The following is a 70264-nucleotide window of genomic DNA, read 5'->3' on the forward strand; positions in this document are numbered from 1 at the left end:
TCCCTGAAGCAGGGATGAAGATGTTCCATGTCCCGTTCCGAAATCCTCCCTGCTCTTCGCAGCTCTGCAGTGCTTTCTGTTATTTGCCACGTTGCTGATTCTGCTACGTGCTTCCCTCCCTGCTGGTGGGTTTCCAGCTGTGCTTCCGTACTGCTGTCCTCCACTTGTGCCTTACCGCCTGACCACAAATAAAGGGCCTGTGCAGCTGGAGGCCGATGGCTCGTCTCTGTGTGGCGGGTGTTCACCTGCGCTGAGGCCGCGGTGACAGAGCAGCTTGTTCGTCAGCAGGTACCTGGGCACGAAGGGGGTGGGAGGCTTTATGGGGAAGAAGGCTTTGGGAAAGACGCAGAGCGAGAGCAGGGAGCAGCCGCGCCCTGGAGGGCCCGAAGCAGCTGAGGCCGGCCAGGCACCTGCCGCTGGAGGCCAGCGGCGCAGAGCAGCTCACTGCGCCGGAGCCGGAGCGCCCCGCAGCTGCGGCCCTCCCTCCCTGCCCGCACCCTTGCGGCCCTCCTGCGGCGGGCTCCCGGCTGCGGGCGCGGGGAGGCAGGCGCGGGGAGCCGGGCGCCCGGCCCCGGCCGCCTCCTAAAGCTGCGCTCATAGACCGGCCCCAGGCGCGAGCCGTTCTAGCACCCTTCGCCCTCTCTATGGTCGGTGACCTGCGCGCTCAGCCCACCGCTTCCGTCTCGCCCCGGATGCGGAAGCGGCGTCGGGTGCGCGCGGGGCGTGGCGGGGCGGGGCGGGAGGATGGCGGACCCGGCGGCTCTGGAGGAGCTCGCCAAGCTCGAGTACCTGTCGCTCGTCTCCAAGGTGTGCACCGAGCTGGACAACCACCTGGGCATCAACGACAAGGACCTGGGTGCGTGAGGCGGGCGCCTTCCGGGAGCTCGGCGGCGCTCCGGGGCCGCGGCCGCCGCTGCCGGTCGCCTCTGGCCGTGCGGGCCCGGCGGCAGCTGCGGGAAGGGCCGCTGTAACCGCTCCTGTCAGCCGGGACGCGTTTCACGAAGGGGCTTTTCGCATTCAGAAAAACCCCCGTGGTTTCTCTTCAAAAAGCTTGCTGTGAGCCTGAGAAGACGCGTCCGTGCGGGCGCCTGCGGAAGGGCTTGGGTGGAAGCCGCTGCCGTGGCGAGCGGCGCTGCGGCTGCTCCGTAGGCAGGCAGACCTGGCTGGTCACTGCGCTGCTGGGAAAACTGCTTCTGTCCGGATGCGAAGGTACTTATACTGCCTTTTAATTATGTGTTCTAATTTACTCTCTGCGTTTTCTTGGCAGCTGAGTTTGTGATAAGTCTTGCTGAGAAGAATACTACCTTTGACACATTTAAAGCAGTTCTTCTAAAGAATGGTGCCGAGTTCACTGTAAGTGAAACCTAAATGTTGTTTTCATGTTCTTCTTGTCCTGGTGGATTTTATAAAACTTTTTGTTTTAAAGATGGAAGTGTGAGGAGTGATTACTGGGGTTTTTTCACTTGGGAAACCATGCACTAACTAGCTTTTGAGTGTTCCTGTCTCATCAAGCCAAGCCTCCTGCTTCCCCCCCCCCCCTTTTTTTTAAAAAAAAAACTATTGTAGGTTTAGCAAAGCATCCTCCTGAGGACTTGGACTGCTTGTCTTGTTGAACATATAAAATACGGAAAAAACTTTTCATTAAGGCAAATATTGCTATAAGTCTTTACGTAGTAGGTGCTGGGCTCGTGAGTTCCTCAGAAATAACTGTTTTTGGATTAAATAGGTGAATAAAAACGACAAGTAGAAAAGTCACTTAAATGGAATTATAATAATTTTCAGATTAAATTTACACCTTTTTAGGATGTACGTGAAGTCCAATAATACTTCTTAAAAGTGAATCTGCATCTTCAGAATTGAGCTTTTTTTTGTCTTGCTAATAAACCCCTATTTGTATCTTCCAGTAATGAAAAGCAGCATTGCAGTAATTTCTTAAAGTATTTTATTACATTTTTCAGGATTCCCTTATTAGTAATTTGTTGCGTCTCATACAGACAATGCGGCCTCCACCAAAGCCATCTACAAGCAAAGGTATGTGTGATCTTGTCCCTCTTAGCAGCTAGCTCGGTGTAAAAAGAAAACCAAAACTCTTAGTCTTTTGTAGGTTTGGCCATGTTTGGTGAGATTGATGTAGTTACTGTTCTTCCAGTCTTGTAAGGCAAGACTTTGTATCTTATTGTTGCGCTGGGGGTCTCTCTGTTGTTAGTGGTAGATTGGCAAAGCTGTTACAGCACTAAAAGTGTACTGAGTACATTATTTAGAGCATTTGTGTGTTTCACAGATAATCAGTATTTTATTTGTAGGAAGGTAACAGTGTAATCTTTGAATTGAATCTCAGTAAAATCTGTATCAACCTTCTAGCTGTATCTGTATCAATCGTTCTAGCTCTTCTAAGTTTTGTGTTTGGGTTTTTTTTGTTTGTTTGTTTTAAATCTCAAAATCAGAGACAGCTGTTAAACCCAAATCAGAGAAGGAAAAGTTGAAGGAATTGTTTCCAGCCCTTTGCAGGCCAGACAATCCCAACATCAGGGTAAGGTCATAATTTCAGATTTCTCTTTCGAGTATGTGAAAACATAATTTTTGTTGTTGTTTCTCTTTCTTTCAAGTTGTTTTCATGTTAATGTGTCTCCTGATAACTCATAGGTGAAAGTGGACTCAGAAATGAAATACAGAAGAGGCAGAAGGCTGGTATTTATTGCATGTAGTTATCAGGAATAGCTGTGACAGCAGTTGCCACACTGGTACTGTTTTGCAGAATACCTGGAAGATGAGGCTTTTGTGACATGAAATTTGTAGCTTGGCCTTCCTTATGTAATGCTCAAAGTAATGACGGATTACAAACTAGATAAAAATTTTGGACGTTTAGATGCTACAAGGGACTTGCATTTTATATTTCTGTAATAATCTGAGGTGTTGGGTGAAGCTGACTTTTGTATAAAAGCAGAATTGTCTCAATGTTATGGCAAAACAGGGGGATTGCTTTATTACCTCTTTTCCCCTATATCATGCATTCTGCCTGATCTTTTTTTAATCTTACGTTCCTTCTATGGCAGATACGCTTGTGGTAATCCTTTCTGTGGATTAACTGTCTGTGACAGACTTTTTGTCAGCCTTCCTACAGCGTTTCTCTGTTCTTGCAGAATATGCTGGATGAAGATGATGTGAAAGTGGCGGCTGATGCACTTAAAGAACTTGAAGCTCTAATGCCTAGCGCAGACAGGCAGGGCAGGCAACGGAACAGTGACCACCGGTAGGTTTCTAGTATGTCTTTTGGGGGGATGGGTATCAGCAGTTGATATTGCCTGCTCGCTCTGCTCTTGTGTGGCATTTCACTGCAAGTATGTAATGTTTGTTTGTTAGGGCAAAGAAAAAGAGGAAGAGCCGAAGCCGTAGCAGGGACAGGAGACGAAAGCACAGATCTCGCTCCAGGTCTCGTTCTAGGACTCGGGATAAGAACAGGGGAAAATCCAGATACCGGTCAAGGAGCAGAAGTCAGAGTCCCAGTAGGGACCGTAAGGATCGAGAGAAGTACGTTGAGAAGAGCAGCGAGAGGTGGAGAGACAAGCACATAGACCGTCCACCACCTGAGGAGCCTTCCATCGGAGACATTTACAATGGCAAAGTCACAAGTATAATGCAATTTGGATGCTTCGTGCAGCTGGAAGGACTAAGGTACCTCCTGATGTTCACAGTAAATCTGGTGCTATGGCATCTGAGTTCTCTGTTCTGCCAGTACCTTGAGGAGGTTCTAGGCCACAACAAGGTATGCTGGCTTTTGATGCCAAAATGAAGGTCTGTTTCAGAAAAATGAATTTGACAGCAGAGAGTGTTCTCCTTGTGAGGAACGGTTTATGAATGTACACAAACAATCAGTTAACAGCAAAACATTTTAATGCAGACTCTGAATGATCTGAAGGACCGTTGGAGTAATACTGTACAGCACCTCATGCCGCTTGGTTTGTCTCGCCTACAGGAAGCGTTGGGAGGGCTTGGTCCACATCTCAGAGCTTCGAAGAGAAGGGCGGGTTGCCAATGTTGCCGATGTTGTGAGCAAAGGACAGAGAGTAAAAGTCAAAGTGTTGTCCTTTACTGGGTCCAAAACCAGCCTGAGCATGAAGGTACGGAAGATGTTCTCTTGTGCTTAGAGTAGACTTTGCAGTGCCAAAATTTTTAAAGATTATTTTGCTCTTTTTGCTCTTTCTGATGAAAGTGAATACATAACCCTTCAAGTGGGAGTTAAAAAAAATTGAGTTAGTGTTCTGTGTTTAAGTGGCCTATTATGTTTTACTCGTTTTCTGTAGGTTCTTGCTTTTGATGTAGTGTCCCCAACAATTTTTTGCCTTGACATGTTAGCTAAGGGTCAAGGCAAACCTCAAGCTGTTGCTGTGTTTGTCTTCCTTTCTCAGTATGAGAAGAGCATTTCATTTTAAATAAAATCACTGCCATTGCCAAGGCGGAGTAGAGTGTTCCAAGCCTTGGGGTGTACTTGCCTCACAAGACCAGCTGGAAAAAAAAGCATGCAAAATAGCATTTTCTGTGTATGGGCTGTTGTTGGCAGTAGTCTCTCTGTGGAATGTGCTCTGCTTTTTCTCTTGTGTTAGAGGAAGCACTGGTGTTAATAGGTAAGAAATGCAGTATAGAGAGAGCTGACTGATTAATTAATCCAATGTAGGATGTTGATCAAGACACTGGGGAAGACTTGAACCCAAACCGGAGGAGAAACCTGGTTGGAGAAACCAATGAAGAAACCTCTATGAGAAACCCAGACAGACCCAGTCATCTGTCCCTCGTGAATGCCCCAGAGGTGGAGGACGATAGCCTTGAACGGAAACGCCTCACCCGAATTTCAGACCCAGAGAAATGGGAAATAAAACAGGTGTGTTTTGTATTCAGGGGAATAGGGTGTCAGTCAGTAAAAATGCTAGGGAGTGACATGAAGTGGAATACAGCTCCTTGATTGTTTGTGTAACTTATTCCTTACCTCTAAATTGCTGCCACCTTGCGATTTGGGACTTCTAGCTTAGTTCTAACTATGAAGTTAGCACTGCTTTGAGCAGGAGGTTGGACCAGGTAACCTCCAGAGATCACTCTGACCTGGGGGATCATGATCTTTATCCAGCAACACTTAGATGTATTTGATTAGCCATGAGCTCCTGCCCTGCGGTAAGCCAGCTGTCTCACACTGATGGTATTTAGAATAACAAAAGGACTGTTTGTTCAGAGACTGGATGACCTGGGGAGAGGTGTGTCAGAGTGTAGGACCATTCCTTTGTTCTGGAATCACAACATTCCTTTGTTCCTGTTTTACAAGTCTGGCAATAGCGTTAGAACTGAGACCTTGTAGGCATGAGTTGTGTTCATTCTTGTGGACAAATTCGTGCTGTATTCATTCTCTTCCCAGATGATTGCAGCTAATGTGCTTTCCAAGGAGGAGTTTCCTGACTTTGATGAGGAGACTGGGATTCTTCCTAAAGTTGATGATGAGGAAGGTAGTATTTCCAAGTAGTCTTATTGGTGTTGCAAATCCCCTGTGTTTCTGGACGTGTCGTGATTCAAAAAGAGATGATGGTAGAAGTGGATGTGAAGCATCTCACAATTTGCTGTTATCTTAAAGATTTGGAGCTAGGGTTGCTCTAGCCTTATTAGTGACATCTGGGTGTGCCCTGTCTGTGCACTCTTTTTCTTTGGTGTTTTCACTTTTAAAACTATCTAATTACATTGTGATCAAGAATACACAGGAAGCACTGTTTGAAGAGGTGCATTTATGTACCTGAAAGATGATGTTTAACTTTTCTATAAGAATTGTCACTTGTGGATTTTAGATGAGGACCTTGAGATTGAGCTAGTTGAAGAAGAGCCACCGTTCCTTCGAGGTCATACTAAACAGAGCATGGATATGAGTCCCATCAAGATAGTAAAGGTAAGAAATTTCCAGGACTAAAACCAATATACTTGATTTAATTAAATAAATATTTGGGAATTTAACAACCAGTGTTCTACCTGGACATTACTGAAAGCCCTGAAAAACATTACCACTGAACTGAAGATTCTTTACTAAAAAGCTGGTTTCTTTCTTAACTGGTGACAGTGAAGTGGTAGAATAGAACTGAAATGTGCAGTAGCCTGCAGTAGCAACCATTTCACATAGGTGTGTTAGAACATACTTTCTCTGTTCTGCTTTTTCTTATCTTTTGAAAGTAGAAAGTGTTAGAGAAATACTTCCTTTTCATTGGTTGTGCCCTTAATCCTTCTGACAGCACAGCATAGGGATGTTCTTATCAGTCATGACCGTGGGATTTCATGAGGCTGGGCTAATGGAAATATCCTGGAACTCAAACAGACAGAAAGTTCACATCTTTTAAAGCATCTTCAGAGGAGGCTTCTAAAGGACAGCGGCGCCAGAGAGATAATGGAAGTTGAAGGATTGGTAGAACCTGAAATCTTAACTTTTTTCCCTGCTTTCCAGAATCCAGATGGTTCCTTGTCCCAGGCTGCAATGATGCAGAGTGCATTAGCTAAAGAAAGGCGAGAACTTAAACAAGCCCAGAGAGAAGCAGAGATGGATTCTATCCCCATGGGACTCAACACACACTGGGTGGATCCTCTCCCTGACGGTACGTCCGAACACATCTAAGTGTGAACTGTGCCTTTTTTGTGATAGGTGAGCAACCCAGGAGAAGTGTCTTGATACTGTGTTTGTCTGCCTCACTTTGAAAGTGAGGCAAAGAAGAAATGCTTTTCCACTGAAGTGGTAATAGGAATGTCAAGGGAAATGTAAAGGTATATCCCGCTATCCGTCAAGGATGTGTTACTAAAAGGTGCGATGGATGGTGAAGCAATTTTTTACAGGGAAGTTAATGTAGTAGTGGGGGTACACATGTAGGAACTTAAAAAGTATTTAAACACACATGTATAGAAGGCAGGGAAGGTGGAACAATAGGAGCAGGGTCAGCAGAGTCTGTGCTGTGTGAACCTAAATTTAATGGTGCCGTTGTTTCTTTCCTAGTGGATGGAAGACAAATAGCTGCAAACATGCGAGGTATTGGGATGATGCCCAATGATATCCCAGAGTGGAAGAAGCATGCGTTTGGTGGCAACAAAGCTTCTTACGGTAAGAAGACCCAGCTTTCCATCATTGAGCAGAGAGAGAGCCTCCCAATCTTCAGACTGAAGGAGCAGCTGATACAAGTAAGACTCTTGAAATGGCATTCTGGCTTGAGCAAGCGACAGTTCAGAATAAATATTCTTGGTTTAGCTTGTTGACAGGTGAATAGCTGGTTGATAATTTTAAGTGCAGAACTGTAGTTCGGAATAATTATTTTAAAGGGCTATATATATCTGTAGATTTTAGTAAAGCTCCAGATATTTATTGACATAAGTCAAAACTGAAACTAGGATCATGTCGGCAAGGGATGAGTCAGCTAAACGGGTAAGCAGTTGGCTGACTTGATCAGTAAGAACACTTGTATGATTTTTGGTCTGGGTCAGCTGGAGCAAGAGCAGTAGGTGCTCAGTCTAGTCCTAGATATACTGTGTTGATTTTTTGTTTGTTTTTGATTGTGTTTTGTGTTTAAATTTTGAAAAGTGTATCTATTGTGACCTTTTCTAGGCTGTGCATGACAACCAGATTCTGATTGTTATTGGAGAGACGGGATCTGGGAAAACAACACAGATTACCCAATACCTGGCTGAGGCGGGGTATACGTCAAGAGGAAAGATTGGATGTACTCAGCCTCGCAGAGTGGCTGCAATGTCTGTTGCAAAGAGGGTGTCAGAGGAATTTGGTTGCTGCTTGGGACAAGAGGTGAATTTCTGTGCTAAAGAATGTGCCAAAAAAGGCACGAGGAAAAGTAGGAAAAATCAGACCTGGAGCTAGTTTGCTTGTGTGTCCATGTGTCTGTTCCATGTAGGCTGTAAATTGAGCTTGCAGAATAATCAAACTGGGAATTAATGGTACTAATAACTTAATTATGTAGCTTCAGTTTCTCTGCAACTCTTCTTTCTAGGTTGGCTACACCATTCGATTTGAAGACTGCACTAGCCCTGAAACTGTTATCAAATATATGACAGATGGTATGTTACTGAGGGAGTGCTTGATAGATCCTGATCTGACTCAGTATGCCATTATTATGCTGGATGAAGCCCATGAGAGGACCATACATACAGATGTGCTCTTTGGACTCCTGAAGAAGGTAATGTTGCGTTTGACTTCTATTGCTTCAGTGTCCTCGGCATGCTGTGTACGGATAGGATCACACAGGGAAAGGCACGGTCACACAAGTCACGTTCGAGTCTCCTCTGAAGGAAAGCAAATGCTCCTAAGGGTTTGTACCCCAAATTTTCATAAGATGAGTCTCTGTGTGAAGGAAAGCAAGCAAAATTCAGCAGAAACAACGAGAATTGGCAGTCCAGGTTGTGCTCAGAATGATGGATGAGCAGAGGAGTGTCCTTGATTTGCTTTTCCTTCTCTGAAAAAGACTTTCTGTGATAGGTGCTGCTAAAAAAGGTTTGAAATGTGACCTTAGTAGTCAATTGTTTGAAATTCTGGATACTGGAACGGGCTGCCCCTCTCCTTGGACATCAAAACCCCTGATATTATTGGTGATATTTCTCTGACTTAAGTCAAGTGCCATATGTTAATAGTCCTAGAGGCAATAAATGAATTGAGAACTTTCTCTCCTGCTGTAGACAGTGCAAAAGCGGCAGGATATGAAGTTGATAGTGACGTCAGCAACGCTGGATGCTGTGAAATTCTCTCAGTATTTCTATGAAGCACCAATTTTCACCATTCCTGGCAGAACATACCCAGTAGAAATTCTGTACACAAAAGAGCCAGAGACGGACTATTTGGATGCCAGTCTGATTACAGTAATGCAGATCCACTTAACAGAGCCACCAGGTGAGTGGAGAATGGTCTAGGGTGATTTGGTGATGCAAGGACTTGGATACCTATGAGCAAGGTCTTTCTGTAAGTCATGGATCATGTATTAGTAATGTGAGCAAAATGCTGTCGGTGCTATCCTCTGTTGTTTGCAAATGCAGTAAATAAAATGCTGAAGAAGTTGGGTGAAAGGCTGAAGTATGTTGCTTCTGGCTAAGAGTTTTGCCCTGGGGCTAGCAAAAGTTGGGGATCGTCTGCTTTAAATAGAAAAAGTGAGGGATGGAAATGGGGTAATGCAGGAGTTGTACTGAACAGAATTGATTCTGTGGGTGTTTTAATTTACTTCCTGTGTAGGTGACATTTTGGTGTTTCTGACTGGTCAGGAAGAGATTGACACTGCTTGTGAAATCCTCTACGAGAGGATGAAATCTCTAGGACCCGATGTTCCAGAGTTAATTATCCTGCCAGTATATTCTGCTTTACCCAGTGAAATGCAAACCAGGATCTTTGACCCAGCCCCACCAGGGAGCAGAAAGGTAATTTCATCCAAGAGTGGCTTCATCTTCTGCTTATACATTTTAATAGTGGATTGTATTATGCTGCTAGTCGTACCTCATTTTTGTTTGTCCTTTTCTTCCCCCCCCCCAATCAAACTTGTTTGCAGGTTGTCATTGCCACTAACATTGCTGAGACATCTTTGACAATTGATGGAATATATTACGTAGTCGATCCTGGCTTTGTGAAGCAGAAAGTTTACAACTCCAAGACTGGAATTGACCAGCTGGTTGTTACCCCAATTTCACAGGTAGCCATTCTTTGTTTGACTTTTTTTTTCCTGCTGGTAATATGTATCTTGATGTGGCATCCAAGCACATGGAAGCAAAGTGAGGCAATGATAAAACCACATTTTTGATAACTCTTTGAGGCTGCACCTAAGGAACACGTACTTTCCTGGGCTGCATTGGAAATGTCTTTCTATTAATACAAGTAAAATTGTGAACAATTAATAGTTTTGTTTTACTTGTTTTCACCTGTGCCTGTTTGCACCCGTTCACTGAGATTCCTTGTTACCTTTAGGCTCAAGCAAAGCAACGAGCAGGAAGGGCTGGGAGAACAGGACCAGGAAAATGCTATAGGTTATATACAGAGCGTGCTTATCGAGATGAAATGCTAACCACCAATGTGCCTGAAATCCAGAGAACAAATCTGGCCAGCACAGTGCTTTCCCTGAAGGTGGGTGTTTCACCAACTTGTAGCAAGCCAGCATGATCTTAAGAGTTTCAGTAAATGAGTTCATGAGGCTCATAAAGACAGAGACTACTTCTGTAGTTTCAGATCCTTCTAGTGGACAGAGGTGTTTTGGAAGGGAGACTGCATTGAATGCAATTCTCACGCACTGCGCTTGCTCCTGTGTTTTTCTATTGAGGGTTATAATATTGAATATCCACCTAAATTACAAGTCTTAGCTGCACAGAACAGTTAGTTGCAGGAGGTTTGAGAAACAGCAATCCTACGGGCAATACACATTTCCTATGTAAGGTACATTTATGTTGTTAAGAAGATAAGACACACTGTTTTAGAGTGGTTTTTCATCTCCAGACACGTGCATATTCTAAATGTGTACCATTCCTCTGGGACTCTGACCTGGTACATAGCAGCTGGGGAAGTTGCTGCCTTTCCCCCTTTCTGGGAACAAGGGGAAGGGTGGAGACATATTCAGTGTCCATTGGAGCTGTCAAGCCATACTGGTTTACTAGGCATTTAGCCTATGTGTCTCCTCGATTGAATTGTCTTGCTTGAGAGATGTTTGGAACAGTTCCAAAGGAAGAGGCAGGACGACTGAATGGTGGGTGAAAGCCATGGGCCAATGCGGATTGTCTCAAGTGTGAAAATACAGCCATGTATTCGTGACTGTGGTTACAGTAAGGATAAGGACATGAGGCTAGGGTTGCTTTAAGTTCTGTAGTGCCTCATTGTTCGATGGTTATATATCTCTGGCTGGAGTTTGGTGTCCTAATTCTCAGTGTTTTACCTTGAGTTTTCTCCACTCCCTCTGTTCAGGCTATGGGCATCAATGATTTGCTCTCCTTTGACTTTATGGATGCTCCCCCAATGGAAACGCTCATAACTGCCATGGAGCAGCTGTACACCCTGGGAGCTCTGGATGATGAGGGACTGCTCACTCGACTTGGGCGCAGGGTAGGCAAAATAGACTGCTTCTTAGCACTGGCTGGGTTGCAAATATTCAGGGGGTGATGTGAGAGTAGGTGTATAAGGACTTGCCTAGCACTGTTGGTTTCCTTTTCCTATTCTCTTTTGTTCTATTGGTAGCTTTTCACTTACCATAGTTGGGTATCTTCTACTTTTTAAGGAGCAGCTATTAATTCTCCTTATTTGTAAGGTTACTTTTATTAATGTCTCAAAATTTCCTGCAAGTATTGAGATATTCTTGTGGTAGTAAATCTAGACAAATAATTTGTTCCATGTTGAGTGAAGTTATTCTGGGTAAAGCACACTGCTTTGGAAAGGAAGCACGGAAGAAAGGGCATTGCTCTCTTCTGCACTGAGAGAACGCAAGATTTTTCCAGGATGTTGCAGGGTACCCTGAAACAGGTTTCTTGCAGATGGCAGAATTCCCCTTGGAGCCTATGTTGTGTAAGATGTTGATCATGTCTGTACATCTGGGATGCAGTGAGGAAATGTTGACAATAGTCTCCATGCTGTCTGTACAGAACGTGTTCTACAGGCCAAAGGTAAGGAATGCAGCCAAGAACCAGCAGTGTTACAGTTTGGGTGGGTTTTGTGTGCCCTGCCTCAGGTGTTGGAGAGTGAACATATTTGCCAAAATAAACCTGTAGCTTGACTCTGTTCATATGGTACGTTTTGCGATATACCTTTTGGTTAAACACCCGTAGCTGTGGATGTTGGTAATTTCTCTGCAGATGGGAAGGTGGAAGTTTGAAGTCTCACATTCTCTCTTGCATTCCCCTGTAAACGCGTAGAACCCTAAACCAAGTCAGTCCCAGCTCCGGAGTTCAGAATGGCTTTGACATTTTCAGATACACAGGATGTATTTCTTCATGGCAATCCTGTCCTGTGCCGATTTCTTTTAAATTGGCAAGCAGCAGGCTATGCTTTGGTAGGATTCCTCAACAGCAGACTCCTCTTGAATCCATCGTTTCTTTGTTATGATGGCCTGCTGCAGTTTAGTCTGTTAACCTCAATTTTGATCTATGTAGCCGCAGAGTTTGATTGATGTTCTATCTGCAGATTGGAGAAGTGGGTAGAGGTGGGTGGGTCAGCAGGGCCAAAGCTACTGCTTCAGCACCTTTGTTGATGAGTAATTGACGTTGAACTAGTTAGTTTTTTATTGCTCTAGAAGCAATGCATGCACGCATACTTCCTGCAGTACAAATGAGCCATTTACTTGAAGTGTCCTTTCAAAAATAGGGAGTGAAACAGAATAAAAAGTATTGCGTTTAAAAAAAAAAAGTTGTTGTTCATCTTTTCTGGTCAGATCCTTGGCACCCATGGGAGAGTCTTTAGGAGAGCCTACACGAGGTCTGTTCTTGGCAAGAACAGTTCTAGGCTTTCCTTTCATAAAGGCATAGTTCTGGCTTAGTGAGAGCAGTCCCACTGACATTTAGATTCTCATGACTTGGTCCTCAGTCACTCACCACTCAAAATTTTGTGTTGTCTTCTCAGTCTTATATCACCTGTTTCTTGGTAGACTTAAAAAGTCATGGTATGAGTGACAAGGAGCCTGTGTCCTCCTTCATGTTGCACAAGGATTGTCTCTACGATGTAGATACCTAATTGATACATGTTTTATGTGTTAGGATAAACAGGCACTTGCTGATCAAAAGAAAGCCAAGTTCCATCAGACAGAAGGTGACCACCTCACCCTGCTGGCTGTGTACAATTCCTGGAAGAATAATAAGTTTTCAAATCCCTGGTGCTATGAAAACTTTATCCAGGCCCGGTCCTTACGCAGGGCGCAGGACATCCGCAAGCAGATGTTGGGCATTATGGACAGGTGAGCATGTTGAAAAGGACAAGTAGTGACTGTTTTATTAGTGTTCTTACACTGTAGTAGCTAAACAAAATTTGCTGATCTCATTGATGTTGGTAGCTGCACAAAAATCTGGAGAACTCTCCTTTTATTTTTTTCTAACACTTGTCTGGCAGGCACAAGCTGGATGTAGTATCCTGTGGGAAGGCAACAGTTCGAGTCCAGAAGGCCATCTGTAGTGGCTTCTTCCGAAATGCAGCAAAGAAGGATCCCCAGGAAGGTTATCGGACCCTCATTGATCAACAAGTAGTCTATATCCACCCATCCAGTGCTCTCTTCAACAGGCAGCCAGAATGGTAAGGAAGGCAGTATCATGTGATTTACGATTTCGGTTCAGACTTTGTAACTGAAAAGGTTGTGGTGTGCACTATTTGTGGAGTACAGATCAAAGTACAGGCTGCTGATTCCTCTGCAACGAGCAGAGTGAGCAAAGTTTCAAGTCTGCTTTTGGCTCTTTCTGCTAACACCAGTGCCTGTGCAGAGATGAGACTTCCTTTCTGAGTCAAGGCCAGGCCCGAATCCTGCAGTTCTGCATTTCTATATTGTGGAAGTGAGTTTAAAGCACTGAGTGTTGAGAGAGAAAGGAAGCAGGGAGAGAGAATTGTTTTAAATGGAATGAAGTAGTTCTATGCTGAAGGGTTGTGAGGTAGGAGAGGAGAGGAAAATGATGGTGGTTCTTCTGGCTGGTTCTTTTGGAGCCTGCGTTGCAGCCTTATCCTGAAGGAGGGTGAGATGGAGATGAAGGGGCAAACTTAGGTAATCCAGCCCTTGCCTTGTCTCTTCTTGTTTGGAAAAACTAATTTCCAAAGCTGCTGTCCCTTTTCACAGGGTGGTGTATCATGAGCTGGTGCTGACCACCAAGGAATATATGCGTGAAGTGACGACTATTGATCCTCGCTGGCTGGTAGAATTCGCACCAGCTTTCTTCAAGGTTTCTGACCCAACCAAGCTGAGCAAACAGAAAAAGCAGCAGCGGCTAGAACCCCTGTACAATCGCTATGAGGAGCCCAATGCTTGGAGGATATCCCGTGCGTTCAGGCGGCGATGAGCCTAGTTCCCTCATGGACTCTTACTGGTTTTGTATTTGCAGGACTGTGATTTTTACACTGCTGCAAGTGTCCTGAAAGAAAGGACATTCGATTGAAGCTTACCTACAAAATGAACAGAAAAATGAGTATTTCCAGAGCAAAAGCACAAGGGGGCGATGTGTGCTCACGTCAGCTACCCCTCAGGTTCCACAGCTGCGTGACAAACGTCCAGGGTCTCCTCAAAGTGTTGCAGAAATGGTTCTTGAAGCAGTTCTTTAGTCATCCCCCTTTTAAGAGACAAAACCTAAGACTCGGAAATCTGGACGCTGAGCTGAACAACACCAAAAATAAAATTATTAAAAAATAGTCGCTCTCCAACCTGTGTTCTGAATGACTAGACAAATCCAGGTTGGAATAGTTTTTTTTACCCTGCTAAAGAGGATTTATTTCTACTGATGCTCTTGGACAGTGGCTGTTTTCTGGGAGCTGCTTGTTCTCCATTTTTCCTATATTATGCATTTTCTATTCAGTGTAACTATTTATCTTTTATGCAAGCCATCTGTGGTGAGGTATTCAGTATCTGTGGCTTTGGGATAAGGCAGGAAAGATCCCTTGAAACCCAGCTAGAATGTCAGTTATACTTGGACAGTGCCACGGGTCAGACTGTACGTCTTATCCTTCATCACCATCTCCCCTGTGCTGAAGGCTTGTATGTCAAACGGTAATTAACCACATCCACTCTGTAGCACAGCTCTGTCTGAACGTAAGTGGTTACAGATGTTTAGACTTTCTATACAATGTGTAATGTGTTTTATTTCCACTTACAATGTTTGGTGACATCACAACTCTTGGGTTTTTTAATAGAATACACTCTTACAGCTAAAATGTCTGTAAAACATTGTGTAACAGTTCCTTGTTTCAAAAGAAATTGACTCTGCAGTGTGTGTATGTCTTGCTGAAGTTATCTGTAAATTATGTTTTCTGTTGCAAACAGATGAAACTTATTTGGCTCCATAGCTGTAGATACACAATGCTTATTTTTAATTTTTTTTTTTTCCCAGAGCTGGGACATTTGCTAAAATTATTGTTAAAATTAGTAGACTGAAGTTGGCTGGTTATTTTACACTCAGTGAACTTGAAGAATGTTTCACACTGAAAAGTAGCTATATTGGAAATCTGTATCTATCTACAAAGGTGGGGAGGGATGTTGTAAATACTATTTTATTATGTTGTATAAGTGCCCCGATCTTTCCCGTGGTGTTACAACTTCATAACGCTAAATAGAATTAGAAAGTTCGTAAGTTTGGAGGCTTTTTTCATTGTGGCATTAGGCAGAGAAGGTGTTCCTGTTGAATATTCTTCCAAGCGTATTTTCCTTCCATGAGCTCTGCAGCTGCATCTGTTACTGTTTTCTATGAAAATTTGCACTTGACTTTCAAAAGTGAAATGAAATATGTAAAAGAGAAAATGTACACAGTGAAAGTCCCAGTTGTACAGCATACTTTGAGGTATTTCTGTTCCAAATTCATTTTGTATTTGCTATTCCAGTATAGCCTTTTTGTGACTTACGGTAGGGGAAAATACATCAACAGAGAGGATTATTTCTTTTTTTTAAGTGAACAGTTGTCATCTGTTTCTTCATCGTTATTTCTTTCCTTGGTGTAATTTTTTCAGTAATATTCTTTAATTAATTTACAGAAGCTTCCATGTCAGCCTCAGCTGCTTGCTTTGGGAGTACTCTGCATCCAAAACTAGCCTGTTAAACAAGAATGCTGGCTTACAAACTCAGACCACTTCCACATTTTTTTAAAGTGAGTTTTATCAACCTGTTATGCTCTGAGGTTTCTGAGCCTCACATCCTACTCTCGTCTTCTGTTTATGTGATTTTTAGTTGGTTTATCATGTGTAAAAATCTGAAAATAAGCTGCCTGATCCTAGGATAAAACCACTTATGTAACTGAACAGGCCCTTTAGCCCCTTGCTGGGGAAGGCGTTCCTGGAGCTCTCCTGTGTGAGGTGCTGGCGTAAGCACTTGCCAGCCTGCCTCTGTCTAAATGAATTGCCTTATTTTATAGGGTATAAATTGTAGATCTGGTTCATTTTGACTGTACTGAGTTAAGGCACTAGACCTGGTAACACAGGTTTCTTACCGGAGGGCAAAAATCCTGCCAGCAGAGGCCAAGTGTCTAGTCTGGAATCTTTTTGGAGGTGTTATGTTTAGCAAAACTGCTAAAAATTTCCTGATTAATATAAGTAAGTGCGTGTGTGTGCACTCCTTGCATGTATCCCTTTGTCAGCAGTAAATAGCCTCCTCTAGCAGGTCTTGTGCTGCAGGCTGCGCTAGCGGTAGCTTCTGTAAAGGTGCTAGGAGCTGAGCTTGCCCTATCTCCAGGCTCCTGACCGCCAGCAACAGCAGTAAATACAGCCACTGAAAGGCCCTCCCTCAGGCTTGGGTGGCTCCCTGCTTCCAGTAGTATTTGGTCAAGGTGTTGAGAAGAGGCTTCGGCTGTAATTTAGGGGAAAAGCTTAGGCTGCCAAAGTACTGGGGTTGTTCTTATGCCTGCTGGCGGAGAACAAAGTAGTGTAGTTAGCTGCAAGTGAGCAGAGGGGAAAAACAGGGATACAGAGTGAGAAGAACTAAGCAAGAATAAATTGAAGGATCATAATGCGTGCTGCTGCCACAAGAGGTTGGCAAAACAGCACCAGCCGTTGGGGGTGAAGGGGATGTAGGGGAAGGACCAAGCTATGGTGGTCATTTGTTTTGTTCGGTTTTGCTTGGTTCCCGCCCTCCCCCCCCTTTCCCCCGGAAGACCAAGGAGCAATGTGAAATGCTGAAAGGTTCCTCTGAGGAATTCCAAGCCATCGGTGAACCTCCACTCCTCAACAGCACTGTGGCTTGTGGAACATTTAATGCAAGTGGCACGGACTAAGCACTGCTGGCTCCGGTCCCCACTCTGGTTCCCCAGAGGTCGACGTGGTGTTCCTTGCCTAGCTGGGGACCTCATTCTGCTTGCGGAGATGCGAATCTTTCTGAACGGATGGGGCACACAATCCTTCGTCTCAGATTCCAGCAGCACGTGCCACAGGCCAGTTTCACGCTGATTGTCACAAGCAAAGGCTTCACAGCAAAAGCACAACTCTTGCACCCACGTGTACACGCACACGCACTCACGCGCATCCAAAACCAACCTTTTGCCCTTAACGCAAGAAAGATAAATATGACTTTTATACCCAGCACCACATATGCTCCATCTGTTAGAGTAACTACCTTAACCTCATTTATGGGCTTGTTACCAGAGCCAGTGTGACAGCAATGTGCTACATACACAATGGGGGTTTTGTTTTTTAGTAATTCAGTTTTCATGAGATTTCTGTGACAACTGCAGAAGGCTGTGGTACTGACCCATTAGCAGTTTCGTGGGATTTCTTATTTATGAACGTATTGTTCTTTCAAGCCAGCTGGGAATACAGTGTGTGAGTATCTGATTTTAGTAAATGTGTTTTCTATGTTTACGTTCTGTAACCTACATAAATCCTCTGGCTAGCCTGTCCATACTCTTGAGGTGGAGAAGCAGAGCTGCACTGATCTGGATATACTGGTTGGTTTGGATCGAAAATGATCTTGTAGTTCTTGTAGCTGGTAGGCCTGTGGTCTGTCCAAACACAGCTCTGCCCTGCAAACTGCTGCAAGTAGTGCTTTTTGGTTGAGTATAGAAAAGTCCCCCGAGTTCAATATTTGTTCACTTTTCCTAGAAAAAGGGCAAGGAGGTAGAAGTGAACTATGTCTTAGTCAGTGGCAGATCCTGGCTATTTTGGAATGTGAATGTTAGTTTCTACCATTTAGGTCTGCCACAGTGACAGTGTCTGAAAAGCCTATTGATGGAAATCCAGTGTTAGATTTTCTTCAAGTTTAGGAAACATAAAATCTGTCAGAGGTATATGGAGAAGCCTTGTAAATTCTTATGCCTTCCTTGTCTTTGGTTAATTCTCCACCATGTCCGTTTAGGACTTAAACGTGCATGTTGTAGAAGCTTCTGCTCTGCCCTATCCCCCTACACATAAGCCTGACTCCCTGAAAATTTGAGGTGGACTCATGGCCCTGAGCTGGATTCATTTTTTTACTTAAGTAATTTGAATGCTGTTTTGCTCCTCCACCCTCTGGGCTGCACTCTGAAGCAGGATCAGGGAATTCCCGGACTGCTTTTGCATCCAGGGCTTGGGATTTTGTTGAGGAAAACACCAGCTGTCCCCAACCGCAGGACTGCAGGTAGCCTGCCCTCTGAGAAAGCTACGTGCTGAGGACACGCGCTGTGTTGCAACGAGCTCTTGTGCGGCAGAGGTAAGGAGCACTCACTTGCGCAGTTGAGTTGAGCAGAGCCAGTGAAGGGCTGAGGACCTGCTGGGTGACAGAGGTGCTGATCGGTGCCCTGAGGGCACACAGGTGGCTGCTGCCGGTGTAGAAAGCGCTCCCAGCTCCTGCCCTCTCTTTGAGAGGGGATGTGGCTGGAGGCTGCTCTCTAGGTGTCTCATCTCAGGGGCTGCTGGGTCTCTAGGGTCTTTTCTCTGTTTAATTAGCTTTAGGATCTGGGGGGCAGTCAGGGTAGACTATGCCCTACCTCAGGGTATCCCGAGTAGCGCTGGGCTAGCGCACAGCGCAAAAGCAGCATTGCTGGCTGCTTCCCGCCGCAGTGCGCGGAGCCCCTTCTGTTGCAACGCCAGCCCCGGCCGGGGTGCTTCCCCAGGCCCCGCCAGCTCCCGAGCCCTTGCTACTTGCAAACACAAGTGTGTGGTCTAGGAAAGGACAGACAGCGGCTGATAGAGTACGAGGCACTCAGGACTGTGTGTGTTGTGTGTTGAGAAGCGAGGGGGGTGGTCAGCTAAGTGCCAGTGTTGAGCTGGGGCGGCCAAAGGCACCTCGCTGCCGCTGTTCTCTGCGTCGCAGGGCCGGGTCGAGGTGGTGGGTGGTGTCGGGGCAAGCTGGGCTGAAGCGGTCTCCAGCTGGCATGGGACCCCAGCCTGGCAAGGGAGGGGACTGACCTCCTTCTCTAGGAGCAGTCCCTGAGGAAACCTCTCCAGAATCAGGGCCTGGGAGCCCTCCCAGGGACTCTGCAGGCTGGCGAGGTCTCTTGGTCCCTACAGCCGTAAATGGTCAGGATAGGCGCTCCTCAGCCTGTGCTGAGGTGTTAGTGCAGTTTGCTCTGCTGATTTCTTGCTATGTGTCTCTTAACAAAAGCAGGCAGATTACATAATTTCTCTGTTCTGTGTTCTTGCAAGTTCTTTTAAAACACCGTAACTGCTGGACTGTTTAAAAGCATTTTTTTTCCTTCAATAACTCTTCCTTCATGGCATTTAGTTCATTTGTATTAGGATTCTTTAATTATGTGGAAGTCTTCAAATAGGAATCATTTTAGCAGATGCAGTGTCAGCCAGTGGGACGTGCCCGGGTAGCCCTGGCTGAGGGGGGATCCGTGTCTTGGTCTCACAGAACCGAAGTAAAAAGGACAGCAATGGTAGTGCCTTCAAAACATGCTTGAAGCTAATTCAGGGAAATGGAAACAGGTGCCACAAAGCAGTAGCTCGGCAAGAATGTCAGAGGCACGTCAGGTGCTATTAGCTGTTTCTGCTACTAGGCTCCCCTGAGATACCTCCCTTTCTGCTGCTTGGCTTTCTCACCCGATACCTGTCCATAGCTCCATAATGGCCAGGAGAATGGTTATTAATCTCCGAAGCAGAGGCCCTGACCAAGCAGTGACCCTCTGCGGTGCAAAGGAATGTGTTTGTTCAGCTACTCCTTAAGAGACCAGACACAGGAAAGTCTTTGAGGAGCTTACAACTTCACAGGCCGGTATCTGTGTCAATGTGTTCTTCAGAAAGAGGAGTGGGCTGGCCTGGAGGGCTGTGCAGGGCTGCCCTCCCTGGCTGCAGCAAACGGCAGGGGTGGGGGAGAATGTGCTCTCTCTACCAGCCTGAGGGGTGAATGCTGCTTTGGGACAGTAAATGCTGCCCTCCGGGTTGACTGAGTGGTAGTCTCCTGCTGAGGCCTCCACTGAGTTCAGCTTTGCTCTTCTCCGCCCGTGTTTAGCTGGCGGGCACTTCCCCCTCTGCCATCTCATCGATGTGCCAGCCATCAAGGCATAAAGGGATCGATATTCATTGTGCAGAATGGTTTCCAGTGTTGTGGGAGATTACAAAGTTGCTGTGATAAGTTGCTGTGATTCAAATGCAGAGGAGGATGGGAAGATGTGTATAGGTGCCATTAGGGCCGATCCATTTATCAGAATGAATCTCCTGAGCGCATCAACAGTACTAATGCCAGTGTCCTTCCCAGGAGTGCTATACCTCCATAAAACCTTACTGGGAGTCAAATGTCGTGGTGTTATCGCCCTTGGAGTCACCTACACTGCCTTGTGGCCGGCTTAATCGTGTAAATGACACACTGCTCCTGCTGGGGTCACCTCATCCCCAAGCCTGAATGCTAGAGCAGGCCAAGCACAAGTTCTTCCTAAGACTCTGTCTTATGGAAATCTCCATGGGATTGTTTTACTGGGTTGTGTGGGAGCTGCTTAGCTCCCTCCTGGAAGCTCAGCTGTGGCAAAGCCAAGGGTTTGTGGCTCACCAGAGCAGGGAGCTGGCGAGTCCACACGCTGACCCCGCACTACAGCTGACAGGCTTAGTGCTGCAAAGGGACGTGTCTCAAGTCCCTTCTGGGCTCAGGTTAAAAGTCCTGACCAGAAGGGCCCATGGCCAGCTGGGGTTTCCTCTGCCCTGCTGAGCCTCTTAAATAGGTGTGAATGAGAATAGGCTGTACATGGGAGCGTGTGGTACAGAGAGCTAGGTGCTTCCACCAGCCCCTGCGTGGTGGGACAGGAATGACACCAAAGGGGCGAATGAGTATCTGCTGCTCTCCTCACCTTTTGAGGTGACACTGCTTGGTTCATGTGGCTTTTGGAGCTTGACCTGGCCAGGCCAGCATTTGCTCCTGGCAGATCTCATCCTGGCACTCCTCTCGGCACTGCTAGGAATGGTGACGCTAGGAATGATCTCCCCTTCCCACCTGCCTGCAGGCCCTAGGCACATTGCGAGGCTTTCAGCAGCCAGATGACATCAGCTGTGCTGTAGACAGCCTGAAAAAGATGAATGCCCTTTCTTAATAACTCTCTTGCTTTCCCATTCACTGCTCAACCCATGAGGTGAGATTTGCTGCTGCCCTTGTTCTGCGTTATGACTATTCATACTTATTTCAGGGTATGGAATCTGGTAATAGAAATATTTCCTGGGTAGGCCTCAGTAAATTGCCTCAGTTCAGCTCTGCTTGGCAACCTGTTAATACTAGAGGTAATTCTTTTGCCCTAGACAGTACGCTCTAAGGGTACATCTGGGACATGCTGTAATGTTACATGTTAATTATTTACTATGACCAGAAAGGAACTTTACATCATGTTTTGGGTAATAGATTTATAGTGGCTCCTGCTGGGCTTTGTGCTGTTGATACAGTGGGAGTAACAGCAAAGCCATTGTGACAATAGCAACCACATGGGAAAAAAATATTCTAGAAAAAGAGATGACGGCTGAGAATTTATTCCTGGCTGGTCTCAAAGTGTCATCACGTCCTAAGGAATAAGCTGCTAAAGTGAATCTTGAATATAATGAGGAAACAATAGAAAAAAGTGTGAGAATGTTAGCTGTATTTGCATCCAGATGTCAGAGTGTTTGTCATGAGCAGAACTCTGTCTTCAGAGGATTTTCCATGAAGAATAATGATGTCTGTCTTACCTGCCTACAGTGGAGCAAAGCTCAGCTGTGAATTTGTATGGTGAAGGGATACCGACATAAAGGCGTGTTGCACTGGCTGAATATGCTGTCACGCAGTGACGTGTGCTTCTCCCCGCTCAAGCGCCAAAAGCATTCAGCTCGGGAGAAGACAGCTCTGCTGTCTCTATCAAGAGCTGTGGCAACTTTGCTGTAGGAACAGTAACGTGAATGACTAAAGCACAAAGCTGAAACATCATCTGTGTGGTGGGATGGAGCTGGCACTTTCAGGACCAGCATGAGAAATTTATGACACTTGTCTATTACCTCCAGCGTCTTGCCCTTATCAGCTGCCTTGCTGCCTCGCTGAACTAGAAACACAGAGTGTATTGATTGACTTCCAGCTCTCTGATCTGGTTGTTATGAGTCTCTGCCCTTTGGAGGTCACTGCCCCTCAGTTATGAGAACCTGATCTTGCCAATTCCCAGAACTGCTCTGCAGCTATCGATCTGTTGCACTGACTTGACAAACCTGGGTGAAACATGGAGCTAAAATCTCATCCACATCTGAACTAACTCCCTGAATTCCCTTTCTGGAAGGAAGATTGTCTGGGCCCACGTGGGTGGCTGTGTCCTGGCTGGGCTCTCAGCTCTGCCGCCTGGGAAGGGGTGCCACTCGGATTGCTGGCGTGCCCTGCGCTGCCCTGGTCACGTTACCAGCTCAGGCAGGAACATGCTCACTTTCCTAGCCAGCAACCTGGAAGTGCCACCACTCAAGGCAGAGATGAAGTTCAGGGGAAAGCTAATTAAAACCATGGAGCTTGGCTTAGTGGCCAGCATACTGAGTGAGGGAGCGTGGGCGATGTTCCCCGCTGCTGCAGAGAGCGGTTCCCCCGACAACAGGTGCAGCCAGAGGTTACACATTTCACTGTGATCTTTCAGTCATGGTTGTATGACTGGTTGCAAAGATCTCAAGGGATTGGCATGTTCATTTCTTGAACTCTGCCAAGATTCAGAACTAAACACGTATCCCTGAACTCTCTGGATCAGCTACCAGAAGCTGCAAGCTGATGCCAAGGGGATAGGCAAAGCAAGCTCAGAAGGTAAAGAGGACTAGCCAGGGGCTGAATGAAGGTGCACTGGCCAAAGACATAGACCAATTTATTAATTATAGTATTTTTACACTCATAAATAGTAAAGGCAGCTTATACCAATGGAAGGGTTCCCCTTCACCCTCACTTCTGGGACACCAGAGGAAGTGTGCTTGCCAGATGGGAGCAGGGCAAGGCAGGAGGGCCAGGAGCTGCCAGAACACCAAGTCTCTGGACCACAGGGTGTGCAGAGGCATCAGCAGAGCAGGCTGCTTTGAGTACCTGGCCTCTCCTCAGGCAGGAAGAGCTGCCTTTCGTGGCCCTCGTGCCCAGGGACAAGGCTGGGAGCATTGGCATTAGCCATGCAGGGGAGAGTCATTGGGGGAAATTAGGCTTTCGGGCAACATACAGAACTCCCTCTACAGGCTACCACATTGGCAGCATTGGTGATTCTCTGTATTCAGCAGCTGGAACATCAATGTGAAGCAATAGGAAACAGGCTTTTTCTGTATGGGTACACTGTACTCTCCCTATCTAACTGGGCACATGTCAGAGCTGCTAGCTAAAAAGTGAGGCACCTCTCAGTGAGGATGTGGTGCCCACTATAAATGTTCACTGTTGTGGAAAACCAGTCAAAGTTAGTTGTGTTGCATGTGCTGCACTGGGCTTCAGAGATAGCTGCCTTTATAAAACATCAGGATTTCCTTCAAACATGCAAACATCTGTGAAGGTTAAGTGTAAATTCAGATATTAAGAACTATGTATGGTGTAGGTTACTTTGTAAAGCATTTTCTTAACACGCCTCCACCAGGTTCTTTTCTTGCCTCAGACGATTTTCTAGCCAAGCCCAGATGGACACACTCAAGAGCCTGACAGGTCTTCAAAGATCCTGAGGATGGTTGTTGATGAAGTTGTTCAGTTTGGAAAAGCCACAACGCTACAATGAACTGGTGGCTCAGGCCTTGCTGACTCCTGCAGTCCCTCTACCTGAAGGAGACGTTGGCTTTCACCTGTGTCCCAAACCAATGCAGTCAGACAGCTCTGTAGTTCCCCTAAATTTTAAGTATTGCCATGCATTCCAGGACTGCTCTAATCCTGGCCAGTGCCTCCAGCTACCCTGCTCAGAGAGAGTGCCTAAATAGCAGATAGTCCTGGCATGACGTGTTATGAGCAAGGAGGCGATAAGGCAGGAGCATGCGCATACAAGACAACAAGTATTCCCCATCCCCACCAAGCCGTTCAGGCAAGGCGTGTGACCACCGTGTTGCAGCCATTCTGGGAAGAAGGCCAGATTGGCCTTGCAGAGGTGAGTCCATGTGGGTTGGAGCCATCCCTTGCTGAGGGCAGGTTACACAGATGTTCAAGTACATGTACTGAAGGAATGGAGTCAGCAGCAGCATTGTAGCATCCTCACATCTGAAAAAGAGCCCGGTAGGATGGCATCTCCTCCCTCACCAAAGGAAGGGACAGCCTGTGCTCGTCTGTTCCAGCTGGAGGCAGCCATTACCCGATATGCTGCTGAAGCTGCAGCTCCGCTGCTCAGATACCTGCATCGCTGAGAACGAGTGCCATCCTCACAAATATGAGGGTCTTATGAGCACACAAGAGCCCTGTCAACTCTCAGGTGATTATCCACATGTGCACCTGAACACTTTTCCTGACCAAAGCAGGTATTCATAGTTTAGTGCTGCCCTAGGCTGGCCTAGCAAAATGCTTATACTGATTGAATACTAACCACACATCTCCTTATATACACAAGCAAAGGAGGCACAGGGTGCTCCCAGCAATGCTAGTACGTGTAGCCTTTGCTGTAAAGCTGTGGAGGGAGGCTCCCCAGGTCTGGCAGGTAAGTGGCATTCTCATCCAGGTGAGAAAGAGGCACTGTGTCCTCCTCACTGATCTGCCGGTCAAACTCTGCCTTCAGAGTTGGCCGCTGATTATCAGGGAAGGCCAGAGAGAACAAGGCTTCAGGCTCACACACAAACTTGTAGACGTAGCGCTCTCCAGCCACCTGCAAGGAAGATACGAGATGAATGCTGCAGGCACACAGGCAGCACCAGGCAATGCTCCTCATCAGTGGAGGAGGCTTGCAAAAATGTCTTGCTGCTCTAGCCCATTGCCCTGAGGCATGTCAGAGTTGTAAAGTTCTCCTTGTGCTGTCCTTCTCTGCTGCTCTGGTCTCCCCTGGAACAGCTCCTGGGAAATGGGATGCTGCCAGCTGACTCCTTGTTCAGGTAGCAACAGCATCAACAGTCCCTGACCAGTCTGTACTGTGACATAATTACACTCACAGTTATCCTCTCCAGCGCCCTGGGTATGGAAGAGACCATCCCTACCACACAGGACCAACCCCCAGGCAACCCTTCACCAACAGCAAGTCTAGGCCAATCATATGTCCTGCAGCTGCCTAAGTTCTCCGGATTGCAGACATATGCAGAAAAAGAAAGAAATAATGATTGCCCTTTTTTAAATTTCCTGTGAGTTGCCTAGATTCAGCCCCTTTACACCTTCCTCATTTAATTGCTGCAAAGGCGAGTTATGGGGAAAGAAATCCCAGGATGCCTGGCTAGCTCAGGTACATTCTGTACCTGTAAGACCTGCTGTCTCTAAGACAAGAAACATCATTGAAGGCATGAAAACTCCATCTGCTTTGCAAACTGACCTTCTGCATGATGCCTTTCTCATAATAGTAGCGAAGGGATCGGCTCAGCTTGTCATAGTTCATGGCTGGACGGTTCTTTTGGATACCCCACAGCCTGGCTACCTGCAGAATAAAGTAACAAAGTGCGTGAAGGTCTGTGAACCCAACCAAGGGCAAACCAACGTTATCCAGCTGGTTCGTTTTTGAGGAGCGGTACCACAACACCTAGAAACATTCACAACATTTAAATAATAGACTCAAACAATAATTATTTAGCAGCTTTTCAACATGAGCAGAACTCAAACTGGAGCACCCTATGTCAGAGGGGCATTCTCCTTGTCACTACAGAGCTCATTTGCTGTCACCACTTCTCATCACTCTCCAGCACTCTCAAAGCTTGAGGATGCTAAAGGGATGCTTCATCCTATGCTACGCTTTATCTTCAAGGGTTACATGTTTATCAGGAGGCCAAGTACAAGGGAACACCTCCATTGGAAGACCCATGTGCCTTTCTTCCTTCTTAGTAGGAGGAAGAATCATTTTCAGCTTTGTCCATGAGGCTCAGAAATCTGTTGTAGGCATATGCCAGCCCACCAAAACAACTCATTTGCACTGAAACGTTGATAAGTAGCAAGAACAGTGCTAAATGGAGCTCTAATTGGAGCGAGATATGAACAGATGTTACAGACATATCTCCCAGATATTATTAGATATCACTGGGTTTTTTGGAACATGGCAGCATTAGAAATTACACCTTAGTTAACATCATTTTTGATATAAAAAATACATTTAGAGTAGGACATAGTTTCTTCCAGATTTTTATGAAAACTTCTGTAACCAGTAGGGTTCAAAACTCCAAACCTCAATGTCATCCTCAAGTATGGAGCGTGGTAAGGCAGCGCAAGTCACTGCAAGCTTGAGAGTGGAGAGTCTGGGGAAGCGGAGGCAATGGGTAATTTGACTCACTGCATTGCTGAGACTCTAAACTTACAAGCAGCCTTTCTTAAACCTGATATTTGCGTCACCTAAGTGTTCTGACCCCTTCCGAAAACCTTGACTTGCTGCAGGGTCTAGCAAGTACTGCTGGTAGGCAGGAGCCTTCACAGGACAGAGGAAAAGCCACCTGGGAGTTTGCAGCCTCAGAAGCAGTGGCTGCTCCCTCTGAGCCTGTAGAGAAGATAAATGGTTTCACCTCTTCTGGCTCAATGAGCTTGAACTCCATCCCTCTACCAGTCCAGGCAATGAAGTGGGAATTGGTCGGATCGTCCAATAAAGCCACAAGAAATTGCCAGAGCTGGAGAGATCCCCGTCTCTGGTATTGAGGTCCTTCCCGGTATCCTCCGGCTTCCTGCTTGATGTCTCCTGCTAAGAACAAGCAAGGTGTTCATAAGGATAACAGTGCAAAAACAGTTGCCAAAAAAAAGCACATTTCATAACTATTTACCTGGAATATTTCAGTTCACATAAAACAGAGCGGCCAATTCACCAGCAGCTCTTCCAAGAGGAGCTCTGATGAACCTCGCAATGATGCTACTTATGCTAGAAGGCCTGACTGCTGCTAAAAAAGCTCAAGAAATGGTATACCAAAAAGCCAGGTATGACCCACAGCTAACACACCTGCAAGAACACAGTGTAATGAACTATGCAGAGTGGTCAAGTGGCTAGCAAAGATGCTGGATAACCCTATCTTACACCCAAACTGGAAGCCATTCTTCCTCAGACCTTCAAATTTTTCTGGAACAACACAGACATCATCAGTAAAGGTCCTCGTCTGCTTGTCGTAGCTGCAGCCTGAAAGAGAAGGCAACACAGGCAGTCACCGACAAAGACAGGGCAGTACCGGAGGGCAATGCAATGCAGGGAGATGACGACAGTCGCCTGGTTTCTTACCTAATATGTCTTCTGTGTTTGAATGACTTGGATAACTCTCAACATTTATGTACATGGAAGGACAGCCAGGAACATCTACAGAACAATTAACAAGCTAATTTAATTTAAAAGCACAGGAGGCAGAATGACCTTGCTCTCCAGAGGTGGATAAGTGCAGCTGTCTAACCAATGTCCCCTTAGGGCCCTCCCGAAGGCTTAGTGCCAGACTGATAACTTTTCATGTCTCAGCCATCCCACCACAACCTCGTCTTCGTCATGCTTCCAATCATTAATCACACTAGGAAATTTTTGCGGTACGATCGCGTGGCTTCCTTCAGAGTAGCCCGGATAGCCAGTCAGTCACCTATACACCACGTTAAAACAAAATCTTGGGCAATAGGCTGAAGTTGTATGACACCTCTCCCCCAGCCTAGTTTAAGACAGCTATGCACTCTGCTACCGTCCTCACAGGTGAGCAGGCATTACATTTTTCCAGGTGTACTATGGTGATGTTAATGGAGAGCCGCAGCACCCAAATGTTCACTGAAGCCAGTGTCTCACAAAAGCCATTTCAGATGTCTTAAGTCACCCTGGCATTTTCACATCGCGATAGGGCGTTCTCACAACAGTTGAGAAAACATAAAGGAAAAGATAACCTGAGTTCGAAAACAGAATCTTTTCATGACCTCTGTGCAGCCTATATTGTTGCCTGGACACTGCAATTTGTCTCCTGTATCTTATTTTCCGAGTCTTGCATTTTCTGAACCAAACCTGTGTTCCATCCGCAGCCGACATGGAAGCTTTGGAAAGATTCACCTTACATTTCCCTCATACTCTCATGTAAAGCCACTGCTTCAGCAGATATTCTGCTGTTACTAAGGGCAGAAGGGTACCCTGAGCTGACAGCCTGTGTGTTATTACAATCGTAAACTACTCTCACAAAAAGCATTCTTCCGGGTTTGCACATTTTCTTCACCTCTCTGGACAGAAGGACCCAGTAAAAGTGTAATATCAGCATAGCCACAGCGGTGTGTTCTAAACCCTCATAGGAGCTTTTTATTTATGTATTTATTTCTGCTAAAGGAAACAATTCAAAATGCCCATTAAAATACCAGGAAACCAGAAGTAACATTCGCTCTAGAAGAGGGTATTGTAATGTCAAGGCAGCAAGTCTTTAGACAGGCTGAAAAAAAGATTTATTAAAAGATGCTGAAAAAATAAGATTTAACTCTTGTGGAAAAATAAGAGGACTACCCGATTGACCTGGTATCTAGAGAGCTATTTTTGGAATTATAAACTTTTTTTCTCCTGTGATCCTCTGAAATCTCTGTCTGCGCTGTGTGCCCTGTTTGTATGGGGATTATTAGCAGGTGGAGGCTGCACTACGGAGGCGCGGAGCAGCACGCCGGCACTGAGCTGAGTCAGCCCAGACCCGGCTCTGCGCTTGTGCCTGGCACCGAAATTGGCCAGCTTATTGTTAGCCCCCCAAGTCTCTTTAGGCTGTTTTAGTTTTAGACTCTTAGATCTGTTTGTCAGCGCAAAGCTGGTTTTGCATGGTAAACTCCAAAAATGGGGCATCAGCTCTCTCTGTGACCTCCTGCAGCGAGTTTCCAGTTGGTGTCGGCTGCCGGTGAGGGGCTTCAGCGGTGAGAGCTGAGACCCACCAGCTGGGCAGGGAGAGCTGCATCTGTGTCTCCGTTTTGCGAATTAAATTCTTCTGCCTCCAGCCAGGGAAAAAGCACCGGGCCGGGCAGTGCCGTGAGCTGCAGCTCAGGGCTGCGCTGTGCAACCCCTGCGCCCGGAGCAGCCTTCCTCCGCCAGCGCCTGGAGGTCCCCCCTGCTGCAGGGATCTGAGGCCGTTTTTCTGGACAAGCTCCAAGATATTGGATTCCATCCTTTCTGCTGCTATTTGCAGAATGTTTTCACGATAATTTCTTCAAAGCTGACCTCACTTCTCTCCCTTTCTACGACCTCCGAGCTCATGCATCGCCTTGAAGACAAAAACTCCCTGTGAAACTGGGACAGCCCTTTTCGCCATTTCTGATGGTGCGAGTGGGCTAATTATGAATTTTGAGGGTCTCCCCAATGGCTATTTATGGAAAAAAAATGTCTGCCTTTAATGTGGTTTGAATGGCCTTAACACCACCTTCTAGCTCCTGTATCTTGTTAAAGCTTTCCACTATCTACCAGAAAGTGCTTCTCAGAACGCGTTACAGAAAGTGAATGTCCCAGCCTTCTCTTGGGTGCAGTAAACGGGCAGAACTGTTCGCATTTCCTGCTACACAGCCAGTTTCCCCGACCACACATGCTCCTGAAGATGAAGTGATACTGTGTGAAAGCCCAGAGACCAGCAGTGTTCACCCAGGAGGCTGCTCACCCCTGCTGGTGCCTGGTTCACGTGGTCAGGAAGAGCTAGTTCTGCCTACCTGAGTCAAACACGTGGTCCACCTGCTCCTGCTTGATCACCACAGCTGCTGGGTACTGATGGCTGCTGCCTGCCCCGCTTGCTTGCTCATACTGTGGGTCATGGTACTCCTGTTTGAAGCCCTGATGCGGGTACTGGAGGCAGGGCTCGGGCATCTGGCGCTGGTAGGCAATGGGGTCTTCCTGGGCCATTCCCTGGGAGGAAGGGAAGGAACGGCACATCTCCACAGGTGGCTGATACGCAGAGCTAGAAGAGGGGAGAGGACATGGGATGGCTGCTTTCTTGGTCCTGGTGCAGGGCTGGTCGGGGGACAGAAAACTCCTCAGCCTCAGCCAGTTACTAGGGCGGTAGGAACTGCACGCATAGCTGGGGCAAGGAAGGGACCCCAGCGAAAGGTGTTTCCAAGGGCAGCTTGGAAACAGAGCCCATCATTCACAAAATCTGACGGGCTTAAGGTTATAGACTTCTTCAGGCAGCAGTGGTGGGTCCCAGGTACTTTGGATGGGGGTGATCCTGTGATTGCTCGAAACTGAGCACTTTAACCTGGATGCTGCAGCCCCTCCTCCCTGAATCACCAAGGAGGGCAATCCTTCTTGCCAGTGGCTGCCTCCTCCTGGCAGTAACTCACCTGTTTTTGTTGAGGTATCCGCAGCTGGATGTAGGGTGGGGTGGCCCCGCAGGGGTCAGGAAGCTCCTGTCCTGTCTAGGGAACTGTTGGAGCGGTGACTGTATCGGGGGTCCTGGGTTGGGGGACTTGATTCCAGCTTGTCTGGGTTGATCATAGGCACTGGGACAGTCAAACAGATATTGGAGAATTACAGTTCTCCGAGAAGAACTTGTGGCAGCACCTGGGGAGAACGCGTCGCAGGCAGACACGCTGTCTGCCACCTAGGCCAGAAACCTCCCAGCATCAGCTCCTTCCTTTCTGATTATTAGTTGCCCCCATGCACAATAGCCATAAACCTTCAAGCAGAAAACTGGAGAAGGTGTCTGCGCTGAAGAAGCCGCGCTGTAACTCAAGCAAATAGCTGGGGCTGGGGGCAGTGGTGTCAGGGAGCAAATTGTGGGACAGATTTTGGAAAGCAATGGGGGGAGAGAGGCATGTGACAGATGTCAAGACTGCTCTCTGCATCAGGACACTGAGGGACAGCTCTAGGAGCAGGAAAGAAGAGGGAAGCCCAGAACCGCCCTACACAGGTCTGAGCTCTCCAGTGCAATAAATGGCAGCCTGCCGTTAATTAACCCACCAGTTAATTTGTACCGCAGCCCGTGTGCACTGCCCTTACCCAGCAGACAGAGCAGGTTGTTGTCATAACGCTTCGTTATTAGATAACGCAGTAGCACTGGGTTTCATAAGAGCTGCCGTCCCTCCCCTGTGTGAGCTGTGTTACCTGGCATAAAGGCACTGCTCGCCATTGTGGTACTGGAATGGCTGCTTATGGTTGCAGGAGAGTGTGGGGTCCGAGGAGGGACTCGGTGGCTCCTTTTTAACCTTAGCAGGAGGACTGTGAAAAGCTACTGTGGGAGAGAAATGAAAGAGCAAGTTGACACTTTTCTTGTTTATGGAGAGATATTTTTATCAGCCAGTAAAAAGTCAGCCGAGACACCACCGCCTTGTCCTTGTTCAGCTGGCTCTGGGGGAAACAGCTTACTAATACACACAACTGTTCACTTCCCTGAGCTCTACCCTTCCTTTAGTAAGGTTGTGTACACCAACCTTAAAAGGGCAAATCTGAGGTAGTGTTAACCTGCTCTGTGATAATCTAGAGCACTTTGAAAAGGATTTAGAGCAGGGATTTCCCGAGCAGTTCGGGGCTGGGACAGACTTTTTCTGTTATGTCGTAAGGGCGTGCACATGCTCTGTTTTGCAACACACGAAAGTAAAGTTTTGATCTGCATCATGCAAAACCTTCTTTCAGCGACGTATATGGTAAGCATGTCTTGTGAGTAGCGTTACCACCTAGCACTGCACTAAATCATAATGTACTAATATGATGACACATTGTAGATTTCCTGGTAGTATTGTTTGTCCTGTAGGACAATAAATGTAAGGTTTTTGCAGACATAGCTACAAAAGCTGAAGGTTTGCTGTGGGAAAATACCATTATACGCATTGCATACTGCTACAGGCTGTCACGAGGCTAACTTGCTTACGGACACCTTATACAAGTAGTATTTTCAGAAGCACCTAACCGATGTAGCCAAAATCCCTTTTCCCAAGGAACTGCATCAGTGTTAAAGCACAGTACAAAGCAGAAGTCTGACTTCTGAGTCCTTGCTTTCACTATAATATACCTCACAGTTCAAAGAGCAGCTTGTGGTCTTCTCCGTAGCCTCCCTTTGAAGTATCTAATGTCATTAATTGTATCAGGTTTGTACTCCAACACTCAGGAGAAAGGCCAGGCCCTTCTACAGGATACTGTGATTTATGGGGGAGGCTGCCACGCTGGCACTCAGCAGCTGCCCACGTCACTTCCAAATGCAGGTTTCCCTTTGTTGAATCTCTTCTACGCTAACAGTCCAACATCCCTGAATGTGGGACTGGGGGAATCTCATCCGCTTTGCTCATCTGAAACTCCAGTGACAGTCAGGAAAAAAAGTAAAAACGTTCCTTTTCATTTTCAGCGCACTCGTCTGTGGTCATGGCCTGGTGCAGGCAAGGAGGGATATTTCTGGGCTGGTTAGAATTTCATGAATAACAAATGTGGGTTGCAGTTTACAGCACCAGGAAGTAGGATGTGGTCATTGTTACTTCTTATGCTTAATTAAATCCAGCAGGGAGCAAAACTTCCTTCACTAGTTCCTCAGAAAAGCTTATCCTGGCTGAAGGACGTGGTAAACATCTTCTACCTTTGCCTCTGGGCTCTGCTGCCGCTGTTAGGAGGTCACTGACACTTAGGAAGGAAAGAAAAGTAACCCCAGAAAGCTACGTAGGTCTAGGCTTGTTTTTCAAACAAGGGAAAGATCTGCCCTCCAAATCAAAACTGTGAGCTTTTAATAATGCTAGCTCCAGTCCTCCTTCTCCAGCTTACTCCCACCTCTTCAAGCTGACATGATGCTGTTTACAAAGCCTGGGACGTCCAGAGGTGTGATTACGGTTTTAAGGATGGACAGTAACACCCTCATCTGTTAATACCTTATATTTTTGCTGAGTTTATTTCAGGACTGACCTGAACTGTATGTGCACCAGCTATCCTCAAGCCAGTTCTCCCTCACATAAAGGACTAACTGTCCCTTCAGAAGCGCTGCAGCAAGCAGCTATCAAAAGGGCTGGAGGAAAGGTTGCTGCTGCCTCTTAGCACGCAGTATTTAACGCCACTTTTTATTGCAAACATCCCTCCCCCAAATTAATTTTATAAGCAAGAGGGGAAGCCCCCCCCCAGTCTGACTCCTCCCTGCCTTCTGTTTCAGCCTACACCAGAAAAGCCCATCATTACTCTTCACATCACGCCAGCACCCAAAGGGATCCAAACAGCTTGACAGCATCAATATAAATAAAAAATCCAAAAGATAAAAGGCCCTCATATTGTTTCTGGCTCCTACTCCTTCTCAGGGACAACTGGCTCCCCGATCCGCTCCTGGGATTGCCATCGATCACAGCAGAGGGGCCTGTTCGCAGACAGCTCTGGGCACTGCCCAGACTGATGGCAGGTGTGAGTGCAGACCCAGCGGGCCTGCCCGCTCCTGGGATGGGTTCAGTGCCCGAGTGTGACACCCCTGCATCTGTGCAAACACCCCAGGCCCAGGCAAGGGTCGAAAGAGAAAAGCATCTTTCCATGCCTGGGGCATCCATTTCCCTTTTGTCGTCAGCAGCTTTTTTCAATGTATGGAGTAAACAGATATATAGAAGCCATGTGAAAATGCAGCTGTACCAGCTGAGTCTCGGGGCGGGGGGAGGAGGAGGGGAGGAATTTGCTCCGTCCATTACCCTGAATCCACCGAAGTTTCAAGAAGCTGGATGTGCTAGGACCAGCCAATCCTTTCCGGCCCCTAATAGCTGGAACAGGCTATCGCATTACAACTGGCTTATGCATTCATTCAGAGTGAAACATGGGACCAGCCCTCTCCTTGGTTCTAGGTCAGAGAGAGGAAGAAACAAGGTATATGACTCAGAGAGCAAGACCGGCTGTGCTGCAGGGCCGAGTCCAGGAGAGGGATGTGGAGAAGAACAACGGGTAAAAGTGCTTCATTTTAGTTTTCAGGGGGAAAGCTGCCCTGGGCAGAGTGGGCTATCAGCATAGGAGGGGCACCAAAGCAGACTGCACCAGCTTTAAATGGACATCTCTACTCTCAGTTAGCTGCCAGGTGTGTGTATGCCCAGGGAATGGTGAGGCATCTTCTTGTAGCCTTGACGTGTCCGCTGGAAGTCAGGCGCCGGGTGCTCGCGGCTGCTGGCAGCGCAGAGCTATTCAGAACAGTCTGTATTGGCTCCAGGCAGCAGCTTCTAAATGAGATGGTGGCATGCCGCAAGGTCCAGCTGAAGCAGGCCCAGTGTGAGAAAAGCAGAGTTGCGTGGCCGTGGTGTGGAAGGCTCCTGTACGTACACTTGTACCTGTGCAACATTCAGCTCTTTCATAAAGTGAAGTGCTTTGACCAGTTCTCAGAGCAAACTTTGATGGTACCGTCCGTACACTCGTGTGCAAACACATGCAGTCTGTCCCGTGGGCAGTTCCTAAGAACAGAGAGCAAGCAGGCTGGCGAGCTTATACCTTCAGGGATACTGTGCCCTCATGCTGTGGCAGGCAGCAGGCAGGACCGTCACCTCACAGAGGCCATGCTGGCAGCAGATGCTCGGCCAGAGGCCACGCAGGTGAGCAGAACCCCCAGAAAGCACCTGCAGGAGACACAGCACCCAGAGCTCCATGTACAGTCCGATTCCTTTTGCTTTGGGAGGAGTAATAGCACAAATTTTACCTTTGATTGTCACAGTAACGCATTTTCTCAAGTGTTCAGGGGTGCCTAATTATTCATACACCCCCCAATTAAAATACCCATCTGTCGAAGCCACTCTGCATAAAGGACTGCGGTAGTTACCACCGCACAAAGACACTTCTGCGTTGTCCAGGTGGGGACGCTTAGCCTGTTTTTTTTGTCACAGTCGCAACAATGTAGGAATAAAATGAGTACTTCAGCCTCAATGCTGTGTGTTGCAGTTACGTATTTGTTTGGTTTAAGTGCATCCTGCCCTTCTCCCCTGAGATGTGTGAGCACCCCCATGCTACTTACAGTTTTCTGAATGAAAGTCAGGCACAAATTGCTCATCACTGTCTGGAACCTGAGCTGCCAGGGGAGGGAGGGAAGGAGGGGGGAGAGAGAGAGAGAGGAGAATTAGATCTGGCACTTTGCATGGTATAATTAACAGTAAAGCAGAAATAAGTCTATGCAGGAAAGGTCTGAGCTTTCTGCTAGGAGGCACTTTAGTGACTAAGGATAGTTTCCCTTTGGGATTAATGAACACAGCTCTTCTGCCTGCAGATTTACCCCTTAACAGCCTGCCAGTGTTGTTCTCCCTTACCTTGGAAATAAGGACAACAGCAAGTTCATCAGCTCGGGGTTAACAGTTTTTGTTAGAAACGTAACACGCAGGAATTTCTAAGCATTTAGCATAGGAAAAACTACCACCAATGATCAACGGAAAGGCTATGCCGAAGTGATGAGCATAACAGGAAACACCTATGCCTTCGTATTCAACCTTTCAGTAGCTCCGGAAGCAGTGGGTAGCTTGGCACTAGTGGAATAGGCTACAACTTGTAAATCAGCAGGAGGAGAACATTTCAGAAGAAGAAAGATGAAATTATCCGGTAGCAGCACAGGGAAATGGTTAATAGTGCCTGGCATGCGTGTGTGATTTCGCAAATGGGAAACGTAAGAGGAAGTGCTGGTGTAGTCACAGACAACCTGACAGCAAACAGCTGCTCTTCCCCCACAAATGGATGCAGTAAAACTTATTTCTAGGCATCTGCCCTGGGGACAGCATTGTTAGTACAACTCCAGCAGTAACAGCAAGGTCTAAGACACTTGAATATTTCAACGATTGTCTAATAAAGACATCTGAAGATCTGCAGAGGCCTCATTTACCTTGGAACAGCCTGCCTCGCCGGGACAGGACGCTGCTGAATGTGCTAAGCCGGGAAATAGTTAACAACATTAGCATCTCAATGTTAAGAAGCTTCAGGCTTAATGCCTCCAGCCTAAGCACAAACTGGTGAGGCTCATGTGTTTGTCTGCTGACTTTTCAAGTCAGCAGCACGCTTTGTAAGGTGATGCCTCTTCATAACTCAGAGGGTTGTATTTATTCTGATTTACAAAGACTAGACTTTGCAAGAGCTGTAAAGCCCACAGGGATAGTTTCCCCACAGCAACCAAAATGGAGGCACTACAAGAGTCTTTCACTGCGTACTTCACTGTATGTTTCATCACTTTCTGGAGTACTTATTTTAAATTAAAATTTAAAATATCAGAATTACTCTTCCTGTGATGCCTGTGGAAGTCCTAACCGTGGTTGAAAGATGGTTCCCGGTGAAGACTGGCAGCTGTGCTGGCCCTTAGGGCATCATTCATGCCAATTCCTCACCTGCCTGTGCGTAGCTGCCTGCCTTTTCTGATCTCCAGCTTAGGTCATTCTGTTCATGGATCACCCACCACAACGTGGCCTTAGCCTCTGTCTGGCTTCCATCGAAGCCATTGCAAAATAGATAATAAAGCAATGAAATGGCACAGTGGAAGAAAAAGAATTTTATTGTCCTCCTTCACCTACAGGTTGACTCAGCAAGGTACACAGGTGTGTCCTTGAGAGATTATTCCAACATAAAAAAATCAGATGTTATAATAGTCTATAGTGCTATTATACTAAAAATCCTGTGTTCAAACAGTGTATGTGTAATAGTGCTTTTCTGATTTCACAGAGGGATCAGCTACACGTAGTCTCCTCTAGCTCCTGCTTCTCTTATTTTCTGAGAAAAGCTTTAATCAACATTGCCCTCCCATTCACAGAGGGAACAATTCATTCAGATTGTCCAACTGCAGATATAATTGTGCATGCTTGCCCCATTCCATGAGATGGTTTGTGCCCATCTTTGCTTTGCAAGAGCTGTGTAAGCACGACAGGACAGTACTCTTGGACAGCCTGCACAGGGTCTAGAATGCATAGGCTTGTGGAAGCACATCTCGCAGTCACATCCTTAAGCAATAGGACACCAAAGCGAGTGATCCAATCTGACCTTCTCCCTGACAGCAGCATCGGTATTTATTTACAAATAGCTTTGCATTCTTCCCTACCACAGAAAGAAAAGGTGCTAAGGAAGGAAGAGATGCACACCATCCTACTGCCAGGAACACGTTACTGATCAGAATTTAGCCATGTTCTAATACGCAGCTCTTTTTTTCTCTGTTACCCAGAGCCTCGCTCAGATATGGCCTCAGCCCGCCTCCTGAGCAGTCTTCCACCACCAGAGACAGCAACTAACGTAGTAAACTCAGGTCTGATAAAGAACTAAGCTTTTGGGTGTGCCCTGAGAGAGGCTGTAGGGAGAACCTTAACCATCGCACGTCTCGTGTTAGAATATTGCGTTACTTCTGACAATTACTTTTACATCCCTTTGACGGCAGGGAAGGCAGATCTTACAGCAGAGCGTGATTTCACAAAATCTCTTGCAAACTATTGGTGAAGGAAACGCTGCTGCTAGTTCCCAACAGACAAACGTGGAGCTTTTGTTATTGCAGAGTGGACAAAAGGTTGCACCCTCGGCTGTAAAGCAAAGGTGATGTACTCAAAGTAAAGGGACGTGGGGAAGGGAAGCCCACTAATCTCAGCTACTTGAAGCTAAGCTAGACAAGACATGCCAAAAATAAACCTTAGGGAATAACACTGTGTTAACAACAGGCAGTGGATTAGGACGGAACTAGCCAAGCTCTTCGCACTGCAGTCACCGTTCCTTAAAATAACCTGTATGACAAACTGGAAATATAAAAGGTGGAGAACAGAAAAAAACCCCAAACCCACAAAATTAACTTTATGAATTGTCTTTAAAAAACAACGTTGTAATAGAAGAAACAACAGGGATCACGTTGTATGAGCTGAGTTTGGATTTCACAGCCTACTACTGCCTTGAAGCTACTACTGTCTATCACGTTGCTGACAATCTCGCTAAGAGAATTACATACTAAAGCAATAGACCACAGAAAAGATGTGAAGTGAAGGGCATGGCTGGAGTGAGAGCATGCAGCCTCGCTGCTGGACGGTGATGCTTGCAGACAGCTACAGTCCTGTACGAGAAGGCTAAAGTGCCGGTTGCCAGAAGAAAATATAAGTTGTTACGTTCATTATCTGCTTGACATAGCTGCAATATGGAAAGACATTCTCTTGTTCTCCCCAAACCAGCATCTATACGTAAAATAACTGGGATACCTAATCAGACATTTAAAGCCCAACCCCAGGCTTATTTTAGCCACTCAGACTGCACGGATCAACATGTGCCTCACCATCTCCCACACCGCTTTCAAGACCTGGAGCACTATAACTAAAGCTTTCAGACTAAGGATACACAAAGAGGCGCATCTCGCGCCTCCTTGCAACCAGCACAGATAACCAATTGCCTGTGCGGCTTTTCTCCAAGGAAGTTTTTTCATTTCTCTGAATGCCGAATCACTTGTATACATTATTTAACTTGAAATTAGTTCCATGCAGTTATGAACTGCCGGCTTCACATCACTGCATTCGAACAGATTCTGGTAAAAATGGTGTAGAGGAAAACTTTAGGTTTTTAGTAACAAGGCCTAGGATTTTTCAGCATCTGTTTCTTTTAAGAGTCATCTATGCAGACATATAACTTTTAGACTTTTACCCTGCAAATGAGGAATGAGGTGTTAACTGACACCTCACTATTAAAAACTGACACTATTAAAAATACTCCAAAAAGCTAACAAAGAGATACTCCTATGAATGAAATGACACAAATATATATATTGAGACATATACACACATGCATAAACATAAACACACACACATATAGTTTAAATTTGTTAACATTTTTCATATGGCTGATTGTTGTGAATTTATATTTCCAGTTTCCTTCCTTCCAAGGTTTGTTTCTTTTATTTCAAAAGTAGCACCAAGAACTATAAATAAAATAACAGCTAAATTTCTTAACTAAATGTGGTAAAGACAGAGACTAAGTAATATATTTCACATTTTCACTTTCTTTTCTTTTTCTTCTGTGTTGTTTAGGAGGGTACTCCTACGTTTCAGTTGTCTCCATCTCATGGACAGATGCTGACAAATAGAGATGTACAAGACATCAATGAAAAAAATTTATTTTCACCATTCAGGAAAGGAGTTTGACGCAGCGGTGAATACAGAAACGCAAATTATAGTTTGCGTCAGAGGGCTATTTCTCTTGTTAAAAGTCTGAAAGTGGGAGTCACCATAGGAGAAAGGATTTCCCCATATATGCGGTCTAAAATTGTAAGCCAGGATATTAAAACGTGCATTGCATTTCCCAAAGATTTCGCCTGGACGCTGACTGGGTGCTATGAGCTATTAAAAAAAAAATAAATCTGCCTCTGTTCTAAAAACATGCGATAGGGGTTTCATTCTCATTTACTAATTATGTATAATAGCAGATTACCTCTTTCTATACAGTGCTAAGAGACCACGTGTGACCTTCCCTTCACCCAGGGTATTTCTGAATTCATGCTACAAACACTGCTACCGACAAACTGAGACTCCGCAAATTCTTCGGATTACTGAGCTAAAAATATTAAACATTAGAAAGCCTAAAACGGAAGGTCTACCAGGAACCCATTCTGAGGCAAACTTATTGGCAGCTCAAGGTTTTTGAAGATTTAAGAGAAACCAGCCTCAAGCGCATTCAGCAGATCTATTGGATGACCAGCAGTTAATACCCATTTTTCTGCTCTGAGGTAAGCTAGGTGAGTGCTTCAACCCTGGAACAGCCTCCAGGCAACTCCTCCTGCATCCTTACAATCCCCACGCTTCTGAACACTGCCTGATCAACGTCATTTCATTTCAGCTTGAAATGAACAAAAATATTTAATTTTTTTCCTTAATAATCTTATTTAGTTGGCAAATTACTTTTTGGAGGCTTAAAAAAAAAAAACCACGACTGTTTGACAGGATTGTCCTTCACTTGTGGTAAAAATTAGGGGAAACAACCCTGCTCAATAGCAATATAAAAAATATGTATGGCGTTTTGTTAAATATTTGTTAAGTACCTATATCAGAATAAGTACTTTGATATTTATCAATAGTCTGTACTTGAGGATATGTTCTGGATTTTCCAGAAAATGGATCATTTTTAGAATTAGAGCAAATTCCCTACCCTGTTTAAAACTAGTTTCACTTGGAATTAACAGGACACCCTGGGATATTGAAGTCAAAAGGCAGAATAATTTAGACAGTGAGCTGAACGGTGTGTAAAACCCAGGAAGGTCCCTTCAAAGAATTATCTTAAAGAAAAAAAAAAGTTAAGGCAAGCATTTTGTTCCTCAAAATGAAAAGAATAGTTTATTGTTTGTTTAACCCCCCCCAAAAAAAAAAAAAAAAGAAAAACCCAAAACGAAAAGCCCCAACGTTCTGGCAACCAACAACTATAAGTGACAAATTAGCATAAAATTGAACCAGTTACAAGTAGCCTGAAACCCAAATTGTAACCAGGAAAGTGGGCCACCTGCCAAGCTCCATTCATAAGCAAATTCCCAGCACAATGGGGCGATTCAGGCGCCCGCGGCTCCGCAGCCAGAGGTTGGCAAGTCTGGAAAAAACACTTCATGTTCGGAGCTCGGCAAACAAAGCAAAGGAGCAGCACAAACGCCAGAAGACAAGCAACTGGAAGGCGAGCACAAGCGAGCGGGGGAGGGAGCCTACCTTCCGAGAGCCAGGTCTCCTGGAGCTGGCTCAAGTCCTGGAAGAGCTCTGCGCGAGAAGCCAGGGGTTACCGGGGCGGCGCGGCGGGACGCTGCGGCGCGGGGGTGCCGGCCGGCACGGGCAGGTGGGCGCGGAGGCGCAGGGGGACGACCCGGTCCCCGCCGAGGAGCCTTCCCCGCCCCCTCCGCCCCCCCCCCCCCCCCCCCCGGCCCCGGCGCCCCTTACCTTCCGAGTCCCGCGCCGGCGGCAAGCCCGGGGCCCCGGGTCTCTTCCTGGCGCCCATGAGAGCTCCGCCACCGGGAGCCGCCCGGCCCGGAGGCTGCGGAGGAGGAGCGGATCAGCGCGGGGTCCCCGAGCGGAGCGGGACCCCCCGGCCCAGAGGCCCCCGTGTCCCGTCCATGTCCCCCCCCCCCGCCCGGCGGGGCCGCCACTCACCTGCGGGAAAGTGAGCGGCACCTGCTGGTCCGGGTGCCCCTTCATCCTGCCGCCCCGGCGCTACCGCCGCGGGGCTGCCGGCGCTCGGCGGGCGCCCGGGGGGAGGCTGGCGGCGGGCCGGGGCGGCACCGCGGGGCGGCCGCCACCCGCCGAGCTCAGCGGCCGCGGCGGGACAGCGCGGCCGCGGCGGGACAGCCCGCCCGCCGCCCCGGGGCGGCGCCACCGCACGGCTCCCCGGACGCGGGACGCGGCGATGGCGCCGCGGCTGCCGAAGCCCGCGGCGGGAGGCGGGACCGAGCCCGGCAGCTCCCGGCCGGGACGAGCCCCCGCCGCCCCGGGACAGCGGGGCCCCGCCCCTCGCGGCGGCGGCTCGCGGCCCACGCGGAGCCCGCGGCGGCCCCGCCCCGCCCGGGCCGTCAGGCCGTCGCGCGCCCGGGGCGGCCTCCCATTGGCGCATCGCCTGGCTTGCGGCCTCGCCTCGCCCGCTCCTTTGTTTCATTGACTTTGTGAATGAAGCGCCGGGCCGGGACGCGCCCGCCAATCCCCGCTCTCTTTGGCCTTCGCTTGGCGAAAAGTGGGAGCAGCTTTAGACTCCAGGACCAATCAGACGGCAGTGCTGGGTATTCATTCAAGGACGGAGCTCCCATTCATGAAAAAACCCTCCCGAAGTTCATTCACGAAAGGCTGTAAAGGCGCTCCCGCGATGTCTGCTGTGCGTGTCAGAAGTGTGCTTAGCCCGCACTTTCAGGCTCCCACCGGCGTGGCACACGACCAGGCCTGCCCGTTCTCACGCACACTGCAGTCATTTTAAAACAGTCTTCAGGTATGTTCAGTTCTCTTCTGGGGAAGTTCTGTAAGCTTCAACAAGATTCGGGGAAAAAAAAAATCACTCGTGCATCTGGAACGAAAATAATTAAAGCCCTGGCTGCCAAAATCAGTGTTACTTTTACGAATGGTAAGGGAAAGAACATAAAATAAAGATCTAGTCCTGGGACTTGCACGCCAAAAAAGTGGGCTCGTGTGCCTTTGTGCACACCGGGTGCTGCCTTCTGTGCCGTGTGCGTGCACCCTGTTAGTTTTTTCAAATTTCTCCTTTAAAGTTCTATGATCATATTTGCCATTTATTGATCCTATTTATCCTACAAAAAAAAAAAAAAAAACATCAGTGACAGTTGGGACACAGCGATAATAAGATAATAATTCACAGAATATAACTTCCCAGAAGAGAAGTAGATACTCAAGAGAAGAAGAAGGAAAGGGGAAAGATATCCCTAAGGCGAAATGGAAACTGTGCATTTCTGACATGTTTTCCCTAGAGCTAACACCACCAGCGTGGTCTACTGATGTGCTTACTATGAAAGGGGTGTCTGTTATGCAGAATAACATGTTCAAGTATCTAGTCAATATATATTTTGATATTTCTGCTAGCAGACTAGTGTTTATAGGGCCCTACCCTGTCAGGAAAGCTGACTGAAATGCAATTCTGACCTGTCTGTGGGAGCAGAATGAAAACATGCTAACTGTCAGGAAGTTTACATTCAGCAACTGCTCCCACATCCCCAAACATCATACACATGGTTAAATGCAGCACTGGAATTTACACTTACTCTGGTTTGAAAAGATCACTGAAGCATATGAGTTAATCTTCTGAATTTTCAGTATTTCTGAATTTGTTTCTGCTCCATATATTTTGTAATAATCTAGTCAGGCAGTTAATTTTAATCTAGTTTTGTCAGAGAACAGGAAGAGAATGTTTCTCCCAGTTAGACTGTTATTAGGTAATTTATAGTATAAATGTCTTACAAAGTCTAAGTGTCTCAGATACTCCTGCTTTGCACTTTTGCCTATACATATCATAGCAAAATGGCAGTTTGACTCTCAGCTATTAGTGCTACACTTCCCAGCTGAAAGATAATGGGGCCTTTGTTACTTCAGATGTGATTGCAATACATGGCTGTACCCTGAGCTCTAAACTGGATGGGGTTTTCTACTGTAACATTTGTTTACTTTATGATGTTCTGATTTCCCATCCAGCTGGCAGTAATGGAACTGCTGATGTAGGAGGAGCCTTAGGTCTCAGCACTGTTGTCTTTCCACTTCCCTGGCACTGTGAAGAGGAATGAGAGACTTTCTAGAGCACAAGTCCTATGAGGAGCGGCTGAGGGAGCTGGGGCGGTTTAGCCTGGAGAAGAGGAGGCTGGGGGGAGACCTTCTCGCTCTCTGCAGCTGCCTGAGAGGAGGTTGTGGTGAGGTGGGGGTCAGTCTCTTCTCCCAAGTAACAAGCGATAGGATGACAGGAAACGGCCTCAAGAGGCATCAGGAGAGTTTTAGATTGGATACTAGGAAAAATTTATTCACCGAAAGGGTTATCCAGTGTTGGAACAGGCTGCCCAGGGAGGTGGTTGAGACAATGTCCTGGTATTCAAGAAACCTGTAGATGTGTCTCTCAGGGACATGGTTTAGTGGTGGACTTTGCAGTGTTGGGTTTGTGATTGGACTGGTGACCTTAAAGGTCTTTTCCAACATAAACGATTCTATGATTCGTTGTCAGAGTGGTTACTACAGTTCATGAGTGCATATGTGTGAATGAAAAAGCAGAAGGGTGCAGCGTAGATATGAGCTACAGTGACTGACTGCATGCATTTGACATAGCAAAGTCACCATTTGAACTATCCAGGCAGTAAATGCTATTTTGTTTGTTGTCACTGAGATGTGTTGCCGGTACTATCAATGACTTTTTTTATTTATTTAAATTAAATTAAGATCAACTCATCCCCATTTGTATGGGGACACTTCTGTAATCACAGAATGGTAATGTGAATGTGTATACATGTTTACATAAGTATGTGTATTTATGTCTGTGCATACTTATGTGGGATACCTGAAATTTTCCTGACACCCATGAAAGTACTCTACAGAAGATGCATTACATGAAATATTTTTTTCAAGGGCTGCACAGGGGCAGAATCTGTGACAAACTCTGCAGGCTTTTCATTTCTTTTGAGCCTGTAGAAAATGCCATACAGCCTAATTAAAAGGCTAGTATTAATTAGGGCTAGACATACCGGCCACTGAAAGGACAATCGCTGAGACCCTGGGGCTTCCAGATCAAGCCATGTTATTATAAGTTTTATATTATTGTAGCTCTTTTTCCCCTTCAAACCCAAACTCCCAGAGCCAATTCAGGTTTTAGCATCTTTCATTTGTCAAAGCAATTTGCTAGCAGTAAAAAGCAAAAAAAGATTGAATCCCAATGCTAAGAATGATAGAAAGCAAATGGACACAGGGAACTGAATTGCTAAACTTATCATTTAAAGTACCTCATGATTTTGAGTCAATTTAAAGAGATTTGGGGAAAAGATTTTTAGTTTCAGTTTGTTGGGTTTAACATTAATATAAAATGATATATTGTTCCTTTTGTCTCTAGGAAACATTCTCAACTCCACAGAGTAGGATTCAATAGGCTACTTCTGGGTTACAGGCAGTAATTAATGATAAAGAGAATAGAAGCATAAAATTCAAAAAAACCAGAAAAATGTTTTCCTCCACTGGTCTGGGCAACTTAGTCCCTCATATTTGACACATTTAACAGGTATTATGAGCTCTTAGACAGGAAACAAAAAAGCTTATAGTATGTCACCTTAAAAGCAAAGAAACCATTAAGCACTGGTAGGAGAGACGCAGTAATAGAATGGGGCCGTCATTTTCATGGCACAGGTGATCTTGACGGTGGGTTGAGTATCACACGGTGAAAGTGATGCTGCTGATCGTGAGCAAGGCTAGCCTCTGATTTATCACTTGGCGACAGCAATGGCTTTGGGGAGATGAATCATGCTTTTAATAAGTTTGCCTGTCCATCTGCCTCTTTGTGTCCTGTACTCTCCTCAGTGGTGTATATGAATCCTTCCTTCTGTTTTCATAATTTTGAAATAATAAAAATATTGGTTAATAATTTGGAGGATGCAGAATTTATAAACAGGACATGAGAGCAGGCCTGGATTCCTGAGAAAGCTGCTGACTTCATGTCAGGAAGTATTCAGGATGGCAGGTTAGTAGAAGTTACAAATAACAAACTACACAGCTCACTTGCTTGGTAGTTTTTCCTCTGTTCCTTGTGTGCTTGTTGTACAAATATGTCACATTTTTTTTCAGAGGCTGACTAATCTGATGTGGGAATGTGATTCTGGGGTTTCTCTTTGCAGGCTCAACAATTAGCTTTCAGGGTGACTAATTAACTTCTATTACATTTTTTTTTCTTAAAGTGTGGAGTGTGTGAAGAGTTCAGAAGTGAGACACAAACCAGACGGGAACCGATTTTTGGTTATGAGGTGTTAGCAATAGATTTATTCCAACATTGTAATCCACGCTGCCCGAGATGTTTCTTCCCTGGGCTTATAGCTTATTTTTCTTAGTTACCAATTGATTTCTCTGTCTAATCCCTGTCCCTCTCCTGTGTCCCCCCATGATTTACCTATTGCTATTTATTATACTGGTTTGAGAAAACCCAGACCTGAGTTTCAGATGCACCCCCTGCGGTCTGCACCAGCTATGGTTAGTGCAATGTAAAGCTCCCAGTGATAGATACTGACACAAAGAGGAACAAATGGCAAATGTCTTAGAAAGTGACAAACTCAAAGTTGAAAAACCTCTCTGTGCTGTAGAATGGAGCATGAACAGACGTGTAGGTTTATAAAAATAATAATAAACAGCTGGATGAAGATCTCAGGTTTCTTAACATCAGGCATGAAATCAACCCAGCCACTCTTCAATGCTCTGTTGTTCCCTGGACAGGAATATCATGAATAAGGTGCCGAGTCTAGGCATTACCTGTTGATATCAGCCATCTTTGCCTAGTAATGTGATGCAATACCTGAGAAAACACAGAAATCCTGACAGTGGAAACACCTGCCAAATAGCTGTGGGCAGTTCCAAGTCAACCTCACTAAGGACAGTGTCCAGAGAAGAGGCTAGGGAGAAGGAGCATGTTCCCTGAGCTGTCCTAATCCGTTTCTCTCCACCACTGCTTCTCCGCTTCTTGCTCCCTGACACGTGGCAGGAAACGCCAGGCCGGTTTCCTGCACTGTAGAGAAGCAAAATGCAAGAGACTGCTAACTGAAAGAAACGTCACTCAAAGAATGTTCCTAGAGGGACCATCTCTGCTCATGTTTTAATGAACGGTCCAGCATCGGGGCATTACATGTGCAGATTCTCTTGCTGGTTGTTTCACCTTGTCTGTGTTTCTAGCTACCTTTCTCCTGCAGCACACGTGACAGTGGCCTGCACTTTGACCTGAAAGCTCTAAGGGTCAAGCCCTTGCAACCTATCAGTCACAGCTTTGCTGCACTCCACTGTCTCTACAGCAGCCTCTCATTAACGCTGTTCAGGCTACGGAGGTTTGAGCCTACGCAGCTGATGGGTCGGTGGGCAGAGGTGTTTGCCTCTGGAGTGTGTGCCATCTTCCATCAGACTCTGTCTGAGTCTGCTAGAGTGACTCAGGCCAGAACACTAATGAGGATTTTTGCCAAGGGACTGGTGAAAGAGTGTTGTGGAGCTTGGTCGCTGACCATCGGACTACAGTGGGCTGGCGTACGGAAACAGAAAACATGAGTTTTCACTTGGTGACGTGTGGGCTACTCTGCAATCCACTTCCTAATGTGCCCATCACTGGATTTTCAGGTATTATAGCTGTTCTTGGTGATCTGGTTTAGCAATATGAATGATTTTTTGTCCTTGTACTGCTTTTCGGGGTTTTTTTCTTGGCAGATTAAGATGAAAAAGTGTTAATTCTCTTTAACTATTGAAGTTAGTCTCCCTCCATCAACACAACTGAGTTTTAACAATGCTATCAGATAATTGCTTATAAAGTTATGTCCATAGATCAGGAGTATTGTCAGTCGACTAAGTCACAAACCGCTCTTGGTCCTTTTTATTTTGCAAACTGCAGAGTTAAAATTAACTGGAATGAGTAAAAGAAACCATGTCATCCAACTTCCAAGAAGGATGTTTGGCAATGTCCTCGTCCTAACTTATTTTGAGACAAAAAGTGAAGCAAAGAAGGGCTGTGCCCAGTGAAGCCCCAAACCAGATCAGGCACAATCAGTCCGTATTCCTAGAAACAGGGTGGGCATAATTGGCAGAAGACTAGGGAAGTCTACATTGCAGGCACAGGTTATTGGTCAAAGTCTGAAATGCACAGTATGCCTTCCTGCAGGTAACTTCTCCTTCTCAAGCCTGAAAATGTAAATTGCAAAATCTAATTTTGTTCTTTCTACTTCTGCAATCTGCAAGAGGATCTATGATAGCATGAGTGATTTGCTTATAAATTGAATTTTATGTTTTAATTTCAAGATGATGTATAGGGGCGATATGGGCTAGTGGAAATCTCCTGTCATAGAACTTTGCTTGGGAGACTTGCCATGCTTTTCATCTCTAGGTGACTTTCTATAGTGAAGGTAGTCCCAGGATGCAAGGAAGCGTCTGGGTAGGTTTCTTGCACTTTTGTGGATGTCTGAGACGCAACACAGACTCTGGAGAAAGCGGTTTTCTCTAAGTGAATGAAATGCCCCTTTTAGGTATTCATGCCAGCTACTTTTTATGATGTTCTGAATGAGAGAAGACAGTTCAGGCACTTTGTGTGCAGGAAGGAAGCAATTAAATTATTAGCACTTTGAGAAATTAAATGATGTAAGTTATGGCAGAATAAGTTTAGCAAAATGTTATAATGTAAGAAAACAATTAAAAAGAGTTATATAAGGTTGGGTGGCTTCTTTATTGTGATAGAGTGAGCAGTTAATTGATTGCCGTATTGCTATAATGTACCAGGGCAGTTGTGAGAGCAAATAGAGAAATCTCTGCTCGGGACGTATGGGATGGAGTGCAGGGAAAGGGACGTGTCTTCTTGGGAAACGGGAGTGAGCAGCAGTCTGCTATCCTCAATTCCTTTCCCCTGTACCCTGTGAACAGGGGTGAAGTGCACAGAAATCCCCTGTCATTCTCTTCAGCTTCCAAGGCCCCGATGCTGCAAGATTACATTCAGCTTTTCTCATAACAGCGATGTGGGAAGCAGAAGTGATTCAGAATTGGATCCCAAAAATGGGGGAAGCGCAGAGGTTGCTCCATCAGCACTGGCAGTGGAGCCACGCAGATTTGTACTACCCCTGCCATCAGCATCCCGCTCCCTTCTAAGAGTGCTCATGTATCTGCAAACCCTCCTGGGCTGTTAGTCAGATGTTTTGTGAAAGAAGCTGGAAGACAATTATGTCCTTTCCCATAAGCCCATTGCACGTTGTTTAGCACAGAGAGAAGCATGTCGTTTCTGGCCCAGAAAGCAGCTGTATTAGGGGAAAGGAAATTAAGCTAGAAGTAGCAAGTTGCAAATCACTTGTATTGATGCTCTGAAGAATCAGTTTCTTAAAATCTTTGAAGGTAACTCTGTGCTTGCTGGTACTTGTAGATTTCACGCGGTGCACAGGCATACCACCTCTTCTGCTTCACTTTTTAGTACGGTTTGTACCTTTGCTGCGACTGCTTGGGTCCTGCCCTGCGCCTTCATGAAGCTCAGAAGCAACACCAAAAAAACAGAACTAGTACCAGGTCACAGATGGCATCCCCCAGGGCAGCCCGGGCACGTGTGTGCACACAGGCAACTCACCAGTCTGCCTCTGGGGCTGGGAGGAGCCTTGGCTTGCAGCTCCACTGTCTGGGTCTGGGTGAGCTCTCTCAACTTCTGTGCCTCAGTTTCTCATCTGCAGAGGGGCAAGGTATTTGTATAGGTAATGGACACTGGAGATGCATCATTAATTAGTGCTTGCAGAGTACTGAAGTTGACCCGAAAGGGGAAAGGATTGGGATAAATTCTGTTGCAATGAAGGTTATAATAATTATAACCATAGTAATCGCTTTCTTATAATACAGTTTGGCACCTTCATTGCTCTAACTGCAGAAATAATAGCAACATCTCCCTAAACGTCTACATGTTGCCACTTAAAACAAAGGCACAGAAAGGCATAAGCAGGTGAAAGGTAGACATAGACCATCACTCCGCAAAGCATTATGGATGTGGGGAGAAGTCTGGAAGGCTGGAAGAGAGTCACACAGCTAGAGGAGCATGAAGACTATGATGCTGAGAAAAGCTTGGAGGAGCTTAGAGCACGAAGCCTGCCTGCATTGTTCAGGAGTCAAAGGGGAGCTGCACCTTTTTTTGAAAGGCATTTGAAGAAATGCCTGCCCTGATTACCAGTTTGTGCTTTGAACAGACATGACCTTAAGACTCCCACCCTTTCTCTCCTATAGGATAGGGCAACAGAATGAAGGATTAAAAGTCAAGAGGGGACTTGAGGGGAGGGCCCCTCAATGTGGTCAGGTCTGGAAGCTCTGCTCTCTTTCCCTTTCTTTGCTCTAATCCTCAGTTTTCACTGTTTAAAGAAAAACAAGCCCTAAAGCACGCTGCTCACCATTGTTGTGAAAGCAGCGATCTCCTGGCTTCATCTGTTCGTGCGATGCCGGCTGGTATGCAGCTCTTCAGTCGGGGGATAGTTATGTGACTGCAGGGATGACCAGAGATAAACACAGCGACAAGACTGGAATAAGGTGCCACATGCAGCCAGTAGGGGATTCTGTCAGCAGTACTTGGCCGTGGAGCTGATTTGCTGTACTGAAATGAAAAAGGACAAAAGCAACTGCGGCAGTAAGGAGGTAAAGAGGGTGCTAGTAACTACCGAGCGCTCAGCCAAGGCAGGAGGGAGGAACTCAGGCTTCACTGGTAGATGTACAGAGCCAGGGTACCAAAGCAAGACACATAGCTGTTAGCAGGTACTAGCAACTTATCCCATTATGGTCGAAGTAACCACCAATAAAACCTAATCAATGAAATACCTTTTAAGTTGGTTGGATCGGTGACCCAGAAAATAGCTCCCCTGCAGAAAAGGAAATGATAGTCTATAAAGCGAGAAGTCAATGGGAAAAATCTATTAAAGAGAGTGAGCTATAAGGAGACCTTTGGTGTTAACTGAAACCTTTTGGAAAGGAGCCACAAAACTCTCAGCAGATTTTTAACCCTCCAAGTGCCGTCCTGCGGAGAAGGCCCGGCCGCGCGGCTGTAGCCCGCAGGGGGCACTGCAGGCAGCCCGGCTCCCGCCCCGGCAACGCGCAGTGGCGCGGAGGCGCTCCGCGGGCGCAGGGACGTGCGGCAGCGACCGCGGGGCCGTCGCCGGGCTGTCGGACTCGGCTGAGACGTTCACAGCAGGGAACTGCGGAGCACCGGGCAGAGGGGTGGTGGTAATGCTGATCACTGGTCTAGTGACAAGCTCATCGTGCTGGACACTGAACTAATTTCTCCCCCTGCCAAACGGTCAATTCAGAGTATACCTAGAATTATCACTCAGCTTTTTTGTACTAAAGAAGTCAGCCAGAAGCCTAGTAATCGGTATGGCATCTTGAGCCTAGGGCAGCCCAGAAGATTGATCTGGTGGACTCAAGAGTGCATTAGGAAGGAAAGAGTTTTCTGGCACCCAAATTCAAAACAAGCCATCCAACAAAAGAAGCTGGGGGGGAAAAAAAAAAATCAATTTCTCAAAGGATTCTTCTTTTGGACCCAAAAGCAGCTTTCCGTTGTCTAGATTTAGACAGTATTGATTGATTGTTAAGACTAGAAGACAAAAAGCAGAGTCTCTGCCTTGCTACTGCCTCTTCTCAGGAAACTGCTCTGTTATGTCAGAAACTAAACAGGGATCCAACAGACATGGGAACATAATTAAATCACAGCAAAACTGGGAAAAGCATCTTGAAAGAAGTTATTGACACAGGCCTCCTGAAAATCCAGTCACTCAGATTGTGCTATGCATTAAATACCAGCTAAGCTTAATTTGGCTCAATTAACTTGTGAAAGAGTTTTACAAAGTGCTAGATCATCTGCCATCCCTATTCATTACATAAAACTGAAGGAAATTCAGTGATGCAAAATAAGTCAGGTATCTACGAAAATTGGTTATCCAGAGCTAGAGCTTGATCAATCAATACAGACTTTACTCTTGCACATGAATCACAGTAAAGAAGCTAAGAACATGCATGTGGAAGCAGAAGTATCAGCCAAATATGTTTCCACATTTTCAATTTTAAAAGTATTGGAAGTAATCCAGCAAATCTGCCCCCTGGGACACTTCACCCCTTTTGCTTTTCTCTTCACTTGCTGCCTCTTGCTTTTTTATTACATGTAAGCAGAAAAGGGTGGGGGTGGGGCGGGGAGGCGGGCGCAGAAAGAAAGCTTGTAAACACCAGGAGACTGGGTGAAAAACATGTGTAACCGCTGCATACCCTTTTTAAAAGCAGTAAGAAAAATCCACAGGATTACAATTTGAGAAAACTTATTTTCTAAAGCAGCTGCCTTGGGACTGGAAGGTCATAGTGCTGCAGGAGCAGTTTTTTCTTCCTGTAGTAACTGTTATGTTAAAACCCCAATTTCTGAAAGGCTGAAAAGAGGATCCTACTTTTCAGATTTTTACCTTGTTTTCCTTATAAACTGCTTAGTCCTGGTGTTTGGCCAAGTGTGCTTGCCAGAGAGAGCTTGGTGCTTAGTGAGGGGAAGAAACGAGTCATCCATTTACAGCACAACACATTTTATGAATGAAGCCCCTGATGCAGTTGGGTTCATGCTGCTTTGTCAGACAAACTTGTATAGGCATACTGAAAACCTAAAGCTATAAAAATATAATATGCATTTTATATGGAATTAATTTTAGATTTATTATTTAAAAGCCATTTTCAATCATCATAAATCTGCCTCTCAGAATAGTCCAGTATTGATCTTGAAGGGGTAAATAGTGTTGTCTTTTTCTGGCTGTGGATATATTTGTATGGAGAGGCTTGGAAAATCCCCTTCCTAGCCCCTCTGTGAGTAATGGTAAAAGACACTAGGGGATACCACCACTGGCCAAGATGCGTGCCCTCCCTGGAGCTGGGGAAAGGGGTTGCTCTGCACTTTTGGGGGTGTGGGATGGTGAGGTTCCTGAGCAGCAGATGTAGAGAAACACTCTCGTCCCACCAGATCAAAGGCCACATCCTGCTGGAGCTGTAGGCCCTCATGCACCTCATGCCAAATCTCATGCCTCCTGCTGTAATTTCTCTCCTGTGTAAAGAGCAGCAACAGTGCAAAAAATCCTCAGCTCTGAACAGAATTGAAATTACTCTTGCTTAGTAGCCCCGCCCCCCCCCCCCCCCAAATAATCCAAGTCTTTGAAATAAACCTTTATTTTTCCCTTATTATAATTTTCAGGGTAAGAACATTTTAGGAATTGCTTTCTAGAAAAAACCATATGTTTCCCAACCAACTCTGACGTTGTTTTAAAGCACCTACCAATTGCTTCTCTGTGTCAGAGTTTTCAGCATAAATTCATGGTGACGTACTGGCCAGATACTTCTTGGGGAACTGCTGTCTGATCAGGCTGTTGCAGCACCTTCATCCTTTTCAGAGCGCTTGTGATGGCCCCTTCTGAGAGCTGCTGAAGTTCTGGAGCACAGGGTCTGGCAAACCCATGTGTCTAATACTAGTAACACAGCAGAGCACTGGGTTGCTTTGAACTTTCACTCTGTATTAACTTCCCCATCATCCAAAGGTTTGTTTCTCCCTGGGCATTTAATCCTTCTGCAGACTTGGACAACGGATGAATACCTCTTTGGCTTTAAGAGGCTTCCAACTAAAATGGAGTTGGGGATGGCAGCTCCTATGAAATCCTGAGTCAACTTGTCTTATCTGCCTCTCTCAGACCTGCGGCGGCCCTGACCACTCCAGTACTGACATGTCTCTGTCACTCGACACAGCAGCTGAGGCTCAAAGGTGTCATGGTCCTCTCCTAACTTGTGGCACCTGTGGTGGTCTGAAAAGTGAAGTTATAGTATGCCTGGGTCCTGAAAAACAAGACTCTGTAGTGTCCTCGCCTCAGTGTGCCACCGGCCTTCATGGAAGGGGGCACTGCTCTGTGCCTTATGGAGGAAGACATACGCTTTAGAGCAGGAAATAAAAAAATATCCACACCCAAATCCCTGGATCCCAGAAGCTTTTGCAGCCTGGGAGTACGCCCTTGCTCCTCTGACACAAATCAGACAGAAGCAGGGAGTAGCTGATCCACATCCTTTTCAATGTCTGCACGGTAAGAAACACTTCTCACCTTGGGTGCAGCACGGGCAGTACTGGTTAAGATGCTGTTTGATCTGTTGGGAGGGACAGAAAAGAGTTGCTTGGACCATTGCTCAATCCTGTTTTGCACTCCCTTTATCATCCGTAGTCACCCCAGCTCATCTTCCCCTCCTTCCAGTGAAGGAGCTTTGTGTTCGTTTGGTGAAGGTGTCCCTTTCAGCAAACCCTATGCATCACATAACCTCCTGGGCAAAGACAACCCCCCGTGGTTCCTCCTGTTTACTCCAGCAAAGAATGAAGTGATTAATGAGGCCTGAACATATCTTTTCTCCCCAGGATCCACAAGAGAGGCACAGCTGAATAAATACCCCATGTTATTGTGGTCTGCTTGGTTGGCAGTCAAACCGCAGGTAGCAAAGAGCGCTGCCAAATGCAGTTATTGCCACACTCTGCATCCATGGGCAATCTCACGAATGAGAGTTAGCCAGAAAGATTTATAAGGACAAAGTTATGCTCCTAGCGTTCCCTGTGCTGGAACTGGAGTGCTCTGGGCTGCTACTGGGGGCAGGGGGTGACTCAGTCTCATGCTCTTCGGCTCCTTCAGCATGTACTTTTAGATGGATTCTCTGAGATACAGCATACATTATTCGGTGCAGGCTGGTTTTTGCACTGTCAGTCATCTCTGCCCTTATACAGCATTTTGCATGCCTCCATAGTGATAATTCATTCTCCTAAGAAGCGTTCTATGTTTTGGGCTCATATCCCCGTAGGATAGTATGCAAAGACCCTGTTATGGCACAGGAAGGTAAAGGGTTAATGCACTCTCTGCTTAGCCAGCAGGTAACTGTGTAAGCAGGGTTGGGTTCAATAAGAAGCACAGGATCCTACAGAGAGTTCTTACAACCACCGCTTCTGGGCTTGCAACTATTTTTCTTCCCCTCCTTCCCTTCCTCTGCCTATTTTGATAGACATTAGCAGTACAGAGCTGATTTTTCTGCTTTTAAAAAAAATTAGTATCTTTAGATAAAATTTTCCCATGAAAGGACTTCTGTGCTGATGAAACCTTTCTATTTTGTAGCTAGAGAAATGGTAGCGTAGAAAAAGGTGGGCATACTGGAATGTGTTTTCTTAATTTTAATATTTTTTCTTGAATAACGTGTGTTCCTAAACAATGAGTTCAGTTGTGTTGCTGACTAGCCTTCTGAGTGGTCTGTATCATCCTGTGATCCCTGTCTCCTCTTCTTTTCATGCTATTCTTGTCCAGTTCAAGGTGCTCCTCTGTATTTTGTAGCTATAGAATAACTGTGAATTTGCCTTCCTAAATGGAGTATCAAATCCTTTGAGCTGAGGGTGATGTTATTTAACACAAAGCTATTAAACCTATTAAAGGTGCTGTTCTGTATCTCAGTCTATATGCTGGCTAAAACAACATGAATAATCAGTTCCATATTCTATAGGGTTTTTATCTTTTTACTTAAAAAAAGCAAACAAAAAAACCAAACCCCAAAACGAAACACCAAAAAAACCCAAAGTAGTAATACAAGACCTGCACTATGACATCTTATTCCTGCTGTCTCGGAGGTATGTGAGTGCTGGAAGGAGTAGGAAAGTGTTGTCTGAGATTTTCAATCTGTGTTAGTGCTCCTGCTCGCCACGTGTTGTTTCATAGACTTTTGTCTGAACACCAACAGAAAATGGCGATTAAAAGACTAAACCAAAACAATGAAAAGGAACAAAACCAAGTCTTCAGGATTTGTACAGTGCTTAGGTCTCAGTAATAGCACACTATCAGGAGACGACTGCTTCCTTTCCAGTCTCTTAGAAAAGCAGCACACAGAAGGCTGATTCCCAATGGTTGCAGGCTCAATGTACCGCATATTTCCAGACCTTCAGACCATGCATTGAGGTTAAAACTTGCACTAATGTCTGGAGGAATCTTGAGCAGCAGATGGAGTAATCTGAACAGCATCCCTGGCTGTTTACAAAACCTGATCGTTGTCAGTCTTGCGCGTACCTTGCTTCCGTGACATGGCAAGGCATAGCCGTTTGTAGTTGTTCTAGTGGCAATGCTGTGTATTTCCTGAAATAAGACATTTGCAGGATTGATTGTAAGACTTGGGCTCCTTGCAGGGCTTTCCAAGCTTATTGAAGTACCTGCTGGTATTGTAAGGCAAAAGGGTATGCCTAGAGTCTGTGTTCAATCACTGGTTTCACTGGGTTCATGAATGGCTGAATCTTGTGTAATTAAGAACAGGACACAAAGTTAGCAAGAATGGAGCAGCAGAGTCATAACTAGGAAAGAAAACGCCAGTGAATTTTTTCAAAGAAAATCAGAATTGAATAAATTTATTTTCATGTTGTTAAATACTTCTGGAGTGTGTTAAAATGCCTTGGACTTGAAAATAGAGTAACTCTTCTGTAATCCTTTTCTAAAGCCCACAGGAAAAACCCAAAGATGTTGATCTAAGATATACGGCAAAAGGCACGGGGGAACCTGCTGAAGGCTCCTGCTGTTTAGGGTCATGGGTTGCACTGCACAGCCCACTGACTTGGGATCAAGCTCATGGTTCTCAAGTGATGGAAAAACGTTTGACATTCTTTTTCAGTGAGCCTAGCTTGCTAACATGAGCCGGCTGAGTGAACGCAGGGACACTAAAACTAGAAAAAAATCCCACCTTCCTCTGAAATTTCCAAACCCCCACCCCCAATCAGATTCCAGACAGATGAATTTTTCTTGGCATAGACCTATTCCTGGCAGCACCTCTCCTCTGAATCACAATAATCCAGGACTTGAGGGTTAACTGATTGACAGTGTGGGAAGAGAAGGTGCCTGGCTTTGTAGATCAAATATGGCCTCATCTGCCCACTACTCTGCCTCCACCCTCAGGTCTTGCCTGTGCTATTGCTCATTTTCTGGAAAATCCCAATTTTAATTTGATTCCAGAGGTTGCTGAGCCCAGTTGATACTGTTGTTCATATAGTAGTGTCAAGAGCGAGTACATTCCTCGGATCATAAATCATCTCAACCTGACCCCAATTAACTGCAGACCCTGGATTTCATTTCTCTCAGTTCTTACCAGCCATAACAAATTAGGTCATTCTGTGTCAGTGAGACATTGGAGCAGCCACCACTGGGAAAATCACAGGGGACCCTCTGGTCCAGTTACGTTGCAGGAAGAGTGAAGGAAACAGAGTGGGTCATATCTTCCCATTGCTTTCTGAATAGGAGCCATGGGATACTTGGCAGCATAGTTAAAGGGCTTTCATAAGGATACAGGAAAACTATATATCTTTAAGTTTTATTTAAATTATGGTCACATAGAGAACGAGGCAATCTTTGACACCCATGGCTACCTATCTTGCATAAAATGATTTAATTGTACCTGTCCAAGCTCTTGTGCAAAAAATCTACCAACCAGTCAAACACATCATGAGCTCAGACATACATTATAGATGTCTGAACTGCCTTTCCATGCTGGAGACTCCTTCATTTTTATGCAATGTGCTGCAAAGAGTGCCCCTGGCTTTCTTAGAAAATGCACTGCTGGAGAGGTGACGGTTGACAGATCTCTCAGCTTTGAGAGATTCTTCTAAACTAGTACAGCATCACTGAGAAGGATTCATCTTTCTGTGGAATAAGAACTTTTTGATCTCAGTGCGACCCAGAAATCAACAAGGTGTGTAAAGGGAGCTGAATCCATCATTCCAGAGGCTGAGATTTATACCTTGGGTTTGAACAGGAAAGTCTAAATGATTCTTTCTTATAATTCACTGTTTTCACTCTGCTGTTCTACCAATAGCGTTTATGTTGTTCATTTAATATTAAGTCATAAAAGTGCAGTAACAATATAATAATGGTGAATAATTAGAAATTTCATCCCTATGGAAGGGCAATCAGATCAGTTGTCTAAGGACTACCAGCAGGAGAAATTTCTAACATACCCTAGATCCCTTCTCCTTTAAAAAGCCTGTGTGATAAGATGAAAAGAGATGCAGAATTAAATCACAGCTGCACAAACTCTTTTGAGGAAAGATCTAGCTAAGGAAATGTCCATACTGACCATGACTTTCAGATGTTCAACATTTCTAATGCCTCTACCTCACAGACAGCTTGTATCCTAGACTGGAGCAAACCACCAGAGTCTTCTATTAATATATTATTAGTTATGGCATAGGCATTACAAAGCATGGAAGAAGGGAAGCCTTTGCAGAATGGCCTTTGCAAACTGGAATCAGGGTAGAAATATAGATCTTACACTTTGGATTAATAATTTGTTTATAGGCAAGTCCTAAAATGAGAAAAATTTCAGGCTGAGTGTGAATATATGATTGTGTTTTCCAACATTAAATGGAATGTTGGACATGCATGATGGTGACCACAGCCAGGAAATCCTCAGAGATGAGAGCAGGGGCTGAACTAAGCAGCAGTATGCACTTAAACACTAGTTCCAGTACCTGGCAAATAATCAAGGCAGGCACCCAGTCCACCTTCTTCCTGTCGTGCCTGAACAGCTTCTGACAAAATCCTAGACATCCTAAGGAGCATGCTCATGGTCTATATTCTGCAGTTCTGCACCTAAAAGACCAATGGCTACCTTAAAGCAAGAGAAAAGCCACTTGCAATGCTGCCAGTAGCGTGCAATGGAGGTGGAGGCATCTTAAGCACTGCAGCATTTACACTTATGACCAGACTTTAAATTCTAAGGCTTCATCTGTGTATAAAGTACACACGTACATTTAAAAATATATGGATTGTCTTCCCACACGCCCTTATAATCATATCTTTACTGACTTCAGCAATGGCCTGGTTTCAAATTATCTAAAACAGGAACAAATATCATGAAAGCAAGTCAGAGCTGCCAACATTCAGTGCGTTTGAACATCCCTCTCCCATAAGCATCTGTAGGACAGATAAATATGGTCTTTAGTGAGCGATGTGCCAGTCTGGCAAGTGGTGGCGTAGCTAATTTAGTATTTCAAGAAACGTACTCTCAACATTTGCAACCCTTTCACACCTGAAGAACACAGCATTTTCCTTTTGTCTCCAGTATAAATTACCTGCCTTTAACCCTGTTGTACACCATTGCCTACTTCTCAATAAAGTAATGTAGTTTTTATTTGTGAAACTTCATACTGTTAAATGTAATGAGCTCATCCTTTTTCTTGGCACCATCTCATCTTGATTCTGGCAGAGACACAATGAAATTACAGCAGAGAGAAGACTGTAAAAAGAGCACTCATTTTTCTCCTAAAAATAATGCTGGTCAAGTTGTCCCTAGCAGCTGTGAAGGAAAGTGAAAATTCAAGCCAAGTTTCATATTTGAAGTTATACACAGATTCCAAATCCAACATTGTTACCCTTGTGTTGTTTTCCAAATGGTGATCTCTACTCTTCACATATGTGAAATATGGTGAAGCAACTGCAACTAGAATGGAATAGTTCAGTTGGAAGGGCCCGACAACGATCATCCAGTCCAACTGCCTGACCGCTTCAGGGCTGACCAAAAGTTAAAGCATATTAAGGGCACTGTCCTAATGCCGCTTGAACACTGACAGGCTTGGGGCATCCACCTCCTCTCTAGGAAGCCTGTTGCAGGCTTTGACCACCTTCTTGGTAAATAAATGTTTCCTAGTGTCCAGTCTGAAGCTCCCCTGATGCAGCTTTGAACCATTCCCAGGCGTCCTGTCCCTGGATCACAGGAAGGAGAGACCAGCACCTCCCTCTCCACACCCCATCCTCAGGGAGCTGTAGAGAGCAATGCAGTCACCCCTCAGCCTCCTTCTCTCCAAACTAAACAAACCCAGAGCCCTCGGCTGCTCCTCAGAGGATGTGCCTTGCAGCCCTGTCACCAGCTTGGTTGCCCTCATCTGGATGGCTCAAACACCTTAACATCCTTAAACGGTGGGGCCCAGAACTGCAGCCGATGCTCCACCGCTAAATGCAGCAGGATTATCACCTCCTTTGACTGACTGGTTATACTGTGCTTGATGCACCCCTGGATGTGTTTGCCCTCTTGGCTGCCAGGGGACACTGCTGGCTCCTCTCCCGATTTATATGTGTGTCTGGTGTTACTCCCTCCCTGGTATAGCATCCAGCGTTTTTGCTTGCTAAGTATGATGCCATTGATGATTGCCCGATGCTCTTACCTATCCAGATCCCTCTGCAACTGTTTTAGCTGTTTCTCAACATCCAAGGTTTGGTCTTCAAAGGACGGGTTTCTGACTGGCCTCAGCATATTTGACCAGCCTCAGCATATTTGACCCCTGCATGTGGCTTCATCTTCAGCTCTAGAAAGTTTCAGGCACAACTTCCTCTCGGGCTGCTCTCTCAGCTTGTTACTGGCTGAGAAATTCTCACAATGCAAAAAGAGAATAAATACAACATAAATTATTATGTATAAGCAGTAATGAGATGCTGTGGGACGGACACTGATGTCTCAAAGATCAATAGAGTTATTCCTCATAATAACATCAGGATAAGAACAGTGTTGTCATTGATCTACCAGACAATGGCTCCAGATGTCTCAGTTCCCTTCCTAGCGCTCTTCCAACATTGGGCAAGTCCCCACTTTACAGTTAGAGAAAGAGCGTACCTACGACTATTTTTGCTTTCTTCTTAACTAATTTAAATAACAAAATGTCTTTAAGACGAGGCCTGCTCTGAGCTGAAGACTATGAGGCTCCGAGCTTAACTAATATCTCATGGTGCTACAAAATGCAAAAAGTAAATTATTCAGAATGCTTTCCACTGAGTTTGTTTCCCTTCTGGCTTTATCGGACTTTATGAACAACTCCGCCAGAATTGGGAGGCTTGTTCTCTGAAGAAATCTTGCAAAAGCACAAGAAGAATTTAATTATTGCAGTAGAATGACTTTTTTCATGCTTATTTATGTGATGTTTGAATGGTTAGAAATGTCTTCTCAGTATGTGCATTAAAGACTTCCTGCCTGGGGTGTGCAAAGGACTCTGAGCATTCACAGGATATTGAACAGATTCATAATAGAACCTACAGTATAAACATGTCTTCGGTGCAGACAGGAATGCCACAAACCCTTATGTTGTGTAACGTAAAACATAACCCAGTTGTGTCTGTGTTCTCTTCTGCAAATAAACAAGGGAGAGGTGTACCTAAAATGTTTCCCTGAGACAGACAATTTCTCATAATGTTACTTCATTCTCTTTTTAATAGACTTGTTTTTTTAAGGTGTTACTTTAAAGAACTTTATTATAACTTTGCTCTAACTCAATCCAGCTAAATTAAGGCCACCTGAAGGCAGTGAGTAGCCTGACACAAATCCATGCTGCTAGTCTTTTAAATAAGAAGCCTTATTTAAATGACACTTTGTGTAATTTTCTTGGTAGAATGCATAGAATAGTGTACCGCATACATGTGGATCCAACATATGCTGGAAATGCTTAAACTAAAACAGGCCTATGATTACGAGTATATTTTGGAATTCTTTTTCTCCTAACTCTCTATCTGCAAACCCCTTCATTGAGATTCTTTTTTCTCCTTCTCCTCTGTGGTGTCTGACATAACCTTTTTCCTTTTTAAATCCCCCGGCCATTTACTATAGCTGCCCACAGCTGCCTTTGCTCTGCTCTTTCTGGCAGGGCTGCTGCGCAGTAGTCGTGCCGTTAGGGGAGAGGCACCCTCTTGGCAGCCAGCAGCCATCCACACACCATCAGGCAGAACGAAAGAGGCACCGCTGACCTTCTCTCCTTCTTGTGTATGAGACTGAGCCTATAACATATTTAAAAACTGATGTGGAGTGTACAAAAAGAATGTATTGATAATTATTCATGAGAAATCTGACATAAAGGAGCATCTGAGCTAGTGCTGTTGCAGAAAGATAGAAAAGGAGCTATGCTGGTACAGGAGTGTCAGCTTTTAAAAATGAGGGTTCCATTTGTTTGGCTTTTTAAAAAGCTTTTCTTATTGCCATGAAATGCCAGGATTCTTTTAAACAGTCTGTCTTCCTCCTTCCCAACGTGTGAGGATGCCCTGCCAGGTCTGATCAGACCATTCTGCTTGGCTTGTGTCCTTCTTCCCGGCGCGTCTGGCACAGGCTCTACACAGCTCCGCTGGTGGTGCCTGTAAGCAAACCTTGAAGCGGCCACCGACCCTGCGGCACTGCGCGTAGGGCCTGCACGGCTGAGCGTGTCGGTGAGCACTTGTTGTGTTTCACGTGCTTATGGTGGCAGCTGGAGCTCAGAGGGGCTGTGAGGCTTGCTAATCCCGAGGACTGGCATAGAGAGGGTAGCATGTAAACCTGCCTGTCTGAGGACAAAAGTAGTAGTAGTTTCCCTTCATACTTGCATTTGGGTTCTGCTCTGAACTCCACCTGTCACAAATAAGGGTAGCTACCGTTGGAACATTTAAAGTGGAATATTCGAAGAATGCAAGTTTTGGGTCTGTCTTATTCGGAATTTTGTATTCTTTATTTTTACTTGCTCTTGTCTTGTTTGAAGGCTTCCAGCTTTGTGTGAAAATCAGGAGTTTCCCTCATGTAAATTTCATGGAAATGCTATATTATTTCCTCTCTTAAATGATGTGTAAAGCTGGAGATTTCAGTCAGGTCTGAGTACATTAAATCAGATTCCTTTAGCAAAAATCTGCTAATGATATACAAGCATAGACTGAAGTTATCCTAAAATAGTCAAACTAAAGGAAAGAAGAGTAGGGCTGACCTTGGGTGCAAGCAGAACTTGACCTGAGCAAGAAATCTCAAAACACCTGAATAAAGCTCAGCTCCTTGAGCTACACTTTTCCCCAGAGTCTCCTTTTCAGTTAACTTCAGACAGAAACAATTGTGAATAATTATCACGGAGAGTGATACTTCTTTTCCCTGGAAAATAACTTCCCGGCCAGATTTGTTAGTGACCCTGGCACTGGGACCAGCGGTCTGCCCTCCTTCCTCCCAGCAGCTGAGGAAAGGGGGTGGAACAATGAAATTAGATCTGATAGATTTTTCATTTTCTGAATTGGAAACTGTGCGCAGATCCTCATCAGTTACGTCACTTTTCTTCATCATCTCTCATGAGAGAAATATAGAATGAAAAGGGTTGAAATGTAGAAAGGTAGATATGTAGAAAAGGGTCAAAATACAGAAATATAAAATGAAAAGTAAGTGAAAGTATAAAACTTTAAGGATGCTTGTGGTGAGTATTGAAAGGAGAAAATCCTTTTTCTGGTGTCTCTCCCACCATTGATTTCACTGTAGCATTGCTGGGCTAATGCTCACCTGGTGATAAATTCCCAAGTGTAGGAAATACTTTGTATGTGGAACTCTGGGTGGCAGCGTACGAGCGTAGGGCATCAGAACCTTTCACTGAGTTAAAAATTAAAGGCTGTAAGTAAGCATAAGTGTCAAGTCACATGTCTGTTTCCTGCTCCAAAGTCAGGGACCCATGGCATGATTGAGGGGGGTGTGAAAAACGTTTTCTTCTTTAAAAAGGAAAGAGAGAAACATGACTCAAACCTCCATGGTATGAAGTCACCATCCTCTCTGTTACTCACTCCTGTTATCTCTTTGCAATCTCTTCCCAAAGGAGCTTCCAGACAACTGGCTGCTTACCCTGTGTAAAAGTTATTTTAAAAAATAAAATTAAAAAATTACAGTATAAGGGAGGGAGGGAATAGAGGTGGAAAAGTCTGGTCATGTATGAAAACCCTTCCTTCATGTAGAAGTTAAAACAACACGGCATTGTGTGGGGGGAGGGTGGGGAAAGGAAGCTGTAGTGCTCTGCAGACACCTGCACATACCCAGTACTGCAGTGGAAACCACCCCATCATAATTCACAAATATAGCCTGAAAGGCAATAGCTTGATGCTGAGATAATTTTACAGCCACACAAGGCAAGTTCCAGTCAGACAGAAGCCCTTCTACTGTAATCACTGGAAGAAAATGGATTTCCTGTCTATCTGCCTAGTAGTGCTGCATGGATCTAGTATTCAGAGGCCGGTCACTAATGCAGACATATAACGTTTCTTGAAGGGGCTGTGTGCTTTCCTCACGGGAAGGGAATTACCCAAAATATGAGATAGTGGCTGATGAAACTTAATACGAGCACTGCTAGAGGCAGGGGAAGAAAGCGGGGTAATTGAAAAATTGTGTGTCTGTTCTGTAAGCTACCCTGATCCGTGGTGTGTGCTTGTCTCCGTGCATAGGAAATTCTACTGGAAGTAGGATTTTTAAGCTTTGCTCACGTAAAATATGACCCAGTCAAAATCTCTGGCTGCGAAGCGTTTCCTAAAAGGACTGCCTGGTTTTCCAGGCAGCGTGGACCGAAGGGTTTGGTGCGCTAGTCGCACCGTGCCCCCAGGCGGGAGGGCCGTAGTGAGCGCCCTGTAAGGGCTCTCCTCGCTGGCTCCTGGCTGGGAGGAGGCTGGGGGAACCGGAGGAGGAACGTGCGCTTCCAGCAGCTGCCAGGCATCCCGCGAGCCGCGGCGCGCCCCGGGGCTCCCGCAGCGCCCCGTGGGCCGAGCTGGGGGCGGCCTGGGGCCGCTGCGCCCCCAGACCCGCCCCGTCTGTGAGTGGGAAGCAATGGATCATCACCCAGTCGCTGGGGTGTGAAGGGCTATTGAAAGGAGGGAGATAGGAGTTCCTGGCTACGGGGGGAGGAAGTCTCTTTTGGGTGACAACAGAAGCATGAGATAAAGGTGATCAAGTGAAGCTCTGGCCATCTCCAAGTCCCCTGCTTTCCTGTCAGTAATAATGTCTCACTCTCCCTAAAGGTCTAGTCGCTGCTTGACATGCGATTTCCACTGCGCTCTTTGTAAAGCTAAACCTGCAGTGTGGGATCAGCAGCCAGCACAACCCCCTAAATGGGGGCTTTGCGCATCTCCAGCGAGTCATACACATGCAGAGCCTCAAGCTGCCTATAGACCGACGTGTTATGTAAAACTGCTGTGATGCTCCGTGAGACCTGGCAGCTCTAGAGACCTTTAGGAGCCAGTAGGACTTTCAATGGTTTGCATTCAGACCAGTGTTTTTTCCTGTGTAAAACGCTGAGAAACCTCTGATTGTTTTAGCCCCAGATTTCCAGCCTGGTGTATTTTCAGCTGAACACTTTTCCAGCTTCCACAGAAATCAGTTTCTCTGCCATCTGGTGTGCGTTAACCTTTGCACTCCTTACCAAAACATTAGGCTTTTCTAGCCATGTGATAAGGTGTATCCAGTGAAAGCAGAAAAAGAGCAGGCTAGATTTTTTTCCACATTACATTGACAGAGACGGTTGTTTCTACAGCAGAGCAGCATCTCAGCGGAGATTAATTTTTGGTGTCACTCCCCTAGACCCAGAAAGACACGATCATACTTGGCCTTAGGAGGAAAGGGAAAGCTTTTAGTTCTGAAAGAAACTGCAGGACTGCTTTCATAATGGGTAGGAAGGAAACAGCAAGCAGGGGAGTCGCAGGGCACCGCTCTCACGGGACGCGACCGGACGCATGTCTGTCTGTCTGTACACAGAATCCAGCCACGTGCCCGAGATTTTTCCCCTTCTGTGCACACTTGCACAGAGCACCTCTGCAGACAACACTCAGTCTATAAAGTTTCTGCTGTCAGATTTGCTGCATCGTTTGTTCATTAGTGTAAGATAGCTGCTTCTCTTGGCTGGGTGTAGAAAAAGTATCTGTTACTCCTGGGTATGGAAAAAACGATATCGCGATTGCTTTTATAGGGACCATGGAATTTGACATTAAATATAGGATACTCTAAGCTATATGGGTTATCTAGGCATGCTATCTAGGGCATCTACATTATCTCTTAATATTGCACAGTTAATCAAAGAACAACGGTAGCTTCCTCTGGAAGGCAGAGGTTGCTTGTATCTTTTCAGTGCACATGCATAGCTGGCTATAGCGTGTTTACCTATGGTTATCATTTAAGCCAAGAGTTCAGACATAGCTCTTCTAGCAGTGTTTACAGTGTCAATGGTCCTGTGGCAGAACTGTAAGCTGTGTTTTTTGTTGAAGCTGGCATAATTTTATCCAACACTAACCACCTGGCTTGATCAGAAAGGCTATGCAGAAACCAAATAAGCAGCAGCTGAGACAGTAACTCTCTACAGCTGAAGATTTAGATTATGTCTTGGCCAAGATGTACACTGAAACACACTTTGACAGAACACAGCCATATCCCATGTGGGACTCCTCTCTGTCTCATTACTCAGTAAAATAAAGTTGCTTTGTCAGGCCTGATCCAGAGCATTTCCTGCCACAGGAGCTTAAGCGAGGTTGTGGGTCCATCTCTAGAGACCCACCTTACCATAGCAATAAACGGTGCAAAAAGAGGCTGCCAGCACAGAGAGTAACACTGAATAATGAGGAGAGGCCAGACCTTTGGAAAGTTCATAAAGGTAACTACCCTAGATTTGTGTGACTCATCTTGAAAGAATCCCTTTGTGCTCCAAACAGCTGAAACTGGATGCTGCAATGTTGTTTCTCTAGAAATTAAAGGTCACAAGAAAGAGTTGAAATGCCAGCTTAATTGCTTTTATCTAAAGAATTCAAGGTGATTTTTAATAATAAGGGGTTTTTTTTTGTGAAATATGGATTTTGATTTTTTTCAGATTGGATTATCTTAATTCCAGAAGTCATCCATACAAAATGTCTTTTGTGTGTGCATGGTCTCTCTCTCTCAATATGTATACCCATGTATAGATATCTACCAAGCTTTTGCTGTGAAATTTGTGTTTTACTTTTTTGGCAAATTCCTTCTCCAGATTATTAAATATAGAAAAAGAAGCATCCAGGTTTTTCACAGGTTTCCTTCATAGTTAGCATTCTTTTCTTTATATTTATTTTGTGACTACTATCCACTATCTGATAGCACAGGATGGAGTTCTTGGGAATGTGTCAAGGCAGCATGTTGGAAGAGGTGTGAGTTCCATTTGCTCATTTTCAGAACTCAGGCTGGGGGATGACCTAGGCTGGCTATGCAGGTTGTGTTCCCAGCAACGTGCACCCACGCTGCTAGTCTTTGTTTATGCTGTCAAAGAGAGAGAACCTCTTAAAGTTCATATGCCTGACACCTAAATGTGAAAAGCTGGCTCAGTGAGGATGGCATGATTTCTCTCATTTCCTCTGCAAGATAAACTGCCTGAGGATTTATTAGAGACTTTATATGTCAAACTAGAGAGCAAGCAGTCAAGCGGAAACTTGAGAGATGCACCCAAAACACTAATCTTGACCATTTTCTGGATGCCCTTTTGGACTTTTAAAAGATTTCCTTTGGCAAATCTCTATTAGCTTATTTTTCAAGATGGAGACTCAGGCTTCTGGATTCCCATAAATTCCTGATACTGTCTTAGAATTCTCTGAGACTTGCTAAGGTCTGCACTGCCCTGTTGTCCTCATCCTAAGACTGGCTGTTTTTTATGATTGTGATATAATTATTATAGCTTCAGAAAGGTAATATGTATTCTCTTCGGTCCATCCACGCTAGCTGTATTGAACTCTACCACCTTCTTTAGATTGGTCTGCTATAAGGTGTTGCACCAACATGTATTTTCTAGAGCTATGTTAGTTCGGTTTACCCTACCACCAATTGATCCCAAATATATAATGCCACATTTATCTGCTCATCTTTGAAATGACTGGTATTTCCCTAGATTAAGCCAACTGGAATGCAGGGTCCTCTCACGACCATTTAGTTTTGTGAGACTGATTTTACATGTCAACTCATACACTTTCATTGTCTACTCATAACTTCATACAGGCTAAATCAGATTTGTCTCTAAGCTGCAATTAATTAGCAGGAGAAATCTCATAGCTGGAGTTGACCATCACAGCTTGAAAAGGAATTCCAGCTCCACATAGCTCCACTTTGCTTGAAAACAACAAAAAGAGTAGTCTATTTTATTAAAGTCTTAAACTAGACCCAGGATGCAAGTGCCAGACTGTCTGGGACCCTGTTACTGAGGCTGGCTTTAGAACAGGAGATAATTAGAGACTCCAGTGCCAAACTGTGGCCGTCTTAGTGTTATAACCACTACGACACATGAGGAGGCTACAAAGGGACTCTGGATTGCCTGCTCAACCCCCAGTTGTGCAGGTTTGAGGATGCATTGCAAAAAACATTCTCCAATTTCTTTCTTTCCTCCCTCCCTCCTGCCCCCCAACACTTCTGAATGCTGGTACTAAATAGCCTACGTGATAGAGGGGCATTGGCTTTCATCCACAACTTTAGTACCTACCACGCAGGAGAAAACTGTCACAGAAAAAGAAGCTCAGGAAAGGCAGGTAACGAATGTTTAGTTGTGTGATTGTAACCGGTTCCGACTTGTTGTGCACAGGGGGAAGGGAATCATCATCTGCCCCAGAAGGGTCACAAATGTCTTTGGACAAAGAGCAAGTGGCTCTGCTTGAGCAAATCCTATGGACAGACAACCACTAGATGTGTCTTGCTTGCTCTCTCTTAGCACCTTGTTTTCTCAACCCTTGCCTCCTGGAGAAGATGGAGAAGGTATCACAGCTTTTCTCTGACTTACAGCCAGCCAATTCAGTTTGATCCTTGGGGTGCTCAACTCTTCCCTCCAAAATCTTTGCCTCTTACACCATCAGGGAAAAGTACGAGCAGGTGATTTAGCAAAACATTAGCAAGGATATGCCACAGCTTTAAAAAGTGTTTGAAGGGAAACAGAGCTGTTGCTTCCAATTTTTTGCTTTGCTGTCTCCATAATGAAATACAGTCATATCCACTTAAGTAATACCTTATGAAAAAGGAAGTGTTGTGTTTTTATTGGACACTTTTTATTACCAGTGAGAAGTGCAGTTGTGAGCAAGTATCCATTCCTCAGGCCTTTCACCAGCTTGTAATCCTGACAGAGAAGGGCTCCTTCTCAGAGAGACGAAGATTTGCAGCAGCAGGAGTTACTTTTTCCAGGGCCTGTAGTCATAGGACAAGGAGCAACAGTTTTAAACTAAAAGAGGGTAGATTTAGATTAGATATAAGGAAGAAACTCCTTACTATGAAGGTGGTGAGACACTGGAATAAGTTGCCCAGGGATGTTGTGGATGCCCTGTCCCTGGAAGTATTCATGGTCAGGTTGGATGGGGCTCTGAGCAACCTGCTCTAGTGAAAGATGTCCCTGCTCGTAGCAGGAGGGTTGGACTAGATGATCTTTAAAGGTCCCTTCCAGCCCAAGCCATTCTATGAGTCTATTAATATGACAAAGTTGTAGGAAATCCCACCCAGAAGGTGCCAGTTCATGGATTAATACCATGACACTAGTCATATCAGCAATTTCAAGGTTGTCTTGGAAAGACTAGTTCTGAAATGAAGGGCGTAGCAACTATGGTGCACCTTTTCTGTTTGGAGCTCCAAGGGTCTTGCCTAGGCAACTGTAGATGTTCTTGTTCACTATACAGCTATTTGAGTAGATACGCTCGCTGTTGGGAGAGTGGTGTTTAAAATGGCATGAGCAGTCAGTCACAATTAGCAATATTTGGGAAAAAACCAAGCAAAATGAACAAAAATAACAAAACACACCAAGTCAGTCACTGGCTGGTACTTTACTGCTTCTACTGATATGTGCAGATGTTTAAACCCTGTAAGGGCAGAAAATCATTGGGGACAGAATTTACCCTGCAGTAAATGCCAAAGTACTATGAGGTGAAATTCTTCAAAGCACAAACCTCTTCCCTAAGCTAGCCATGGGCCTGCTGACACAAAACTGGCACAGAGCTCCTCCAAAGCCCTGTCTATTCAGAACTGAATTCAAAAGTTTCCAAAATAGCAGTCTGTCACCTCCTTAACCTCTGGTGATACCAGACTTGTTTCGTGGGCCAAGGTTCCTTCCACAATCCCTTAGTGGTAGTGATTGATAAGTATCTCTTTACGTGGAGCAGGTTGCTCTCAGGGCCTGGAAGAGCTTTGGTAATAATATGTGTTCTAGCAAAAAAAAGAAACAAACAAAATTATTACTGTGAATTTGCTATCATAAAACTGTTGTAAGGGGCTTCAGGCAAGAATCACTCAAGGACATGACATTTGCAAGTGTGATCGGGGACGCCCTGGAGGGATGCAAACAACCTAGCAGCAGGCACCAGTCCAAACCAAGAGAAACATCTCTGTCTAGATGAGAGCCAGAACACCAGTTGAAACCAACACACCTTGTAACACACTGACAGGATTAGTCAATGGGCCAACTCACAACCATATGTGGAAGAAGGTCTCAGAGTTCATGGAAAGGACACACAAAACACCCCTTCAACAAACCACTAGGGACCACCTGATACCTCTTCAGGGGCTCCTAAGGGACTTAAAGTGCACGGATAATTAAGATGCAAGTATTATAATTAGTTCCAAGAAATAGAATGAATATGTATAACTATTCTGGGAAATCAAATGCATATGTATACAACTGAGCTATATAAGCTCTGTCTATCACAACTTGCAGTATGCATGCTAGGAGTAATTATCCCCCGTGCATCTGGTGCTGTAATAAAGAATGCCTACTTCTTAATACTAAATCGGTATTAAGGAATTTTATTAATGATATTGGTGACAAAACCACTGAAAATATGATCCAGTGGGTCATTTGACACTGTCTTCCATAGCCTCCTCACAGGCAAGCTAAGGAAGTGTGGGCTGGATGAGTGGACAGTGAGTGAGATACAGATCTGGCTCAACAACAGAGCTCAGAGGGTCGAGATCAACGGGGCAGAGTCTGGATGGAGGCCTGTCACTAGTGGTGCTCCCCAGGGGTCTGTGCTGGGTCCAGTCCTGTTCAACATATTCATCGATGACCTGGATGATGGGATAGAGTGCAACCTCAGCAAGTTTGCTGACGATACCCAGCTGGGTGGAGTGGCTGATGCACCAGAAGCTGTGCTGCCACCCAGCAAGTCCTGGATGGGCTGGAGAGCTGGGCCCAGGGGAACCTGATGAAACTCAACAAGAGCAAGTGCAAGGAATGACCCCCCACACCAGTACAGGCAGGGGGCTGAACTACTGGAAAGCAGCTCTTTTGAGAAGGACCTGGGGGTGCTGGGGGACAGCAAGTTGACCGTGAGCCAACAACGTGCCCTTGTGACCAAGAAGGCCAATGGTGT

The 70264-nt window shown here is 45.6% G+C and overlaps 2 protein-coding genes across 7 annotated transcripts; one reads left to right on the top strand and one right to left on the bottom strand.

The window, feature by feature from the left end:
• The first annotated feature begins 708 nt into the window (after positions 1-708).
• Positions 709-15601, top strand: DHX8 (DEAH-box helicase 8). Of its 2 annotated transcripts, none has more exons than XM_075116723.1 (23): positions 709-856; positions 1268-1353; positions 1959-2031; positions 2445-2530; positions 3141-3250; positions 3361-3672; positions 3974-4118; positions 4673-4876; positions 5402-5489; positions 5823-5920; positions 6467-6614; positions 7007-7188; positions 7610-7804; positions 8007-8192; positions 8689-8899; positions 9236-9417; positions 9546-9686; positions 9959-10114; positions 10943-11080; positions 11506-11634; positions 12721-12917; positions 13070-13249; positions 13782-15601. In XM_075116723.1, the coding sequence occupies exons 1-23, from the start codon at positions 745-747 to the stop codon at positions 13999-14001; spliced, it is 3579 nt and encodes a 1192-aa protein (XP_074972824.1). In that variant the 5' UTR covers positions 709-744; the 3' UTR covers positions 14002-15601. The 2 variants fall into 2 exon arrangements, with proteins under 2 accessions (XP_074972824.1, XP_074972823.1); XM_075116722.1 differs by having other exon boundaries at positions 718-807.
• A 7257-nt stretch (positions 15602-22858) lies between these two features.
• ETV4 (ETS variant transcription factor 4) lies at positions 22859-41257 on the bottom strand. 5 transcript variants are annotated; one of them, XM_075116586.1, is made up of 12 exons: positions 41076-41257; positions 40866-40959; positions 40641-40688; positions 34982-35035; positions 31147-31273; positions 30384-30542; positions 29757-30001; positions 27352-27426; positions 27184-27252; positions 26654-26823; positions 25483-25584; positions 22859-24831 (listed from the first exon to the last, which is right to left on the bottom strand). In XM_075116586.1, exons 1-12 carry the CDS (start codon positions 41118-41120, stop codon positions 24610-24612), a joined length of 1410 nt encoding a protein of 469 aa, XP_074972687.1. In that variant the 5' UTR covers positions 41121-41257; the 3' UTR covers positions 22859-24609. The 5 variants fall into 5 exon arrangements, with proteins under 5 accessions (XP_074972687.1, XP_074972686.1, XP_074972685.1 ...); XM_075116585.1 differs by having other exon boundaries at positions 26654-26826; XM_075116584.1 differs by having other exon boundaries at positions 40866-40962.
• Positions 41258-70264: the final 29007 nt, after the last annotated feature.

This window comes from Phalacrocorax aristotelis, chromosome 23 (genome assembly GCF_949628215.1).
Source record: "Phalacrocorax aristotelis chromosome 23, bGulAri2.1, whole genome shotgun sequence".
NCBI classification, from domain to species: Eukaryota; Metazoa; Chordata; class Aves; order Suliformes; family Phalacrocoracidae; genus Phalacrocorax; species Phalacrocorax aristotelis.

What these genes read in the sequence shown, in the direction of transcription:
- ETV4 (XM_075116583.1), bottom strand. Translation starts at nt 41,120, where the DNA reads ATGAAGGGGCACCCGGACCAGCAGGTGCCGCTCACTTTCCCGCAG. An exon ending in GGAGACCTGGCTCTCGGAAG is followed by an intron (nt 35,036 to 40,640) that starts GTAGGCTCCCTC and finishes CTCCCCTGGCAG; the next exon opens with CTCAGGTTCCAGACAGTGAT. An exon ending in AGCTCATTGAGCCAGAAGAG is followed by an intron (nt 25,585 to 26,653) that starts GTGAAACCATTT and finishes TTTATTCTGCAG; the next exon opens with GTAGCCAGGCTGTGGGGTAT.
- DHX8 (XM_075116723.1), top strand. Translation starts at nt 745, where the DNA reads ATGGCGGACCCGGCGGCTCTGGAGGAGCTCGCCAAGCTCGAGTACCTG. An exon ending in GGTGGATCCTCTCCCTGACG is followed by an intron (nt 6,615 to 7,006) that starts GTACGTCCGAAC and finishes TTTCTTTCCTAG; the next exon opens with TGGATGGAAGACAAATAGCT. An exon ending in TGAAGGAGCAGCTGATACAA is followed by an intron (nt 7,189 to 7,609) that starts GTAAGACTCTTG and finishes GACCTTTTCTAG; the next exon opens with GCTGTGCATGACAACCAGAT.